Genomic DNA, 70,038 nt, shown 5'->3' with positions numbered 1-70,038 from the left:
ATTTTAGCAATCTACGGAAATAGAGGTGTGCTCATTTTAGCAGGTGCAGCCAAGAGTTTGGACAAGTGGGTAAGAAAGCTATTCTAGACAGCACCCAGCAGCAGGTGAAATTTTGGAGTAGAGCTTTCAGAATAATCTTTTATTGTTCCCCGCCCCCCTTCCTTCTTTCCTTTCTTTCTCATGTGACCACCTCTCTTTGGTTTCAGACTGTAAAAGGTGGGATTTCAGAGACCCGGATTGAGAAGAGAATTGTGATCACAGGAGATGCCGATATTGACCATGATCAGGTGGGACTGCCGAGGGGATTCTGGGCATGGAAGAGGTCCCTGGGAAGGAAGATGGATGGATATAGGAGTTGGCTTTCAGAAGACACCTCTGCCAGCTTCATCCCCAGGGACCCCCTGGGCTACTCTAGCGCCTAAATGAGAGGGATGAAGGGAATCAGACCACGGAGGCCTGTGGGATGGGGGCTGCAGGTGGGGGGAGCGTGAAGTGTAATAGAAAGAACATGGGCCTTAGACTCAAAAGGCTTGGGTTCAAATCCTAGGTCTCCCCATATTCTAGCTCTTAACTTCCTAGGCCTCTGTTTCCCCATCTTTAAGATGGGCGTTATGTCAACTTCCCCTCGAGGTGGTTGTGAGAGTCGTGGGATATGGGATGTATGGTGTGAGGGACATGGTAGGCTCTGGGTGGGTGGAGCCGTTGCTGTTCAGGGGATAGTGTGTACCTCAACCTGTGCTGGAGACAGAAGAAGATAGCAAGACAGAAGGAAGGGGTGATCCTTGTCCGCAGAGGGCTGTAGTGGCAGAGGGGGTGAGGGAAGCAGAGTGAGGTGGACTGCCTGCGAACAGGAGCCTTGACTTCAAGTCTGTTCTACATCTGTCACTAGCTTACTGTGTGACCTTGGGCAAACCACGCTACCTCTGATTCTTTATTGTCTCCTAAAAGAGAGTAGGTTGATCTAGATAATTTCTGGGCCCTTCTGAGCACTCAAATTCTCTGTTTCTATATTAATTAGGTGCTAATTGTGTGCTGCAAGCAATTAGCAAATAATAAGGTCAGGATTAATGCTCCCAGTTCTCTGCTGGATGAGGTTGGAACAGTAAAGCTGCAGAGAAGAGGGGGTGGAGGGACTGCATGCAAATGCTTCTGGAATCATTGACAGCAGTGCTGGAGCAATAATTCCGTGGCCTTTATGCTGATACGTTGAGTGCCTAAAAAAAAAAAAAAAAAAAAGGAAGCCTGAGCCGCACTGCTGGCGGTTCCCTTGGTAGCAGGGTTGAGACTCCCAGCTGAGAACTCAGGCTCAGGGTCCCGGCAACAAGGCTGAAAAGCCCAAGTGCAGCCTGTTAGCCCCCAGCTAAGTAGATCCTGCTGTGCTACCAGCCTGCACCCACCTACTTGGTCTGGTTGATTTGAGCCCCAACTGTGTGCTCAGTCGGTGCTGGACAGCAAGAGCTGTGGGACCGGAAGGTGTTTGGGTTTAGAGTGAGACAGCCTTGGGTTGACTCTTGATGCCGCAACTTACTGGTTGTGTGCCCTTGAGCAAGTTATTTTACTTCTCTGAGCTGTAGTTTTGCCACCTGTAAAATTAAGATAATCATAGGTTTCTTTCAGGGTGGTTGTGACAAACACACTTGATAGCTCAGAGATGCTGCTATGTCCCTCAGTTCTCCTGGGTATGAGGGCTACATGGAAGGGCTAAGAGGTGGCATACTGTGGATGGGTGGAGAGGCACTTAGTCAAGAAGTTGTGTGGTGCAGGCTTTCATTGAGAGATCGGTGTAGGCCAGAGTAATCAAAGAGAGGGCTTGGGCTGGGCCTTGACCCACGATTGGTGGGGTGGGCAAAAAGGATCAGGGACAATGACTAGGGGCCTATAGAGGTGGCACTTCTAAGAATGGCTTTCATGGAGTCAAGAGACCGAAAGAGGAATTTCCCTACTAGAAGTAGTTCTTTAGAGCCAGGGTCAACAGTCAGGTGGTCAGACCTAGCTAGAATCCCCATGTCACCATTCCCAAAGGCTCTTCCACCTTGGTGCTGTGAGCTTGAGGCTCAGAGACTTGCTGCACAATGAGAGAAGTGGTGTCACTGCTCTCACTTTCCCTCGGCATCATTTAGCTTTTCTGAAATGATCGAAACTCCTCCAGGTGTTAATACAGGGGCTCCCCGAAACTAAAGGACAGTGTAGTGAAGAAGAAAGCCTTATAGATTTAAGTTAAAATCCCTGCTGCATTACTTACTAGCTGTGAAACATTAACCACTTTATTTACCCACTGAACCTCAGTTTCCTTGTCTATAAAATGGAAACAATGAGGGGCGCCTGGCTGGCTCAGTCGGTGGAGCCCCTGATTCTTCATCTCGGGGTCATGAGTTTGAGCCCCACATTGGGCACAGAGCTTACTTTAAAAAAAAAAAAATGGTAACAGTGCTACTACCCTAATTCATTTAGTTGTTCTGAAGAGGTGGCTCAGTTGGTTAGGCGTCTGCCTTCGGCTCAGGTCATGATCCCTGGGTCTTGGGATGGAGTCCCGCATCGGGCTCCCTGCTCAGTGAGGAGCCTGCTTCTCCCTCTCCCTTGGCTGCTCCCCCTGCTTGTGCTCTCTCTCTGTCAAATAAGTAAGTAAAATCTTTAAAAATAAAATAAAGTGAAAAGATGAAGATCAAGTATATAGTAATAATAATGTGCCTAGGCCAGTGCATGGCATGTAATAGGCCGTCCCCCACTTCCTCACTTACTTCCCTCCCTCTTAGCCAAAGAGATCTCTTCCTTTTTGTAGCATGCTTCTTTAGTTCCCTCTTCTGTTCTGAACTTCCCGGTGACCCTACGTTGAACACAGATTTTGCTTTGTCCTTCAGGCTCACTTCTTGAGTGAATCCTCTCAAACCCACCCAGCAGGTACAGCTATCACTCCTGAAGTCCCTTTATGATTGCTGGGCTAACCTGTTTGGCAAGATAAAATATGTCTGCTTAAAGACAACTCTAGGGCGCCTGGGTGGCTCAGTTGGTTAAGCGACTGCCTTCAGCTCAGGTCATGATCCTGGAGTCCCGGGATCGAGTCCCACGTCGGGCTCCCTGCTCTGCGGGGAGTCTGCTTCTCCCTCTGGCCCTCCCCCCTCTCATGTGCTCTCTCTCTCAAATAAATAAATAAAATCTTTAAAAAAAAAAATAAAGACAACTCTAGCCTTCCTTGTCTCTGTGTTTTCAGTCCAAGAGCCTCCCTCTTCAGGATAGGGGAAGGAAGGCTGTTATCAACTCGCTTAGCCTAAATGCTGCCTTGGTAGCGCAGACAGAAAGATTGAATTTGCCAGAGAAATGATAACCTGAGACCCCTGCCTTCCTTCACCAGTCAGGCTGCTCTCTGCTTCACGGGCATGGTTTCTGTCTTTCTCAGGTCCTTGTACAGGCCATCAAGGAGGCAAAGGAGCAGCACCCAGACATGTCAGTGACCAAGGTGGTCGTCCATCAGGAGACTGAAATCTCTGAGGAATGACCTCAGGTAAGGGCTATTCTTGGTGGGGGGAGGGCGTTCACTGTCCCAGCCTCAGAGAGCCCTGAATAGGAACAGCGCCCAGAGGTGTCCACGCTGGGACTTAACCTAAGTGAAGGCTCTCTGCTGTCACAGGTATCTCTTGAGTCCAAACCTGAGAGGGCCAGAGGAGAACAAAACCAAGAAAAGCAGAACCTAGTGGTCTAGAAATGGGGGCTTGGGGCATAGAGGAGAGAGGGCTGAAGCTCGGAGGCCAGACTCGAAAATTGGAAGCAGGTAGCTGCTTTTGGGGAGCCAGGAATCCAGATAAATTTACGCCTAGAAGTAGTTTACAAGTGACTCAAGCCATCAATCACCAGGGGGCCTGGGCTCCTCAGTACAACTGCTCAGGGCCTGCTTGGCACCTGGGACTGGGTGGCTGTCTCCCTTTACAGGATTTAAAAAGTTTGCCTTCTTTCCTCTTAGGAACTATCCTACCCCAACTCCCTGCCTGTCTCCCACCCAAGAGAAAACCAGCAAAATGATAAAGAAGCTTACCTGCAATAGTCAAGACATCAGGCTTTCACAATTACTCTAAACCACCAGAAAATTAATTTCGTTTTCTATTTGGAGTTTATACTGAGAGAGTCTTCTAGACATTGCTGATTCTTTTAATACCTTTTTCTATATTGTGATACCAGAAATTGTTCAACTTTTCACTCTATGGACTGTTTTTAAAGAGCTTTTTGTTTTTTTATGCGGTGGTTTGTAACCCCTTCAACCTAGCCTCTCCCCATTTATTTCCAACCCAGATACTGACAGGTCTACAGAATTCTTGAGGAAATCCTCCAGAGACTCTGTCAGCTGTGTTGGGGGCCAAAGCCAGCTTAATGGGGCGTCCCTGCTCCTCCCCTAGTTTTATACCCTTTCGACGTCAGCAGAAACTTCATGAACCAGCCCTTTCTCAGAGCCAACGATGTGACTTTACCATGTGAGGCAGGGCACCTGTCCTGATCCGCAGACCCCAGGGAGACATCCCTGCCCTTCTGTTGAGGGTGGTTTTGGTGAGGCAGAGATCTCTGCTAAGAATGTAGTATTGTTTTTCCTTCTTTCCTCCTGTTCGTTCTTTTTGGAGCTTCTTTAGATCAAAGACGTGAGAAGTTGTTTCAGATATATCTGATACTGTGAATGTTTGAACTGAACAAATCTGTGGCCTTCACCTTTCTGCCCTCCTTCCCCTTTTACCTCATCAGAAGCAGTGGCTCTGCTAAGTTCTCCCCCCACTTCCCATCTCAGGAGACCAAAACTCACACAAAAATAGGCACTTTTGGCCAAAAGCTCTAATGGCACATTTTTTGTAGTGATTTGGGCAAGGAAAGTTGATGAAGTTAAAAAAAAAAAAAAAAAGAGGTTTTCTAGTTCTGGGAATGTGCACTTCACACAGGGGAATGGCTGAGTTTACCTCAGTCAGATCCCGCTAAAAAGTATTTCCAGGTGACCGACCCTGGGCCTTTTTCTTTAATCGTGGGATGACCAGAAATGTGACTCGGAGAGGAGGCTGTGTTCCTTGACCTTTCTTCTCCTGACCAGTACCTGCCTGCAGACACCCTTCTGGAGCAAGAGAATTGACTTTTAGGGGCCATCCTTCCCACAAAACCCCACGTGACAGGGAGCACAAACACCAGCTCTGCTCATTCCCACTCACCATCTGAGGTCTGTCGGGTGTTGTAGGCTTGATTTTTGTGGTGGTTGTGGGTTTATTTTACTTCTAATTTTTTTTTTTTTTTTTTTTTTTTTTTTTTCTTTTTAAACAGGTTTGGTTTTTTGGCCGGTGTTGTCTTTTTTTTTTTGGTGGTGGTGGGTTTTTTTTTCTTCTTTTTTTTTTTTTTTTTTTTTTTTTTTGCTTGGTTTTGAAAATGGGACTGACTGATGAGCCCAATTCCACCATTCTTGGTAGATCTGGGGGCATTTTTATTCAGTAGTGCTTCTCTAATCTTCCAGCTGGCTTCCCACAAACACATCTGCCTGGAAGTTCTTAGAATCGTATGGTGGGACAGAGGTGGACTTCATGAGAATAGACGGCAGGTCACATTCAGCAGTCTCTGGGGGCTCAAGAGCCGTGAGCGAGAGAGAAAAGTCTAAAACCTCTGCTCCCCACAGTGGGAGCCAGCCACATGTGTCCAAAGACTGGCTGAGTCTTGTTTTAGACAGACTCAGTTGGTTTGAACTGATTTCAGATGTGTGCATTTTGTGCATTTTTCGTTTAGTACTTCTGTGAGCCTGCTACTAACCACGAGGCAGCTCTCTCTGGAGAGGGACAGGAAGAGCTCAGGTGGGGCGCGAGACTGGCCTGGGGGAAAGGATCATCCTGTCTCAGGAGCAGACTTCTGGCCTGTGGGCATAGGGTCGGAAATGGTGGGGCTTGCTTGTTGGTGCCTAAGCCTGGGCCGTGCTGCCAGGAGTGGTAATGAGGTTGGGAGTCCAGCTCACATCAAACAGCGTGTGACAGGAGCTTGCTTTCCAGTGGTTGTCCTGCTCAAAGAGCTACCAGCTCCCAAAGCGGACAGCTGTGGAATGAAGAGGGTGGGGGTGAGGAAGCGGGCCCAGCGTGAGCGTCACAAACCGGGCCCACTGAGTTCTTGCTGTCCACACCGCTGACGGGGGCCTGCACGCCCCCTCGACTCTGTCACCAGCTCACCGTGCTTGTCTCTGCTTCCTTCACTCTAAGTTGGGCCAGAAGATCTCAAATGCCCTTCCAGCGCTGAGAAGCCACAGATTTGGACAAGCTAGGAAGAGGGTGTCCTTCCAAGACTCTTCCCCTGTCCTCCCGCTCTGGGAACAGATGTGGGGGTTTGACAACTGTTTGGATTTTTTTTTCTTCCTGCAGTTGTGTGTGCATTTGTGTGTGTGTGTGTGTGTGTGTGTGTGTGTGTGTGTGTGTGTGTGAAGAAAAACAGATTCTGTCCAGGTGGAAATGGTGAAGAGGGGAGGAGAGAGCTTCATTTCCAGGGTCAGAGACTTGGCAGCCGTTTTCCTGAAGTGACTCAGACACACCACAGTGACAACTCTCACTGCAATTTTATTTTTATTTCACTTGAGAAGACTTCCTCCAAGCCACACGAGGTCTCTGCCACCCACCCACCCGCCCGCCCACCCGCCAAGCAGGACCTAAAAAGCCAAGGGCCCACAGAACCTGGGTGCAGGGACCTCTCGGAGCCTCCACGCCCGCCTGCCCAGGCCCACCCATCGCATGTTCTGCAGGCAGCTGAGGGGGAGGGGCCCCAGCCGCCCTGGGAAGTAGAACCAGAGCTAAGGCCTGACTGACACCAAGGAATGCTCCTGGGAAAGATCTGCCCAGGATCTCAGCCCCAGGCTGGTGGTTTTTACAAATCTTTCTGAAATGTATTATTTTGGTGACAAAAATGAAGGAGCTTTGTAAATTTTTTTAAAATTATGAATCATGTCAAGTAGTTGTTTACATTTCTTGACAAAATAGGAACTATGGCAGCAGAATCAAATTGGCAAGATCCTTAGATTAAAAAGGCAATAATTAGGTCTGCTGTTTTGGCCTTTTGTAGTAAGAGAAGTGGTGTAGTGTTTAGATACGTGTTTGGTCTTGCTTCTTGTATTGCATTTTTCAATAAACTAAAAAAACAAAAACAAAAATAGAACTGAATGTGTGACAATTGATCAACTTTTAAAGTTCTCTTCTCCTACCAGCAGTCTGGGAAAAGTTCCACATGGGTAAGGGAGACTCAAATTTTTGACCCTAGAAAAGACCCTTTTCTAAATTAAGCTACCCACATTGGCCGAAGTGCAGCTTCAACGCTGTATAAAAGGAGAACTGGCAGATGCTTTTTGCCAGTTGGGGGAGATTTTGCAGCACAGGCCATGACGAAGGAGAGAAGGGGGCTTCTCAGACCTGTTCAGGGAGGGGCCGGACCCTCCGGAGGAAGGCTTTGGCAGTAGTGTAGCCCTAGGGGGTGTACCCTGCATGGCTGAGGGGAGAGAGGGGCTGAGGTGGTGGGAGTTAATGCCTCAGCCCCCATCCCAGATGGCAGTGGAGGGTCTCAACTCTACCCCATTGCCCATCTCCCCTAACCCCACAACCGGTACTACCGTGGAGGGAGCCTGGCCCAGCCTGTAACATACCAGCCAACCTACCTTACAAGTCTTAGGGGTCCTTGCCCACCACTTTGGATCTGCCGAGACACCTGCTGTATCTCCCAATCACCCTGACCTGGACCTCCAGCTGCCTCAGGTACCTGTCCAAGGCTAAGGCCACTTTTGGAGGGTTAAAGAGTTCCCGAGGCCGAGTCATGCTGGTCTCCAGACTCCACATGAAAACATTCACTCCAGCTGATTGAACCCTTGTGCAGTTGGCATTTCTCTGCCGACATGCAAGTCAGGATGCCTTAGCAGCTGCTGGGGCCAGAGCATCCGTCTCCGGTCTGGGAAGTGACTGATGCATCTACTAGACTTTGGGACTTCTGGTCCTGTTACCACGGTCCATGCTGCAGCCCTCTTAGCAGGCTGTCTCCTGCTCTTCAAACCCGCGCTCCCAAGTTCCCTCCTCCTTCCAACTTGGCATAACCCCCCAGACTGATGCGGTCCAGCCGTGGCCAGCTCCGGTGAGCACAGTCTCGAGCCGCTGGGGCCCCAAGCAGGAGCTCCCCGAGGCCCAGATCCAGAGACTTGGAATGTTCAATGCAGGAACCAGAGGGCTGCACGGTGATAATCACATGGCCAGTCTGGGTCCGTGGACCCCAGGGTGGGGGCAGCCCCGGGCCCTTCAGCGGGTAACTGTTGAGCAGGGCAGGTAACCCCAAGCGAGGATTAGCAGGCTCTGAACGCAGACTCCGCACTGATGGGACGGGTGAGGTACCCCGACGCGGGGACAGGTCCCAACTTTCTGGCTCTGTGCAGCCCATGGCTCCGGGAGTCCTGGGTCCGGGGCTGGGGAGGAGGGCGCAGTCCCAGCCGGGGCCGTCAGGGGGCCGGAGCGCCTGAGCCCGCAGCACCCCCTGGCGAAGCCGTCGCGTCTCCAGGTCGCGGTTCTCGTAGAGCAGCGTGTTGGCGCAGATGAACACAAACAGGCCGACGCCCATGACCACGGGCCCAAGGAGCCGCAGCCGCTCGTGCGGGCCGTGGCCCCGGCCGGCGCCGCGACCCTCGCGTCGCAGCTCGCTCAGGGGGGGCGCGCTGGCATTGGCAGCGCGCGGCCCTGGGACCCCGGCGCGGTGCGGCCAGTAGCCGGCCACAGCGATGCCCATGCCCACCAGGACCACGAGCGCCCCCAGCGCCGCGAACGCCCCCGACGGCGAGCGCAGCCGCAGCCGTGCCCGCACCCGCAGAGGCTCGGGCGGGGAGCGCGGGCGCCGGCGGCGGCCCAGGCGGCGGCCCAGGCGAGAGACGCGGCCCTCCGGGCTCCTCCGCACCTCCCCGCAGTCTCCAGGGCTCCCGGATGTCATCTCGCCGTCGTCTGGGCGCTCTGCGGAGAGATGGGAGGCAAGGACTGAACCGACGGGCCTTGGGTCAGAGCGCCAGATTGGGAGGCAAGATCCGGCTGCCTCGCCCAGGCCGCTTGGAGATCCCTGGCGGCCACCCCCGGATTTTCCCCGGCCTCGAGGCGGGGAGCCGCCCCCGCTCGGGTTTTCCGCAGCGGAGCTCCGAGCCAGGGACGCGCGGCAGAAGCCGGACTTGGCCAGACCCGCGGGCGGAGAGGAGGGAGGGGGGCGCGGACCGCTACCTGGCGCATCCGCAGCTGCGGGGCTCCGGCCGCCTGCACCCTTTTCGCCAGCCCGCCGACCCCGGGTCTCGGGAGGTGTGCGGGCCCCCGGCAGTGGCGTCTCCAGGGTAAGTCCCGCCCGGGATCGACCTCACCCCCGCACGCGGGTGCACCGTAGTAAAGGAGGGAGGGGGCACTCAGACCGCCCGGGTCAGCTGGGGTCGCTCGCGGGCCCCACCTCCCCCCTACTGCGCTTTACATACCGCACCGGAGGAAGGAAAGGGTGTCACTGACTCCAGCCTTTTCCTGCCCGCCCCCTCCTTCAGACCTCCTCAGCCTGCACTGAAGCTGCAGCAGGAGAGACTTGAGCTAGACTCCGGGAAGACCGTTCTGACCAAGACCAGCGGCAGACTTTGCCCAGGATGGCTTTCAACTCCGCGTAGAAGAGGTCTCCCCTCCCCCAGCGGCCGGGCAGTGGCCAGGGCAGGAGGCAGGGGGCTGCAGGTGCTGGGCTGGGGGCCCTGTGGGGAGAACTCCCCCCAGCTCTCCCGTCGGCCCGGGCAAGGCTGTTCCCAGGTTGCAGCGTTTCCAATTCGAGCTCCTCGGGATGAATCATCCCCCTTTCCCGCCGCCTGTCCTCCTTTCCGGCCTCCTCCACCCGAGGCCTCAGTGGCCCGCGTCCCGGACGGAGCAGCACCGCCCCAGCACCTCAGGCCGCCCCAGTTTGGGCCGCCTGGCTTCAGCCCTTCCTGTTCTGGGGCCTAAGAACTGAAGCCGGGCCGGGTGAGGAGTAGCTGGGCTGTGTGTGGTGTGGCCCCCACGGAAGGGAGGTGTACAGTGTAGGAGGAAACGGGGGCCCCAGTCCAGACGCCCTGGACCGCAGGGGAGGAGGGCTAGGACCTCGCTGTCCAGTGGTGCGTCTTCACTCCCCCAGTCTGGTTTCTAAACAGCTTCAGCGCTGGAATCCGTGCCGAGGCCCCAGGAAGAAGGTCTTGCTACCCGACTCACTCCCCATCCGCACCCCGAAGCTCAAGGCACGACACCCCATCCCTGCCTCCGACAGAAGTGCCAAAGGCCCAGGGCCTAGCACGGAGCCGCAAAGTCTACGGCGTCCAAAGCCTGATTGTCACAGATGGAAACTGCGGCCCAGAGAAGGCAGAGCCCCCTGCCGGGGTCACACGAGGAAGGGGCTCCCCGGGACCCGACGCCGGGCCTCCGGACCCTAGCTAACGCTGTGCTCTTCCCGGCACAGCTACGGGAGCGTCCTGGGAGGAGGCAAGGGCCGTTCCCCGGTCGTCTCTGAATGTGGAGCCTTTTCCCCAGCCCGAAACCGCAGAAGTGACCACCGCGCCCCAGGCCAGAACTGGTGCCCCAGCCCCAACTCCGGAAAAGTCGCCCGGAGCCCCCGCGCGTCCCTGCGGGGAGGGAGGCGGAGGCGTGCGGAGAGACGGGCACACACGTAGAGACCCCGACTCTGGAGGGCGTGAGTCCACGCTGGGACCGCAGGGGGGCAGAAACTTGGAGCCACAGTCGGAAGGTCTCAGGCCGCGGGAAGTTGCTCTGGGCCGGGTCCCTGGCGCTCTGGGGTCCCGCCTCCGCCCGCGCCCACACGCCGCCCCGGGGGAAAGGGCGGACCGGGCTCCCGCCCCCCAGGGCCTTTCCGGAGGGAGGGGCCAAACAAAAAGTTGAGGAAAGTGGAGGGCGAACCCGGGGCCCTAGTTTTGCTCACCTGGCGCCGCCGCGCCGGGACGGGTCCTGATCCGAGTCCGCCCGCCGCGGCTCGGGGAACTGCCGCGGTCTCCTCGGAGTCCTGGCCCCCTGGCCCCGCCCCCTTCCCAGGCCCCGCCCGGCACCGCCCAAGCCCCGCCCCCCGGGAGCCCAGGGGACTGACTGGCTAGCACCCCGCCAGGCCCCACCGCTGGAAGCAGGCAGCAGCTCGGGTCTGAGGGTCGCAGGTAAGCGCTGTGTGCTCGCCTGGTGACTCGGAGGATCCGGGGGCCCGAGTCCCCAGTTTGTGTCGTTCGCAGAGGCCTGGGAGGACCACCTCTTCCCACGTGGGTAAACTGAGACCTGGAGCTGGAGAGCCCTGACCGGCTCCGCAGCGAGCGCGCAGACAGGATTTTCGAAGCCCGCACGCCCTCCCGCGCCTGTCTGAGCCCCTCATTCCAGGCGCCCGGGAGAGGACTCGCGGGGGCGTCTGTGAGAGCCCACTGCTGCCCCGCGCCGTCCGGGTTGCTCCCCGGAGGAGGCGGCCGGGTCCCTGCTCCGCCCGCCCCCCAGCCTTTCCCCTCCATGATCCTCACTGCCTTCACCTGGAAAATGGGCTTAATGGTGTCCGCCTCACAAGAGGCGAAAATCCAGCGTTGGGGGCGGGTACCCGACACGGGGCGCAGCCCCGGTAACCCCGCGAGCGCTCAGTGAATAGGAGCCCGCGGCAGGGGTGGAGGCGGCGGGGCTGAGCCGCCTCTCAGAGCTGAGTGAGTCTAACGGAGGGTCACGGGTCCCGCCGGCCTTCCCTCAGAAGATGCGCCCCATCTGGAGTGGGGAGGCGGCGTCGGCCTCCAACGCCGAGGCCCTGGGGGCGCCCCCCGCCGCGGGCCTGACCGGGCCGCCCAGCTCTCGAGCCCCGCCCGCCCCCCGAGGCAGGAATGCGGAGAGGAGCGAGGGGGTCGGCTGGCGGCCCAGTTTCCATGATGCGGGGGGCGGGCTCGGAGGAGGAGGAGGGGTGGCGCGGGCGGCCGGCCAGGCTCCGAGCCGGCCCCCCCCCCTCCCCGGGCCCTCGCAGCGCGGGCCCCTCGGGAGGAATTTCCGGCCTGGGATTGATTATAACCCGTCCCTCCCCCGGCCGTCAAGACCCCCCGGCCCGCGGGGGAGGGGGAGGGGCGGTAATGAGACCCGGCTGTGCGCCCGGGGCGGGGAGAGGGGAGCTCGAGGAAGTCGCCGGCCTGGGCCACCCCACCTCGCAGGGGTCACACGGCGCGGCTAGGCCTCGAACCCAGCTCGGCCGAGGAGACCGGGGGTGGCCTCAGCGCCCCGGGAGCTCCTTGCCCAGCCCTCGGGGACAGGCATCCCTGGGAGCGACCGAGGCCACCCCTGGTGGCGGAGCCTCCTGAGGGACCGACCGTGAGGCTACCGGCCTCCCGCGGAGCGGATGGGGCCGAGCCAGGGGGTCGTGTAGGGTCGGAGAGCCAGGCCGGGGTTGCCTTCCTGCCCCCGCGTGGGGCTGAAAGCTCCTGCGGCCTGAACTCGAGAGAGAAGTCCCTCCGCTCTGCGCCTGGGCTGTGGTTCAGGCTCCACTGAGGCGGTGGCCTCCTTCCTGTCCCCTCCTGCCACCTCCTTTGCTCGAGACCCCCAGTCGACTTCCATTCCCGCACATCGACCCCTCTACGCCCCCCACCCGGCCCTCGGGCACGCCCACCTACCGCTCGCTCGACGCCCCACCCGACGTCGTCTGCGGCCCTGTCCCCCGTGGCTGCTTTTCCTGGGGACACCACCTCGAGGCCAAAGCGCGGACAGTCTCCCGTCTTTGTCCTTGCGACGCCACCGGCCCTGGCCTTTACCGCTTGCTCTGCCTGCCCCTCCCGACTTTTCTTCCTCTGGGCCGCCTCTGCCCTCCCCTGACGTTGGGGCTCCGCGGGGCTGGGCCCACAAGCCCAGCCTCACTTTCAGCAACCAGACACCTCCCCAGAAGGGTCCCTGCTCCGAGCGATCATGGCCCATTCCTACTCCTCCTGTTCCCCGCCCTGTGAAAGACCCCACTGCCCACCAGAGGGCCACGAACACGGCGGGGGGAGGGGGTGTCACCTAGGCTCCTTCCTCTCCCCCATACCCGCCAATCTCCCAAGCCCTGTGCATCCTCTTTGGATCCCCAATTAGCTGCCTTCTCCCCTGGACCTAAACCACCCACTCACTCTGCTTAAAACCCTCAGTGGCTCCCGAGCGCTGTCCGAATGGAGCTTAAAATCCCTTCCCGTCCGCACACACTGGCTCCTGCCCCCCCCCCTCCCTCCCCTGGTAGCTGAACTTGTTCTCATCCCCATATTTGTGCTCTGGCCTTGGGGCTTGGCAGGAACTCCCACTCCCCATCATCCCCTTGGTTCTTTCCGGTCCTTCAGACCTTATCTGCACCTCCCCTGGGCCCCCAGGGCTCTTCAGCCTCGCCCCTCCCCACCCGGCCATTATACACCCTGCCCCGAGCTCTCCTTTGCTCTGCTCACAGAACTGAAATCCGTGTTTGGGATTTGCGCCTAGATCCTGTGTCCCCTCTGAGGGGAGGACTGGGTCTGTCCTGCCCCTCCCTGAGCCCTGGCCCTCCACTGACCTGTGTCTCCCCCACCCTGGGGGTCCAGCCCAGACAGCAGGAAAGGACTCAGCTCCGAGTCTGTTTCCCCATCTGCACAAAAAGCGGGGACTGATACTTAACCTCCCGGTGCCTTTGAAGCTTAGGTGAGAGCACAGATGTTCTGATCTGGCACGAAGTGGCTGCCCACCGAACAGCTGGTCCCTCCTCTGACCCCGGGGTTTGGGGCACAGAAGCCGGTATTTGGGAGTTGGAGAAACCTTCCCTGGGGTCATCTGGAGTGGTAGTGAGAAAAGGGCCCTCTTTCCCTCAACATAAGCCCACTTGATTCTCTCGAGAACTCTGGGAGGCCTGTGATAGGCCTAGTTTACAGAAGCGGAAAGCGCCTCAGAGAGGCCGCGCAGACACACAGCCAGGCTGCTAAGTGCTCTCCCCCTCCACAGAGGGAGCGCCATGGCAGATGTGTGGGAAGCCAGTGGCCTTAGTACAGGGACATCGGTTCCCTCCTGGATCTGCCTCTGTGTGACCTGGACTCCTTTACTTCTGCACCAGGAGGGGCCTGGGCAAGGTGTCCCCTGAGGCCAAGGTGGTCAGCATTTCCACCCCAAGCTTCTCCCGGGGCGGGGGGGGGGGCGGCAGGGAACGGGACACAGGGACCCTGAGGTCCCTGCCTCCTTGAGGCTCCCTGTCCTCTCTGAAAGCCACGATGGGGAGGGAGCAGCTGTCATGTCCTGCCTGTCACAGCCCCACCCGGGGCCACAGAAGAGCCAGGCCCAGGGAACTCATCTTCTCTCATCTCCAGTTTAGGAACAACCCTGCTGGCTGGGTCCAGGCTGCCCCAGATTTCCTGCCTGAGCCCCAGGGGTGTCTAAAACCATCCTTGTCTCTGGGCCGTCCCAGAAGCACTTAGAGGACACAGCTGAATGCCCATGGGGCCCCAGCCCAGCAAGACCACAGCGTCAACTAAGAAGGAGAGGAGAGAGCACGGGGGCTCCAAGACCCAGTTTTGATGCTACTGCTCAATCACTGGGTGAGTCCGGGCACATGACAGGAATCCCTCCGTGCTCCTGCCTCTGGAATGGGTCCTTCACAGGAAGAACTGGTGGGCCGATTCAATAAGAAATGATTGGCAAGTAGAATCCAGAACCCCAGGGCCAATGCCCCATTTTATAGGGGCAGAAACCAATGCCCAGAGAGGCACGGTGATTAGACCAGGGTGACCCAGCCTGTGAATGACAGAGCTGGGCTTCAGGCCCCACAGTTACAGGTCCCCACCCCGGGCTCAGGCTTCAGGGGTTGCTGGGATGGGAACCCCAAGTCCATCCCCCCACCCCTGGAAGCTCTGAGCTGGGCAATGGCTTCCCTGGTATCTCTGTGCCACTGGCAAAGCTCCTGAGAAGAATGAGCTCCCCATCTCCATTGCTCTTCCAAGCCCAGAGAAGAGAAGGAGCACAGCCTGGGTGACACTGGGAAGGCCAAGGAGATGAGACCCTCCTGGGGGAACAGAGCAAAGCCAGCCTCCTGCCTGAGTCCCTAGGGGAGGGATGACGATAGGAAGTCGCCATCTTGTCAAGCTCCCCCTGGCTACCAGCCCCTTCATACCTGTTACCTTCCTAAGTGTGCAAGACAACCCTGAGAGGGAGGTGACACTATCACCCCTTGTCACCCATGCAATATTACACTACGTCCCACTAGCCCTGCAACCGTGGCCAAGTCAGTTCACCCCTTATGGCTCTGTTTTCTCCTCTGCAAAGCAGGGACAATGGCAGCAGGCGGGCAAAGCCTCTAATGAGGAGGGGGCTCCGCAGGAAACACGGTGGCACTGGAGCTTTTCTGGTCTTTGACTGGCTCTTGTCCATCAGTTTCCTCTCCTATATAATGTGAAAATGAGGCTAGTATCCCTTCAGCCACCTGCTCTGGGGACCAGAGAGGAGCCAGCCCTGGGCCCCATCCAGATGAGTCAGGGGGTGAAGTGAACAGAGCATCCACCAAAAGCTGAGGAAGTGACAGCCGACTCCATGTGGGGGGCAGGCAGCAGGGAGGACTTCATGGAGGAGGGGGCCTTCCTGCTGGGTCTCAGGGTCGGCAAAGTTACCCAGGCTACAGAGGGGGAGGATATTCCAGGCAGCAGGAATAGCAGGTGGACAGCCTGGAAGCATGGGTGGGGGGCAGGTGCTGGAGAGGGAGCGGGGAATGGGATGAAGGGCTCAGGGCCTGATCACAGGCCTCCTCAAACACCAGGCTTGGGGTGTAGGGCTCAGCCCTCTGGCACTGGGAGCCATGGGAGGTTTTAAAGCAGGGGAGTAGCCTGATCCATATGTACCTGGGGAAGGACTTCACAAATTGTGAGCGTGGCACCTGTAATAGTTTCTTGAGCACAGAGAGAAGGTGCGGGACATGGAGCCCCAGGCCCACCCAGGGGCAGGTATGGCGCTGGGGAGGCTTGCCCCCTGCAGATGGGCTCTGGTGGTCCTGGGAAAGAACAGCAGCCCGCTGCCTCCCCATTCCCACTGCCTCCTCCTCTGGTTCTGTGCCTGAAGCCGGCTGCTCTGGCCCCCTCCCACCCTGACCCTTCCCAGCTCTCTTGCTTTGCCCCCTCCCCTGGGACCCTCGAGGCAGGAATGAAGGAAGTGATTTTGAGAAGAGCCCAGACTTAGCAGTCCATGACTAAGGCTTGACCTGTGGCCGGGCCACTTACGGGCTGTGTGACCCAGTGAAGATGGTTCTGTCTTCCTGAGCCCTCTTTTCCATGCTCTGTAGAATGGAGAGATGCTGTAAGCCCCCCAATCCCAGAAGCACTGGGAACATGAAGTGGGTGGTTAAGGACCCAGGCTCCTTCCATCTTGTTGCTCTGCCATTCCTGAGGTGTGGCACCCACCTTGTCTTCGTGCTTGAAGATGCTCACTATCCCCCCTCCCCGAGTCTGAGTACCGGCCAGGGAGAACGGGGCTGGGAAAGGGGACTGTGCTCCCCACCCCTTAAAAAGGCACAGCCCCGCATGCACACGTCCAGAATGCTCCCTTCCCATTGGTCAGAACAAGGTTGTGGGCCACACCCAGCCCCAAGGGAGGCTGGGAAATGCATTGGGAGACAACTAGGAGTGCTTGCTAGATACCACCGGGGATGGGGCTCCTCCGTTTGGTGACAAATCACACTGGTGATGAGGCAGTGGGGGAGCAGAGGCTGACCCCTCTGGAGCCTGGGAGTCAAGGTGAGAATCCTCCAGGGCAGGTCGGCGAGGGCAAGGGAGCCCGGGAGTTGGCAGCAGGCTGGCCAGCCATCTTCCGCCCTTTGATTGTGCCAAGAGAAGCCAGGGGCTCCCTGGGAGCTCAGTCCATCTACTACCTGTCCGTCACCCGGCCCTGCGGAGAGCAACTCTCAGGCTCTCAGACTATATGGTCGTTTCTCCCACCCCAACACTACAACCCTGGGCCGGTCCCAGTTCTGTCGATATCATGGAGTCAAATGCCAGCTTCCGGATCTTGAATAAAGTACTTTGTAAAGTCAAAGTAAGAAGGCCCACGGAGGGTGAGTGACATGCCCAAGGTCACACAGCTAGATCATGTGTCAGGTCGCCCCGATTCGCCTTTCCCCATCCCCAACTGCAGGACTGCAGTTCCAGGGCTTGGTTCCCAGGCCTGGGGGCGGCGGGAAGTACGCCAGAGACACAGCGCTGGAGCCAGGGCGCCGGTGGGGGTCCTTGCAGAAGCCTGGGCACCGCAAGCAGGCGGGGCTCGGCCGAGGCCGGCGTCGGCGCCACCTGGCGGCGAGGCCCTGCACCTGCGCCCGCGCAGCCCCCGCCCCACCCGCGCGCGTGCCTCCCTTCCCGGTGCCGAGGGCCGCCGCGTTCGCAGCCGAGAAGCCGGGCCGGGTCCCCAGCCGGCGATCCTGGGAGCGCACGTGTGCTCCCCGGGGCCTCATCCGCAGTCACGGGCCTCCGACAGAAAGGACTCGGCCTGGGGAGGCCGGGCTGCGCGGGGAGGGAGGACACAAAGGTCTGTGGTCGAGCCGAACGGGACGAAACCCGGGGCGGGGGGTGGGGAGGGTGGAGTCAGATTTACCCCGCGTAGGAGCCCCTTCCAGGCGCTCCTGGAACACGGGCTCCCGTCCGCAGCACGGGAAACTGAGGCACAGAAACCCCAAATGGTAAGTGACCGAGCTGGGCCGGGCCCAGGACTGCTTGATTTAAACCCAAACTCTGGCCCTGGATTACCTGCCCGGGGCTCTGCGGTGCCCTCCCTCCAACCAAGCTTGCCTAGCCCAGCCCCTAGCTTGGGTATCCAGCCCAGGCCTGTAGAAGTTTGCTTTTTTATCAGACAGGCCACAGTCCTGAGATGTTTGCGAGGACTATCTCACCACTGCAAAGCGGACCAGAGGGCCAGGGAGCTCCTGCCCTCCACTTGGAATGCTGGCGAGGCAGGGAGCAGCCAGACCCCGTGGAGACCGCATCAGCTCATGTTAGGGACCAGGAGACCCAGGAGGTGGCTGGGCTGCAGTGGGCCCCAGCAGGTGCCTCCCTCCCTGTGGCAGGGCTCCAGGCCAGGTCTGTCTGACTCCTGAGCCTCCACACAGAATTGGGAGATAGGGATACGAATTATTGTCCTTATTTTACAGATGGGAAACTATGACGCAGGGTTAAGTAACTTGTCTGAGGTCACATGCAAGAAGGTAGCAAGGATCCTACCCTGCCTAGAATCTCCTGTCCTCTAAGATTGGGACAGTGTGCTGACCTCACAAGGGTGTTATGAGGACCAGGTCACTTGACAGGTGTAAGCCCCCTCCGCCGGGCCTGGTGTGGAGTCGGTGCTGGATCAGTATTAGCTCAGTCACTTGACCTCCAACTGACATTCTGCAGGAACCTCATATCTTTTTCCAGTACAAAGAGATATTCCAGTAAGAAGAAGTAGCCAAAAGGACAAGGAGAAAACGTCCTTGGACGGTCACAGGTCCTGGCAGTTTTTTCACAGGGCCCCCAGCACCTCCAGTCACTAAGCTGAGGTGGCCCTGCGAGGGCTGCCAGGCACCAGCCTCGATGTTGAGTCCAGCACAGATTTCGGGCTTGGAAGAACCACTGATGATGCTCTAAGAGGCTCCTCAAATCTCTTGTCAAGAGAAGCTTGAGAGAAAACATTAGGATGACTGAAGGATCATTGAAAGAACCTACAGTCAACTTAAAAGCAGCTAAAGGACAAAAATAACACCACGTTGTAGTCACTGATGTGTGTGGTCCTGAATTTTTCATCTTTTTCCAGTAATTCGCGTCTTCCCAATGAAGGTGGTTCAGTAAATGATATTTAATATCCAAGCCTTTGTAAGACTTTTCATGGAAATAAATTCCTGAATGGGGAAGGGGACTTCGGAGGCTGGCCTGAGTGGGTGTCCTGTCGGCGTGGGCAGCTCTTGCTGCCCATCCTGTTCTAAATACCGCCTCCCGGGGAAACACCTTTGTGCTAGGGACTCGCTCCTTTGTGTTGTCTCCTCAGGAGGACAGCAGTCGGGAGTCCAAGCCCTGCAGCCTCCAGACTTCCCTCTCCCTTCTGGAGCTTTCTGGCCACAGGTCAGGATCACAGTGGGGCCGCAGGTTCCATATTGAAGGCCAGGTGTAACGCACAATGGGGGTTCTAATGTGCATTTCTGTAGGAACGTCCCCAAGGTTCTGATTAGACTAAGAAACACCCGGGGTTCCTGGAAAGTGGGACTTGAGGATAAATTATTCCATCTCTCTCAGGAAGAAAGATTTGGGTTCTGATAGGATCTGATTAAATCCCCACTTGCCTTGGGGTGAGACTGTTGCACTGTGAGTATAATACACCTCCGGGAAAGCGGTGACACCTGACCGCCCCGTCTCAGTCAACTGGCAGGAGGCGGCGTCCCCTGTCGCGGCCAGCGCGCGCAGAGGGGGGGGTGCCGAAAGCACCCACAACCTCTAATACTATAGTTTTTTCAAACAGCTACCGTTTAGCGTGGCCTGACTGAAAAGCTTACACACGTGGAATGAGTTTGTGCGCACGTGTGTCGGGCTCTCGGTCTGCGCCGTCCCCGGGCTGCCTCGGGTGGCTGTGACCTGCTCGCCCCACCTGCGGGGTCCTCGGTGCCAGAGACGCGCCGCGGCTTCTCCACGTCACTGGGGGGCAGACTCTGGGGGCGCTTCTCGTTCGGGGCTGTGCCAAAGCCAGCGGCGCAGGGCCTTCCTGTGGGCGCCGCCTGCGCGCTTCTGGCCGGTGCCCCCTTCCCCCCCCGCCCCCCGGGGCCGCGCTCCTCCCGCGCCTCGCAGCCTCGTGGCGCCCGAAAGCTTCCGCGTGCCGCAACCCGGCCATGTTGCCTCGCCTGGTTTCTCTCCGGGTTCCCGTACCGAGCTTGGAGTGATTTCCGTCTCTTCGGGCGCTAGCGTTGACAGGGAAGCCCTCTGTAACTTGCTGAAGCTTCTCGAAGACTAGCCCGTGTCTGGTTCATCTTTTTTAAATCCTCCTCAAGACGGGATAGCACAGCTGGCGCCGAGGGATCTAGGCTCGGCCCTGCCGCGTCGCCTGGGTTCTTGCCCATTGTCCAGGCAGGTCGTCCCGCTTCCGCCGAGGGGGAGAGGAGGCGCCCGGGCGCCGGGGGGACCGGGAAGCACAGGGTTCGGGGCCCTCATCAGCGCAGCTGCCGCTCTGCCCCCAGAGCTTCCCATTTGCCCTCAGAGGCCCCTGACGCTCCTTCAAGGAGGCCGTTGGGGGGCGGGCTGGGGGCGAGCAGGGATGGGAGTGCCGTGCGGCCGCCTCGGCTCTATCCTGGGGACCGTCCCCAGGGCCCCACCCGACGGGGGCCACCAGCCTTCAGCGCCTAACTCCACGCTTGCGACAAGGACACGGTTTGGACAGACCTCCCTCGGTGAGCGTGTCTTGTGCGGTGGCCCCTGAGCCCTTCCTTCCTCTCGTTGGTTTGGCTCTCCTGGATTTCCGCCTCCCCTCTGGTGGCCTGTAATTAGGGGGTTTGAGTTGTCGTCACCTCCTTTTCTTGCTTAAGAAAACGCAGACTAGGAAGCCGCGGGGTTCAGCTGGTGAGGCCCCGCCGTTCCCACCTGCGCTCGGGGGGCTCCGGTCTGTCTGCCGCTGCAGCTTTTGGGACCTTTGGATAAAGCCGGCTGTGTTCTAACTGGAAACGGGGAAATGACAGTTCGATTCCCGAATGCAGCCCTCGGGGCTGTGTTCTCCAAAATCGGGCCATCTCTTTTTGCCGCCCTGCTTGGCCACAGTATTCATTAGACTCTGGAGAAAAATGACCAATGAAGGGATGCATAAATTATAATGTATTTGGAAATATGGGCGTCTTGTTTGCATATTTGTGTGTCCATATATGTTGTAAATGTGAGCTATCTTCTCTACCTCGGGATGGTGTTGCTAAAATTAGTTTGTAAAAGATCTCTATTTAGTTGCTTTAAAGGCAAGTACTTGTAAGGATTGGGCATTCTAAAACTCAAGTTGCCATGATCTGGGAAAATATTTGACATTAAAGCTAATTTAAGGTCGGTGGTTTAATGAAAATGAACAGGTTTTTAGAGTTGTCAGCATTAGATGGAGAACTGTTCTGCCGTGTTTACTGCGAGCCGGGCAGGTTCAGGTCACCTCTCCTGCAAAATTTGTTAGGAAAGGGGAAAAAAAACCTTACAACTTTGTCTAATGTCTCAGTTTTATGGGCAATCTACACGTAATTGTTGAACAAATAAGCAGATGTAAATAATTACGAAGCATAGGTTTATGTGCTCGGCTATTACAGAAAAACTAGTACAACAAACTGCTCACGATGACTAGTAGAAACTAAGGTTTTTAGGAGCTAAGAATAAATGTAACCACGACTACTAGAAATAATAAGAGAAAGAGCTCGATGCAAAGAAATGAGATTGGTTATTTAAAGAGGGAAAATGTAGGATGAAATCTGAACGTAAAAAGCATAGCTGTAGAAGGAGAAGGCATCTTTGCCTTCTTTGCCTTCAACAAAGAGAATTTGTTGTGGCTGGGACTGAGGATGAGTTCAGAGATCAGTATGTAAAGCTTGTTAAGGAGTGATCAGCACCCGGGGAAGGGAAATGTGGGGAAGAGCAGGACCAGGTAGAAGTGGTGCAGTGAGCCAACATCCACAGAAGCCTCAGCTCATTCTCTGGGGTTCTAAAAGTTAGATTACCCTTCAGAACCGTCGTAAGTTGTGGCAAAGGGCTGGACTTTTATACCCTCCTACTGAACAGTCATTGGATGTGACCACCTGGGAAGAGGGCATGACCTTGACAAGGCCGCTGTCTGCAGTCAAGGCAGTCCCTGATGGCATCTAGCTGCTGAGGATTGCGGGCAGCTTCCCCACAGCTGAGAACCCTTCATTTCTGGTGGGGATTCTGGTCAGCACATCCCAATACTCACACAAACTCAGATCCATGCAACGCCCTGCATGTTCTTGTCTCAGTAAGTATATATCGGGGCACCTGGGTGGCGCAGGTGATTAAGTGTCCGACTCTTGGTTTCGGCTCAGGTCATGATCTCGGGGTCGTGGGACTGAGCCCCAAGTTAAACTTTGCGCTCAGTGCAGAGTCTGCTTCAGATTCTCTCTCTCTCTGTCCCTCCTGCTGTGCGCGCTCTCTCTAAAATAGGTAAACAAGGGACACCTTGTGGTGGCTCAGTTGGTTAAGCGTCTGCCTTCAGCTCAGGTCATGATCTCAGGGTCCTGGGATCGAGTCCTGCGTCAGGCTCCCTGCTCTGCAGGGAACCTGCTTCTCCCTCTGCCTGCCACCCCCCCGCTTGTGCACGCGCGCGCTCTCTCTCTCTCTCTGGCAAATAAATAAAATCCTAAAAATAAATAAATCTTAAAAAAAAAAGTATATATCAACATAGGAGCTGACAGGGAGAGAAAAAGGAGGAACTGCATAATTTAAAAAAAATTCATCTTATTGGAGTGCCTGCCTGGCTCAGTTGGTGGAGCAGGCAACTCTTGATCTCAGGGTCACGCGTTCAAACCCCACTTTTAATTAAACTAGAGTTTACTTTAAAACAAATAGGGCACCTGGGTGGCTCAGTTGGTTAAGCGTCTGCCGTTGGCTCACTTCATGATCCCGGGGTCCTGGGATCGAGTCCCACATCGAGCTCCCTGCTCGGCAGGGGAGTCTGCTTCTCCCTCTCCCTCTGCGCCCCACCCCCTCCCGTTTGTGCTCTCTCTCTCTCTCAAATAAATCTTTAAAAAACAAAAACAAATCAGGGCACTTGGGTGGCTCAGTCACTTGAGTGTCTGACCTTGATTTCAGCTCGGGTCATGATCTCAGGGTCATGAGATTGATTGAGCCCCACACCAGGCTCTGCACTTGGAATTCTCTCTCTCCTTCTCCCACCGCCCCCCCAAACCCAAATAAACAAAATTCATCTCTAATTATTAAAGTGTTATATGTCACAAAAATAACCACATTTCCTTGATTGCACTGTAATGAACTCTAACCACATCTTTAACCACAGCCGGGTTTGAGTTTTTGGTCATTTGCGGTTCTACTCTGACACTCTTGCAAATGTCTCAGTTTTAAGAAGATTCATGGAGAGGACTTTGACAAATACGGGGCTCTGATAATTTCTGGAACTAATGGGAAGACTGCATTCAAATAGAATAAGATTTGATAACACATGACTGGATGATTTGAGGAAGATGAGCTGTCAAAGTCTCTCAAATGCCAAAGAAGGTTCTCGAAATAATGACAAATGCATGTTCCTTTTGTACACTGGAGGAGGTTTTGTTAGTAAGAGCAAAAGACAGAAAACAAAGGCTTCCGAAGATGGGTGTAAGCTTGGAGCGTTGATGGGGTTCTTATTTAAGACCTTTATGCCCTCCGAGAGATTGAGGCTGAAAACCTGTTTAAACTCTTTGTCAACCTGCTTTGCCCTGTCATTTTTGCTCATGAACCTTTTTTTTTTTTAAAGTTTTATTCATTTAAATAATCTCTACACCTAGCGTGGGGCTTGAACCCACAACCCCAAGATCAAGAGTCGCGTACTCTTCTGACTGAGCCCGCCAGGCACCCCTGCTCATGAACTTGTTAAAGCAGGTCCAGCAGTGGCACTCTTTGGGGGAAGCCAAAAATAGGCAGATGACAAAAACAGAATTCCGATTGGAGGAGACTCACATGTCTTTGTAGTCGGAGATGCAGGCTTGGGAAGAGTCTGACCCTACAGGCAGCGTGCAGCGTTGCTCCATGAGGCGTGTGTTTGTGGTGAGAACACACCTCTGGCTTGATGGTAACTCTTTCAAAAGCTAGTTCTTCTGGAGATTTTGCTTTGGAAGCTGGTGCCCTTCTACTTGGTGATCAGAGTATTTGTGGAATAGATGAATTTGAGAAGATGGCTAATGAACACGAAGTCTTGTTAGAAGTAATGCAGCAGCAAAGCATTGAGGCTGCTGTGGTTGTGCAGCCTCCCTGCGAGAACTTCCAGGATTGCTGCTCCAAGGCCAATTGGAGGACACGACAATGAAGACAAATGGCTCTGGGGTGCCTGGTGGGCTCAGTCGGTAGAGCATGCAACTCTTGATCTTGGGGTCATGAGTTCGAGCCCCACATTGAGTACAGCATTTGCTCAAAAATTAAACAGCTTCTGAGAATTTAAAAAGGGAGAGAGCCTTGTTGTCCAGATTTGACTTTGTCTTTAGCCTGGTACACTCCAAATGAGAAAGAAGCACAACCACTTTATTGTGATTGTGTGCACATGTGATTGCATTAAGAGCTGGAAAGCAGAGAACCATGGCAGCTCATATGAATCCTCAAGATTCAAACACTTCTGTACTTGAAGTGGTTTCTGATAAAACATCATGAGAAAGGTTAAAGGTGGTTCCTGGAGAAACCCAAGATCCAATCCTCACCCATGATTGAGAAAGCACACTGGTTATGCTCGGCGGTACTTCCATCCGAGGCCATCCATGGAAGCTGCTCACATTCCTCAAGATTTTTACCTGGAGCTCTGGAAACAGAGCCAATTGTTAAATGGCCCACCGGTCACTACCAGGCAGCTGGGATCTCTTATTTGTCTAACAGAGGCCCAAGCAAGGTCAGAAGGGAGAGAGGAAGCAACCAAAAAAGATGCTGAGGATTTCAATTTCATCAGCTTCTGCAGATTGCCAAAGAGCAATAAACATTTCAGGATGCTGATTTTGAAAATTTTCTTGGATCACTAAATGACCAAGGTTACTTCTTGCAAAAAGGCCCAAAGGTTTACCACCTTCAAACTGGTAATTTTGCTGAAGGACTACCTGGGACCTCCTGGGGTTATTAAAGAATATGGAAAAAACAACCCCCAAACTTCTGGAAGATGAGATCCCAAAAGTAGTAATAGGAAAGGTGTTGATTATATATTATTTTAGTGATTCTTGTTTGAAACATTGCTGGTTCTCTGATGTTTGTTCTTCCAGATTTAAGAACATTTTTTTCTCTTAAGCTATCTATGACTTTCAGAAATTTGATAAAATAGTCCTTTGTAAACACATATAAAACATTTATCTTTCGACCCTACTCCATCCCTCCAAGATTCAGAAACTCTCAGTGAGTATTCTTACGTTGGGGGCCAGGACACAGACAAGGACAGGGGCGGGGAGGGGAAATTGACATGTGTTCTGGGCAGGGTTTGAGGTTTTTGAACTTTTTCTACAAGGAACAGAGTGCATGCTGCTACATTTCCTAATCGTGAACTGAAGTGAGCTGGTCACCATGCGGCTACTCCTGGCTCTTGCTGTCCTCCTGGTTTTGGATTCTTCAGTTCAAGGTTGTCCTGTGCAGAGAGCCAGGTACCAGTGGGTTTGCTGCAGTCCTGACAGTAATTCTGCAAACCGCATGGATGAGAAGGGGCCAACATTCAACCTACTTTCTGGTGAATCCAACAGAATCCTTCCTCCAAGGACTGACCCTGCTTCAATGACAAGATCCCAGAACTTGAATGATGTCTTCCCTCTTTCTGAGGGCTATTTTGGATCTGGCTCTGGCTCTGGCTTTGGATCAGGATCTGGAAGTGGCTTCTTAACTGAAACTGAACAGGAATACCAAGCAGTAGATGAAAACAGTGTTTTTTATTACAACTTTAGGCCTCTCAAGAGAAATCTGCCATCAGACAATCAGGACTGGGGCCAAGATGGACCAGAAGAGGATTTTATTATATGAAAGAGAGGGTTTCCCATCTTCATGTCCGGCAATACATCCAGTATATTTTATGTACCATAGTTAAATGATTAATTTTAGAACAAAGTTTTATAGAAATTTTAAAACCTCTGAAAAAGAAGTTTAGGTTTTATCACCTTTCCCCCTCATGAATTTTTTTTTAAAGATTTTATTTATTTATTTGACAGATAGCACAAGTAGGGAGAGGGAGAAGCAGGCTCTCCGCTGAGCAGGGAGCTGGACGTGGGGCTCGATCCCAGGACCCCAGGATCATGACCTGAGCCGAAGGCAGATGCTTAACCGACTGAGCCACCCAGGTGCCCCCCCCCCCATGAATTCTTAAAGCTTCCTTTATCTATCCTATTGTCCTGGAAAATACCTGTATTTCCTTTGTATCATATTCAACCAACATCACTATGAAATTAACTAGACTGCCCATGTCTATAAAATTGCTTTAAAGAATAAATTATACTGGCTTTTTAAAAAAGATTTTATTTGTCAGAGAGGGAACACAAGCAGGGGGAGGGGGTGCAGCAGGCAGAGGGAGAAGCAGGCTCCCGGCCGAGCAAGGAGCCCGACATGGGACTCCATCCCAGGACCTTGGGATCATGACCTGAGCCCAACCAACTGAGCCACCCAGGCGCCCCTATACTGTTTTTGTTTTTTTTTAATTCAGTTCAAGAAGCAAGTTGACAGGGAATACTTCATATCTAAGTCTTCAGAACTGACTCTGATTGTGAATTACAGATATGCCTCTTTTCTTATGAAAAACCCGGATGAAACAGAGTGAATTTATGGAGTGGGTATTTGGCAAGACCAGTGTAAAGTGTATTGCTTAATGTTACCATCAGTTGTGTTTGCAGAGCTGATGGACATTGTTGAGAAGTGTGATTGCTGTTACAGTTAGAAACCGAAGACCCAAATTAAAGCAAAATTGTGCTCTCAGTACTTCCTACTGCTTTGCTTTCCCCCCCGATATCTGTGTATTTTCAAATCTTACTGTATTAAAGCAGAACTATAATAATAAGAAAAAGACACAATTGGAAACCTCATACGACCAAGCCACTGGAATGTCGTACTTGAGAGACAAAAGCACAGACTCAGATCCGACCAGACAGCTTTTAGGAGCTAAGGCTGACTTGGGGTGCCTGAGTGGCCTCAGTGGCTCTCCCTCTGTCTCCCGGCTTGTGCTCTCACACTCTCTCTGTCAACTAAATTAAAAAAAAAAAAGGAACTAAGGTTGGCTTTATGGTACCAATGAGCCCCTTGGAAAAACTGGCCTGGTAGCTTGCCTACAGTGTTCCCGGCAGCCTCACCAATGAGTAAGGAAGGTCATTTCCTGGCAGGTGAAGGAACCTCAGGATACTTTGGCACCTTGAGAAGAGAGGATTTCACATGCCTGTCACTCTGTGGGCCACTGAGAAAGATCAGTGGAGATCTTCAAATTGCAAACTGGGGACATCTATCCAGTTGTTACTGCCTGCCCCCGTTCCATCTGAAGATGCTCCAAGTCAGACCTCTAGAACTTAGAGGCACCGAACCTGGAGAAGCCTGGTGGGTAGATTTTATCATGGTGCCAACACCGGCTGGTCGTTTTTGATATTTGCTAGTTGCTGTAGATTCCTGTACAAGTTGGGTTGAAGCTTTTCTATGCATTCCAAGAAGGCCTTAGAAGTTGTCATAAAATAATTCCTACATTTGTATTGCCGCTAACAATTCAGAATGACAAGGGAGTGGCGTTTGTGCTGAAAGTCACTAGGTGTCCAGTGCCTTGGGCATTCACTGGAAATTACACACTTCCTGGAAAAATGAACCATCTACTTAAAAGAACTCTGGCAAAAAATTTGCCATGAAACCAACTTGGGAAAAAGCCTTGCTGGTTGCCCTGCTTTGGGTAAGAGTGGCCTCTAGAAGTAGGCATGGTTTCAGCCCCTCCGATATATATATATAGATATATATATATATATCTATATATAAAATATTCTCTCTATTCTGTACTCTTTTCATGGCTTAGGCATTCCAATGGGGGCTCACGTTAGGGAACTGGATACTCTCAGTCTTTGGGAAATACTCTAAGTTTGCTTCTGGCAGGTTGATGAACACCACAGATGTGTCCTTAACACCTGTCTAAATGCTGGAGACGTGGTGTCCCAAAGACCATAAGAGCTGGCACCTGGAGGACCAACTCTGACCTCATGGAACAGGACCTTTTACGAGGTGCTGTTGACCAGCCATTCTCCAGTGAAACGGAAGAGAATTAAGTGGTGGATTCAGCACCACATTAAGCTGGTTCCCCAAGAATACTCAGGTCCTCAGCACCCTGTCCAGGAGAACATCAAAAGGAATCCTGCTTGGACTGTCGAGCCACTGAAGGACCTGAAACTACTATTTTGGAGAGCTGGTTCCAAGAAATCAGAGAATCATTCTAAATACATAAAGTTTCCATTTGTCAACCCCGATCTAACCCCATTTCAGCAGGAAGGAACTAGAGTGGTTCGTTGTCCCAGTTCCCTCATGAGTGAGGAATGATTAAAAGGCAGTGGGGATTGAAACCGATGACCAACAGGACTAAGAAGTGCACCTGCAACTTTTTACCCAGGCCTTTTCTGTTGGCCTTAAATACCCCTCACTCTTCTGCTCCAGGAAGGTGGATTTGAGCCTTGCCTCCTGTCTCCTCGTTGGGCTACCTCTCGAATAAACTCTTTTCTTGCTGCACACTCTATGTCTCTGTGATTAGCTTTGCTGTGTATTGGGCAAATGAACTTGAGTTCAGTTACACTAGGGACATGATTGTCCTGTAGCTTGATGATAGGTGGCCTGCAGAGCCTTCTTTTAAAGCATCAGCTTCATTGAGGTATTATTTATGTCATTAAAATTCACCCATGAAGGAGGGAAGAATAAGGTCAGCCAAAGTCTTCTGACTGGTTACAATAAAATAGGACCATACCTATATTTACTTTTTAGATAACAGCATGTCCACTTATATCCATTTATATATATATATTCACATATACATATATGTATATATACACACATATACATATGTACATACACATACACTTCCCAGCCCTTCTCCTTTTGCACCTGGATGGGGGCCGTCAGACTAAGCTTTGGGCAATATGGCTGGTCCATAAGACCTCTGGCATAATCCTCCCAACTGCCTACCCCCTACCTGCTGGATAGATGCCAAGGCCCAGCACAGCCTTGGAAATCACATGTCGGAGATGGCAGAGCCTGGTCAGCCCCAGTCTCTGCATGATCGTGTTGAGCACTGACTTCCCCCGCCACCATTCCCATCGCTAACTGAACTTCATATGAGTGAGAAGTAATCTTAACATTGTGTTAAGCTCTGAGATCTCAGGGTTTATCTGTTAGAGTAGCTAGAATTTCCTTAACACATACAAAAGGTGAAACATCTTGAACAGTATTACGTAAAAATATGTAATAAATGTCATCTTTACCACCATCTTCATCATAACCATCTTAATTCACCTACTCTGTGCTCAGACAGACAAATATTTATTTATTTGAAGGGGGAGGGGCAGAGGGAGAGAGGACCCTCGAGCAGACTCCCTGCTGAGCAGGGCGTCCATCGCAGGGCTCGATCCCAGCCAGGGCCCTGACATCATGACCTGAGCTGAAACGAAGAGCTGGTCGCCTAACTGAGCCACCCAGGTACCCCTCCATTTATATATTTTTAATAGTTTTCTTTCCCTTTTTCCTCATTATCATACGTAGGCTTTGGTTAAATTTACCATTTTGTATGGGAGTCAGAAAACTTTCTGTAAGGAGACACACAAAAGTATAAATATTCTGCCCCCACCCCACACACCAAAATGAGCCACACAGTAAATATTTTAGAATTTGAGAGCTGCTCAGTGTTTCACAACCGAACACCGCTGGGCACTGAGGGTGCGCAGTGCAGCTTATATTTGTATAACTTCCATGTATCATGAAATGTTTTTTCAACCATTTGAAAATGTAGAGTTTATTCTTAGCTCATGGGCCATATGAACATAAGGGAGTAGGCTGGAGTTAGGCACAGGTTTTCGCTGACCTTACTTTAGTCCATAGGCTGTGGAATACGAAGGGCCAAGTAAAAGGCCACGTGTGCGTGTGTTCTGGCTGTGGACCTGGTCCTGACGCAGTACTGTTCACTGACGCCTGTGCTCCGTAGGAGGGTTTGCTGTGTTGTGCGGCCGATGGGCTTTGACAAACTCATGCTGTCATATATGCACCAGTGCGGTCTCCTGCATGATAGTTTCACTGCCCTAAAAATACCCCTATGCCCCACGGAGTCCCTCCCTCCCTTTTCCCGAACCCCTGGCAACCACTGATCTTTTCACTGTCTCCACAGTTTTGCCTTTTCCGGAACGTCCTAGAGTTGGGATCTCACCGCCTGTGGACTTTCAATCAGCTTCTTTGACTTAGTGATAACATTTGAGGCTGCTCCCTGTCTTGTAATGGCTTGATAGCTCACTTCTTATCACTGAGTAACGTTCCATTGTATGGTTGCACCACAATTTATCTGTTCTTTCACCTGTGGAAGGATATCTTGATTGCTTCCAGGTTTTTTTGAAGTAGGCTCCACACCCAACATGAGGCTTGAACTCACAGCCCTGAGATCAAGTGTTGCGTGCTCTGCCAACTGAGCTAGCCAGGCGCCCCTGATTGCTTCTAGTTTTGACAGTTATGAACAGAGCTGCTATAAACATTCATGTGCAGGTTTTTCTGGGGACATACATTTTCAACTCATTTGGGTAAATACCAAGCAACATGACTGCTGGCTGGTAAGGGTACGTTTAGCTTTGTGAGAAACTGCCCGAGTGGCTGTACCATTTTGCATTCCTTCCAGCAATGAGTTCCTGTTGTTCCACACCGGCATTTGGTGTTGTCGGCATTTGGTGTTGTCAGCGTTTTGGATCATGGCCATTCTAATAGGCGTGTAGTGGTATCTCATTACTGTTTTACTTTGCATTTCCCTGGTGACAGAAGAGGTGGAGCATCCTTTCATTTGCTTCTTTGCCATCTGTAGGTCTTCTTTGGTGAGGTGTCTGTTCAGATCTTTTGCTAATTTTTTAATTGGGTGTTTGCTTTCTTACTCTTTTAAGAGTTGTGTGTTTTGGATACAAGTCCTGGGTTGGATCTGTGTGTATTTTGCAAATATTTAATTCCAGTTTGTCACTTGTCTTTTCACTCTTTCAGCAGTGCCTTTCACAGAGCAGAAGTTTTTGATTTTAATAAAGTCTAGCTTGCCAATTTTTTTCATGGATTGTGCTATTAGTGTCCTATCTAAAAAGTCATTGCCAAGGGGCACCTGGCTGGCTCATTCAGAAGAGCATGCACCTCTTGATCTTGGGGTGGTGAGTTTGAGCCCCATGTTGGGTATAGAGATTACTTAAATAAGAATAAAACAAAAGTCATTGCCAAATGCAAGGTTACCTAGATTTTCTCCTAGCTTGTAGCAGCTTTGTGTTTTATGTTTAGGTCTGTAATCTATTTTGAGCTAGTTTTTTTTGTGTGTGAAAGGTGTAAAGATCTATGTCTAGATTCATTTTTGTCCATGTAGATGCCCGTTTGTTCCAGCACCATCTGTTGAAAAGGCTGTCCTTTCTGTATTGAATTGCCTTTGCTCCTTTGCCAAATATCAGTTGACTCTATTTGTGTGGGTTTATTTCTAGACTCTCTATTCTGTTCCATTGATCAATTTTATGTTTTTTGTTTGTTTTTGTTTTGTGTTTTTTAGCCAGTACAACTCTGTAGTGATTACGGAAGCTTATAGTCAGACTTGAAGTTAGGTTCAGTCCTCTGACTTTGTTCTTCTCCCTCAATACTGCATTGGCCTTTCTTGCTTACCCCCCACCTCTGCCTTCCATATAAATTTTAAAATCAGTTTGTTGATATCCACAAAATAACTTGCTGGGATTTTGACTGGATTTGCACTGAATCTGTGGCTCACTTGAAAAGAGCTGACATTTTTACAATATTGAGTCTTTCTATCCATGAACATGGAGTATCTCTCCATTTATTTAGATCTTTGATTTCTTCCGCCAGAGATCTTGTACATATTCTGTTAGATTTATACAAATATTCCATTTTGGGGGGTGTGCTAATGTAAATGGTATTATTTTTTATTTCAAATTGTTCGTTGCAATTTACTTTTTTTTCTAAAGATGTATTTATTTATTTGAGATGGGGCGGGGAGGGGCAGAGGGAGAGGGAGAGAGAGTCCTAAGCAGACTCTGCTGAGGGTGGAGCCCATCATAGGGCTGGATCTCACAACCCTGAGATCAGGGCCTGAGTGAAACCAAGAGTTGGTTGCTTTATTTTTATTTTTTTTAAAGATTTTATTTATTTATTTGACAGAGAGATAGTGAGAGCAGGAACACAAGCAGGGGAAGTGGGAGAGGGAGAAGCAGGCTTCCCGCCGAGCAGGGAGCCCGATGCGGGGCTCGATCCCAGGACCCTGGGATCATGACCTGAACCGAAGGCAGATGCTTAACGACTGAGCCACCCAGGTGCCCCTGTTTATTTGATTTTTTTAAAAAAAGATTTTATTTGAGAGAGAGTGCATGAGCAGGATGAGGGACAGAGGAAGAGGGAGAAGCAGATTCCCTGGTGATCAGGGATCCTGATGTGGGGCTCAATCCCAGGACCCTGAGATCATGACCTGAGCCAAAGGCAGACACTTAACTGACTGAGCCACTTGGGCACCCCTGCAAATGACTTTTGTATATTAATCTTGTATCCTGAAAACAACTTGCTTTAGTAGCAGGAGTTTTTCTCTCAGTTCTTTAGGATTTTCTACAAAGATGATATCTTTTGTGGGAAGAAAAAGTTTTATTTCTTCCTTCTCATCTGTATCTTTTATTTCCTTTTCTTGTCTTAGTGCATTCCTTAGGACTTTCAGTATGATGTTAACTAGGAGTGGTGAGAGGAGGTATCCTTGCCTTGTTGCTGATCCTAGGGGGAAAGCATCTAGCTTCTCACCATTAAGCATGATGTCAACTGGAGGTCTTTTGTAGATTTATCAAGTTGAGGAGGTCCTCTTCTATTCCTAGTTTGCTGTGAGTTTTTTGTCATAAATATTAGATTTTCTTAAGTGCTTTTTCTGCACCTATTGGTATGCTCATGTCATTTTTCTTCTGTAGCCTGTCATGTGATGAATTAATTGAATTTTGAATTAGTCTTACATACATGGAATAGCTGGTTGTGGTATATAATTCTTCTAATACAACATTGGATTCTATTTGCTACTATTTTGTTGAGGATTTTTGTATCTATGTTCATGAATCTTGGTCTGTAGTTTTCCTTTCTTGTAATGTTTTTGGTTTTGGTATTGGGATAATGCTGGCCTCATAAAATGAGTTCGGAAGCATTTCCTCAGCATCTATCTTCTAGAAGAGATTAAGAATTGGTATGATTTCTTTCTTAAATGTTTGATAGAATCCCCCAGTGAACCATCTGGGCCTGGTGCTCTCTGCTTTGGAAGGTTATTAATTATTGATTTAATTTCTTAAATAGATATAGGTCTATTCAAATTCTTTCTATGTCAGTTTTGGTAGATTGTGTTTTTCTAGATTATCAGATTTGTGGGGAGAGAGTTCATAATATTCTTTTATTATCCTTTTAATATCCACAGGATTAGTAGTGATGGCCTCTTTCATTTCTGATATTAATAATGTCTTTTTTAATTGGTTAGCCTAGCTAGAAGTTTGTTAATTAAAAAAAATCATTCTGGGGTGCCTGGGTGGCTCAGTCAGTTAAGCGTCTGCCTTCGGCTCAGGTCATGATCCTAGGGTCCTGGGATCGAGCCCCGCATTGGGCTCCCCACTCAGTAGGGAGCCTGCTTCTCTCTCTCCCACTCCCCCTGCTTGTGCTTGCACTTTCTCTGTCCAATAAATAAAATCTTTAAAAAAAGATAATCATTCTTTGATTTCATTGATTTTTTTTTTCCCTCTACTGATTTCCCATTTTCAATTTCATTGATTTCTGCTCTAATTTTCATTATTTCTTGTCTTCTGCTTACTTTGGATTACTTTGCTCTTCTTCTAGTTTCCTAAGGCAGAAGCTTAGATTACTGATTTTAGATTTTTTCTTTTCCAGTAGGTTCACGCCCAATGTGGGGCTTGAACCTATAACCCTGAGATCAAGAGTTGTACACTGCACCAACTGAACCAGCTAGGCACCCCTTTCTTTTCTAATAGGTGCATTTAATGCTATAAATGTTCCTATAAGGACTGATTTTGTTGCATCTCACAAATTTTAATTACTTAAAAATATTTCTCTTGAGACTTCTTTGACTCATGTTAGTTAGAAGCGTGTTGTTTAATCTTCAAGTATTTGGTGGGATTTTCCAGCTATCTTCTGTTGTTGATTTCTAGTTTAGTTTCATTGTGGTCTGAGAGCATACTTAACATGATTTCCTTCTTTTAAATTTGTTTATGGCCCTGAGTGTGATCTATTTTGGTGAATGTTCCATGTAGGCTTGAGAAGAATGTGTATTCTATTGTTAGATGAAATATTTTATAAATGTCCATTAGATTTAGTTCATTGATGACACTGTTCAGTTCAGCTGTGTCCCTACTGATTTGCTGCCCGCTGGATCTGTCACCTACTGAGAGGGATGTTGAAGTCTTCAACTGTGATAGTGGATTTGTCTTTTTCTCCTTGCAGTTCTAGGAGTTTTTACCCCTTGTATTTTGATACTTTTACATCTTCTCAGAGAAGTGACCTCTTTATCATTATGTAATGTCCCTCTTTACCTGATAATTTTCCTTGCTCTGAAGTCTGCTTTGTCTGAAATATAGCTACTCAAGCTTTCTTTTGATTTGTGTTATTGTGATGTATCTTTCTCTATTCTTTTACTTTTTTTTTTAAGATTTATTTATTTGAGAGAGAGCAAGCACGTGAGCAGGGGGAGGGGCAAAGGGAGAGAAAGAGAAGCCAACTCCCCACCAAGCACAGAGCCCAATGAGGGTTTTGATCTCAGGACCCCAAGACCATGACCTGAGCTGAAATCAAGAATCAGCTGTTTAACTGACTGAGCCACCCAGGTGCGATTATCCTTTTACTTTTAATGTTTCTCTATATTTAAAATGGGTTTCTTGTGTACAACATATAGTTGGGTCTTGTTTTTTAATACACTCGAACAGTCCATGTTTTTTAATCATTGATATTTGAAGTGATTATTTTTTCATTATGGGGAGGTTGATTTTTTAAAAATCATTTTAGTTTTCATCATAAGTAAGTGTACCCTTTTAATCCCTTCCAGTATTTTCCCCATTCTAACCCCTCCCCCCACACCTCTGGTAAACAATCAGTTCTCTATAGTTAAGACTCTGTTTCTTCATTTGTGTTTTTTCCTTTGTTTCTTAAATTCCACCTATGAGTGAGATCATATAATTCTCTGATTTATTTTGCTTAGCATTATACTCTCTAGCTCTATCCATGTTGTTGCAAATGGCAAGATTTCATCCTTTTGTGGCTGAATAATATTCCTGTGTGTGCGTGTGTGTGTACACACACCACATCTTTATCCACTCATCTATAGATGGATATTTGGGCTGCTGCCATAATTTGGCTATTGTAAATAATGCTGCAATAAACATAGGGGTGCATGTATCCCTTTGAATTAGTGGTTTTGTATTTTTTAGATAAATATCCAGTAGTGCAATTACTGGATCATAGGGTAGGTCTATTTTTATTTTTTTGAGGAACCTCCATACTGTTTTCCAGAGAGGCCGCACCAGTTTGCATCCCCACCAACAGTGCACAAGGGTTCCTTTTTCTCCATATCCTTACCAACACTTGTTGTTTCTTGTGTTTTTGATTTTAGCTCTTCTGACAGGTGCAAGATGATATCTCATGTAGTTTTGATTTGCATTTCCCTGATGATGAGTGATGTTGAGCATCTTTTCATGTCTTCTGCCCATTTTTAAATTGGATTATTTGGGGTTTAGGGGGTATTGGGTTGGAGCAGTTCTTACATATTTTGGATACTAACCCTTTATCAGATGTCATTTGCAAATACCTTCTTGCATTCAGTAGGTTGCCTTTTGTTGATCATTTCCTTCGCTGTACAGAAACTTTTTATTTTCTATGTAGTCCCAGTAGTTTATTTTGCTTGCCTCAGGAGACATATCTAGAAAATATGGCTGATGTCAGAGAAATTACTCCCTGTGCTTTTAGGATTTTTATGGTTTCAGATCTTACATTTAGGTCTTTAATCCATTTTGAGTGTATTTTTGTGTACAGTGAAATACAGTGGTTGTTTCACTCTTTTACATGTGGCTGTCCAGTTCTCCCAACACCATTTGTTGAAAAGACTGTCTTTTTCCCATTGTGTAATTTTTTTGTTGAAGATTAATTGACCATACAATTGTGGGTTTCTTTCTGGGCTTTCTGTTCATTTTCAGGGATCAATGTCTTTCTTTTTAGGCCAGCACCATACTGTTTTACTTACTACGGCTTTGTAATATAACTTGAAATCTGGAATTGTGATACCTCCAGTTTTGTTTTTCATTTTCAAGATTGCTTCGGCTATCTGAGGTCTTTTGTGGTTCCATACATATTTTAAGATGGTTTGGTCTAGTTCTGTGAAAAATGCTGTTGGTTATTCTGAAAGGAATTGCATTAAATCTATAGATTGCCTCGGGTATAATAGGCACCTTAACATTATTTGTTCTTCCGACCCATGTGCATGGAAGGTTTTTCCATTTCTTTGCCATTATCTTCAGTTTCTTTCATCAGTGTTTTATAGTTTTCAGAGTACAAGTCTTTCGCCTCTTTGGTTTATTCCTAGATATTTTGTTTTTGGTGCAACTGTAAATGGGATTGTTTTCTTAATTTCACTTTCTGTTGCTTATTAGTGTGTAAGAATGTGACAGATTTCTGTACATCTATTTTTTATCCTGTGACTTTACTAAATTCATTTATCAGTTCTTAAAGTTTTTTGGTGGAGTCTTAGGGTCTTCTGTATATAGTATCATGTCATTTATAAGTAGTGAGAGTTCTACTATTTCCTTACCAATTTGGATGCCTTTTATCTATGTTGTCTAATTGCTGTGGCTAGGACTTCCAATACTATGTTGAATAAAAGTAATGAGAGTGGACATTCTTGTCTTGTTCCCAACCTTGGGGAAAAAGCCCTGCTTTTCTACATTTGAGTATGTTGTTGGCCAAGGGGTATATTTTGTTTTGGTTGTGGGTTTTTCATATAAGGCCTTTATTATGTTGAGGTGTTTCCTCTAGACCTACTTTGTGGAGGGTTTTTTTTTTTTTTTTAATCATGAATGGATGTTATACTTTGTCAGATGTTTTTTCTGCATCTATTGAAGTCATCATATGGTTTTTATCCTTTCTCTTACTGACAATCACAAATGGTTTGCAAATATTGAACCAGTTGCATCCTGGGCATAAATCCCACTCAATGGTGGTATATTTTTTCTTAATGTACTGTTGAATTCTGTTTGCTAATATTTTGTTGAGGACTTTTGCATCAATATTCATGAGATATTGGCTTGTAGTTCCCTTTTTTGGTGTTTATCTGGTTTCTTGAAAAAATGAATTTGGAAGTTTTCTTTCCTCTTGCAGTTTTTGGAATATCCAGGTTGAGAAACATAGGTATCAACTCTTCTTTAAATGTTTGGTAGGATCCAGGGCGCCTGGGTTGCTCAAGTCAGTTAAGTGTCTGCCTTCAGCTCAGGTCATGATCCCAGGGTCCTGGGATCGAGCCCCACATTGGGCTCCCTGCTCAGTGGGGAGCCTGCTTCTCCTTCTGCCACCCGCCCCCCCCCCCCGGCGTGTGCTCTCACTCCCATTCTCAAATAAAATCTTAAGAAAAAAAAAGTTTGGTAGAATTCGCCTGTGATGAATTATTGAGTTTATCTACCGCATTTGTTACTTTCTATTCCTCACCCTTTTCGTTCTCATTTTTGTCTTCCACTCTTTTCTTGGGTGGGGATGGGCAACAGAAGGAGATAAAGCATGGAAAAGGGAATGTGTGGATTTTGAGCATCCAAAGAGGTGACAGAGGAGTTCGTATTTCTTTGGCTGCCTCCTACTTTGGGGAAATTCCCTATTGAGTGCATTTTTTTGTGGACATCAATGCACGTTTCCCACTGTAGAAGCTAAAATGTGCCACCGTCCTTCTCTTCACTCCTTGGCATGTAGAATGTGGGATGATGACCTGGGCTTGGACAAATGGGCACCCCCAGGCAAGACTTTGAGTCTTGATCAAATGATGGAGCAATTACAATGTGTTCACAGCAGGGGGTCAGTAGCATTGTCCTGCAGCAACTTAAACTGTTCTAGGAAAACAGATTGTCTTGTAGAAACCCTGTGTGACTTGAACATGAGTTCAAATCCTAGCTGTTGTGACTTCAAATATCTTCCTGTAATTATATCAAGTGATTAATTTTTGAACTTCTCTTTCTACTGCCTTGTAAAATTTTATCTAGTTTTGTCACTAGCTGCGTTACATTAGGAAAATCACTTCACCTCTCTCAGCTTTTGTCTTTGCCTTTTAAAAAGGGACCAGGTACTGATGTACATAAAAGCACTTAGCTCATAGTAGACAGAGGTAAGCAAATGAATCAAGGCTTCCTCTTCAGCTTCCCAAGGTCTTTCTTCCCTTGGGCCATGGGGGGGGCAGGGAGGTGCAGGCAGTACCCAACTTTACCTTCAAACGTTATTGCTGTCTTCTGGTCCAGAGTTATCTGGAAGAAACAGTACAGCCTAGAACAAGCACTGCATTTCACTTTTCTAAGGGCTGCCAAGAGAGTGCCTTGCAGTGATTTGCCAGTGACCGCTGACTGGCCTGGTATCTGGCCCAGTGGGCACTCGGTACTGATCCCATCATGACAAGCCCTCCGACCCCAGTGTCCATAAGCAACAGATATTGTTCCATGAGAAGAGGGGCCTTCTCCATCTTTTCATACACTATTCCCAGTGCCCGGCATACACTCAAACAGGAACCTAACATTACTGGGGCTGGGTGGACAGCGTGCTGCAGTCTCTTCACCTGCAACTGAACCTAACAATACTGATCCCAGGGTGGCGTGAGAACAGGATGGAGAATGGATGTGACAGTACTGGTCTCTGGTGTGTGCTTGGAACTCCAACAGATGCGTTTCCATCTTTCTCTTGATCTTTAACTTTTTGTTCAGAATCTAACATAAATGAATTTAAAACTGCTGGGGAAAAACGACTGCCAATCCCTTCTATGTACAAATGGAATTTCTGTCCTTTATACTCTTTGCATGTGCTAATAAATTCATTTGGTTAGAGCTTACGTGCCTTTAACATTTCAGTGAGAACTTCCCAATGTTTATGTAGTTAAATGACAAAAGTTAAATTATACAAACATGACGGAACTATGTTTAGAATATGGATGAGCAGGAAAAAGCTTGGAAGGGAATTTGGAAAGAGCTGCTGTTAGACAGTAAAATGAAGTTGAATTTTTAAAAAATTTTAAACTTGTGAAAGGAAAAAAAAATATGCCCAAAGAAATGTCCCCATCCTTGTAAAATTAGGGAATATTGGATTCTCATCACCTACTGGAGACCAACAGGAGATCTGAGGCAGTGGGAATTCTACTGGTTGGAGCCATCACCTTGTCACGATGGGGGGGGAAGGCTCCAGGGAGTCTGAGTGAGGCTCCAGTCCCTGAAATTCCACGTTTCCAAAACCGAACTCACCTTTGTCTTCACCGTTCCTCAGGTTTCAGGAACACCCTGGATCCCTCTGACAGCTCCTCTCCCCAGGCCACCTACTGAACCCACTTCTGTTCCCTCCTGTCACTGCCTTTTGCTCAGGCCCCACACCCCCTGCAATTCCAGGTGCCCCTTAACACAGGGATTAGGGGCGCTGTCCCCCTTCCAGTCAAAAATCTGCATGTAACTTGACCCTCTCCAAACTTAACCAATAGCCTACTGTTGACTGGAAGTCACTGAGCACGTACTATGTATGCTCTCTAGACACACTGTATACTGGGGTTCTTACGATACAGCAGCCTAGGGAAAACAACTTGCAGTACCGTATCAGAACACAGGAATCCACGGACCTGCACAGTTCAAGCCCGTATTGTTCAAGGGTCAAGTGTACAGCGTTGCCCAGACTGCTGCCTTTGGTGCATCCGGTCTGTCAGATCGACCTGGTGGCGCCTAGCTCTACAACCCTTACCCTCCTGTTTAAATATTTCCCATGTTCCCAGTGCTTACAGGACCAACGCCAGATTCCTCCTCCTGGCATTCAAAGCACTGTGACCCAATCCATCTGCCAAATTTGCTTCTCATTCCCTGTTATCACACTCCACGCTCCCTGGGCATCTTGCCCCACACTTTCCCAACTCCATGGCTCTGTACACGGATTTTTTTTTTTTTTTTTAAAGGAATGCCTTCCACCTTCACATCTCTGGAGGTTCAGCCTAAGTGCTGTCTCTTCAGGAGGTCCCTGAACCCAGAGGAAGTTACAACTCCCTCCTCTGAATGCCCACTTTTTACCCTAGTGATGTTTATCATTTGCAACCAGACCACGAACCCCGGGGGAGGGGGGCAAGAAATACTCATTTTGTCTTCCCATACGAGGTATGGTCTATAGGTGAGAGAACATTATTTTAAGCCAAGGAGCAGCCCCCAGCCCATTCCTAGGCAGCAGTCCATGAAGTGACTTTCTTTCCTCCCAAGCTTGCCACAGCATGTAACGAAAGCCCTCCAGCTTCCCCCCTGCTCTTGTATGCCTCTCAACCCTCCCTCAGGGGTGGACACCAGATTGGAACCACCGTACCTCTCTGGTCCTTTCTTTAGAGCCAGGCCAGGAGTGAACAGAGGGAATCCAACATCGTTTTTCTTCCTGGCTTTTGGTTAGTCCAAATCCTAAGGTGATGAGGTTTGCTACTTCAGCTTCATGGCAAGAAATGCAACAGCCCAGAGGAAAAAGTTCTCTGTTCGAGAAGAACTCATCTGGTGATGCTCTGAGTTCCCGAACTGATCCATTTCTCTCTCCTCAGCTTGGCCGGTAAGCTTCTTGAGAGGAAGGACTGTAAATTCCTAAGAAATCTGCCTTTATTCTGTTGGGTGAGAAAAATCCTTTAGGAATAAAGGCTGGCACCCTACCCACTCACGGGTGATATCCAGAAACGTGACACTCTGAGCTTTTTATGCTAACAAAAGGAATACCGAGATAGGTCAGGAGATGCAACTTGGATTCAAACACTGTGAAATTTTGTCAAGCAAAAATAGTCTTTATTCAAATTTAATGGAAACAGGGGTCACTATACTTTGCAAGACGGGGAAAAATAAAATTAAAAAAAATTCTTTTCTTTTCTTTTTTAATATAAAACAATATAATCACAATACCAGAATATGGAACTCTACAGTTTATTTCCTATGGGTTACTGCAGGTATCAATTTTCCTCGACTGTGCTATTCACAACTTTGTTAAGTCCAAAAGTATGAAACCAAAGTGGTAGGAAACTTAAGACTTCGCACTTTCACTAAATGGCAAACATCAAAGGGCATCAATTCGAGGGCAAAAATGGCTGAACTCACCGTACCTACCTATGTCAGCATTCCAGCCTGAAAGCCGTCCAGGTACTGAGCTCCCTGTAGGAAAGGCCAGGCTGAGGGCCGCGGCGGTTTGGATATTCTACTGTGGGCCATGAGTAAAGGGGGTTTTCAAAGAGAAGATTGTTTTCAGTCGAGCAGGAAGGCCTGGAGCCAGGAGGCTTTACGGAGAGGAAGCACTTAGATTGAACAACTGTAGACACACCATTAGGGGAGTTAAAAATGTACAGCAGTGACATATGTTCTACTTGGATCACTTGTGCTACGGCTACCAAACATGTACAAAAGACTTCTCGGGGAGTTCCAGCTGTGCTCGTAGCCAGTTAGGACCGCGAGTGGGACCTGGATCTAGACCGAGACGGCGATCTGGACGCAGACCTGGATCTGGACTTGGACCGAGAGCGGGTTTTTGAAGCGGACTTTGATCTGGAGCGCGACTCTGACGGAGGGTTGGGTTTGGACTTGGAATTGGACCTCGACCTGGACCGGGTCTCCTGATTGGTGCCGGCATCTGCACTCTCCCCTCGGCCCTCCCTCTGGCCGGCCTCGGCCTTGGCGTGCTCCCGCTCCTTGGACGCCGAGCGGGACCGCGACCTGGACTGCGAGCGCTCGGCGTCCTCCTTCTTCTTCTTCTTGCTGCTGCTGGACTTGCTGTCGCGCTTGCCGCCGCGCTTTCTGCTCCTCTCGCTCTTGCTGCGGCTGCGGCTGCGGCTGCGGCTGCGGCTGCCCTCCCGGCTCCTCTTCCTTCCCTTCCGCTTGTCCTGGCTGCGGCTGCGGCTGCGGCTGCGGCTGCGGTGCGGCCCCTCCTCCTGACTGCGGCTCTTCTCCTTGCTCCGGCTTCTGCTCCCGCTTGCCCGCTTCTCCTCCGCTCGCCTCTCCTGACTCCGGCTTCGGCTTCTGCTCTGGCTTTTGTGCCGACTGGGGCTCCGGCTCTTGGGCTTCCCGGCACTGTCGCTGTTCTGGATCTTGTCTCCGGCCTGGTCGTCACTCTTGCTGCGGCGCTTGTCGGCGCTGCGGCTGCGGCTGCGGCTCTTGTCACCCTTGCTGGGGCTCCGGCTCTTCTCCTTCCGGCCGCGGCCGCGGCTCTGGCTGCGGCTGCGGCTCTGGCTGCGGGAACGGGAGCCCGACCTGAGGAGACACAGGCGTCGGGGTCGCACGGGGTTGCACGCGGCCTCACGCTGCCCGCCAGGACAGCCTGGGAAGTGAGGGAAGGGGGAAGGGGGGGGACCACCACCGGTGCAGGACCGCCCTCCGCACCCCGACTGCGGCCCCGGCTGGAGGGCCTGGGGCGAGGGAAGACGGGTGACACGAGCTCGGCCAGAGCCCCGGGGCCGCCCTGCTCACACCCGGGAAGGCCCACCTGGACCGCGATCTGCTCTTCGAGTGGCTGCTCTTGCTGCTGCCGCTCCGGCTCCTGCTCTTACGAGAATGTCTGCTTCGAGAACGAGACCTGGGGGGAGAGAGCATTCTCTAACACCTGCGGACAAAAGGCTGGCTGAACAGTAAGGCATTTTTTATCGGAAAATAGGTCTGGCACTGGCTGGGTCCGGGCTCAAAGGTCAAAGAGAACCCTCCGCACCGTTCCAGGTCCAAGGATCCAGTACCTGCAAACATCCCACCTGCAAGGCTTCCCTGAAACTCAGCACCTCCGATCCTGAACCGCTTTCCCCGTACCCACTCTTCTTGCTGGGCTCCTTCCTTCTTTCTGCCGGTGCCACTGTTACTTACCCAGTTCCTCACACCAGAAACCGTAGCCACCCCGGACTCTCTCCTCTCCCCCTCGTCCTCTTCTGTACTAATGATTCTGCCTCTGCCTCTGCCCAAGCCACCACCATCTGTCTTGGTCCCTCAACAGCCTCCTTACTAGCCTTCCTCTGAACACTTCTGCCCTTTACCTACCGATTCACTCACTGTGACCAGAGAGCCGTTTAAAAAAAAAAAACACACACACACCCAAGCTCTTAAAAAAAAAAAAAAATCTTTAAAAGGCCAAGACTGTGAACTCTGCTTAGTTCCTACCACAGTAACCAGGACTCCTGGGGAAATGACTGATTCCAAGAGCAGGGCAGGGAATGCATAAGATGGGCCTAGAAAATCTCATCAGGGCAGAAAGAGGGAAACGTGCGAAGACTGCTGAGCACCACCATCTACGAAAGGACTTTTGCCAAATACATTTAACCTGTATCTCCATCACACCTCTCTAGACCTAACTTCCAGTTTAGGGGAAGCAGGGGATAAAGTACAAGTTCACTGATGCCAAGAGGAAACAGAAAATTCAGAATGTGGGGTACTACTAAAAAAAAAAAAGAAAAGTCAATGTCGCTGGGAGGGAGGAAGAGGGGACTGCTTCAGACCAAAGAGACCTAACACAACCTCTTATAATGCAAAACTAGACTGGATTCTGGTCAGGAAAAAAATGAAGACCTCTGTGGAACCACTGGAGAAATCTGAAAATGGCCCGGACAGAAGATGACTTTATGGAATCGCTGCTGCGGTTCTTAGGTAAGAAAATGTAAATGTGGTCATCCTCATTCATGCAGACACATGCTGAAGTATTTAGGGGTGAAGCATCAGGTCTTCAACTTCCCTTAAAATGCTACAGTAAAGTTTGTATAGGGTACATGCACAAATATACACACATACAAAGAAAAGAGAGAAGATGGCAAAATCCTAACAACTGAAGCCAGAAGGAGGGTACACGGGTGTTCATGAACTGTTCTTTCAAATCTGATGTTTGAAAATGATCGCAATAAAAAGCTTGAGAAAATACACTGTGAAGCATATTCATCTGAAAACCAAACAAAACCAAGATACTGAAGACACAGGAGCCAACTTTAAGGGCTCCCAATGACCAAAGACAACAACCTGAGCATAAAAAATTGGCTGCAGTGGATGAAACATTAAATACACATCAACGTCTGAGAACTCATTCAAAATGATATTACTATTAAACCACCACCCTCATCCTTACCTCTAAGGCACATTTAAAATTCTAAAAGTTGGGGGCACCTGGGTGGCTCAACTGGTTGAGCAACTGCCTTCGGCTCAGGTCATGATCCTGGAGTCCCGGGATCGAGTCCTGCATTGGGCTCCCTGCTCAGCAGGGAGTCTGCTTCTCCCACTGACCCTCTTCCCTCTCGTGCGTGCTATCTCTCATTCTCTCTCAAATAAATAAATAAAATCTTTAAAAAAAAATTCTAAAAGTTGGTAAATAAAGGTGTCAAACTTTTATTTTGCATTTCCTAAATAAATTGTATTTGAGAGCAACAAAAGAGTGGAAATCATCACTGATAGAATTACAGCCTTTAAATGCAAAAAGAAATGAGGAAGTTAGAAAGTCATCACCTGGCAACAGTGACTGAATGGCTCCAGGGAGGGAGGATCAACAGACGCTAAGACTGTCAGGCAGACTACTGCAGAGCTCCGTGAGGACGGCTCAGGCTCACAGCCCCAGACACACTGATGTGCTCTCCCCCATCATTCGCAGTGGGACATCCAGACACCACACGGGTGATGCAACAGGAGGTATAAAGTACTACTTATGAAGTACACCTGCTAAAATACTGGCCTTACTCTAAACGCCTCAAGATCTAACTATGAGTTTATAGGAAATATGGGAGGTAGGATAAAGGAACATGATAAATATCACCACAAGATGCAATCCGAAAAACCTCCACTAGGAGAAAATCTTCAAAGCAGGCAACTGTGAAGACTAAATGCATATGGAGAATAAGAAAAGGACAAAGGAGGACATACCAGTGACTAAAAAAAGAATTAAGAGACATGCCATCTAATGGCAATGTGCAGACCTAGTTGGGATCCTAATATGAACAAACCAACCGCAAAAATACATATTTGAGACAACTGGGGAAATGTGAATACAAATTTGCTAGCTGTATACGGCATCATGATTTTAGACTTTAGACATACACACTGGAAGAGTCACAGGGAGGATGACAGGGTGCCCGGACTTGCCTTAAAATGAGGCAGTGGGAGTGCTGGGGAGGCAAGACTGGCAAACTAACGAGTGACACAGCTGACGGGGGGCGGGCCTAAGGGGACTCAGCACTCACAGAACTATTTTCTCTAATGCTTTATGTATCTGAAATTTTCCTTAAGAAAAAAATTAAAAAACAAAGCCAAACCTGAAAAGCTTAGAAGTCTCCAGTGACTTCCCACTGCTCTTAAATCCTTACCCTGGCCCGTGGCTCGCAGGCTCCGGCCCTTCTCTGCATCATCTCAAGCAGCTCTTGCCCCGCTGCCCTCTGCGAGAAGGAGAAGGGCACTAATCCTCTCTCCGCCTGCCATCTCCAGCTTCTCCTTTACAGCTCAGCGTCTACGACACGTCCTTAGAGAAGCCCCCTGCCAGTTCTCCAAACCAGTGCTATGTGCATGTCCTTTGCCATACACCTATCACAATGGTCATTATTTGCTCAATGCCTGTTTTCTCCACTAGGCTGAGTGTCATGAGGGCATGGACCGTATTTGTCTTGTTCACAAGTGCCTGGCCTAGTGCAGAGCAGTTGCTGAATAAGGAAGTCTCCACTCTTGAGTAGGTGGTTTTTGGGAAAGTAAACCAAGGGACTACTCGCCATGTTTGTCCCCAATAAGGGTATGATTTGGGGTATCAAAGAAAAAATTTGAAAATAGGTCACTGGTAACTGCCTCAGAGAAAGAAGTTTGATTTGTACTCATGCTGTAAGAGTTTAAGAGCTTTACAAATAAATGTTCAGTTCAAAGTTCAGAGTTACCGAACCAGACAAAACCATGTACTAAGAATTCAAGAGGAGAATGGAAATGGATTACCCATCTATGTACTCATTAATGGGCTGACAGCGAGCATGGACATGCAGACATCAGCGGTACCTTGAGTGGCTCCGGCTCCTGGAATAGGACCGGCGTCGTCGAGAACCCGGCTTGTCTTCAACTAATCTGATTTTTCTGCCATTGACTTCAGTTCCATCTAACTTTTCCAAAGCTCTTTTCATATCAGAATAAGACACAAATTCAATCACCCCTTCATTTTTGCGTCCCTTGTGAGCATCTGCATAGGTCACTTCTCCTGCCTGACGCATGTAATCCTTAAAAAAAAAAAAAAAAGAAAAATCACTCAATGGGTTATGATACATTTTGCTAAAATGTCTAATGCAATTATCATAATGAAAGTTTTCCCTTTGGGAAGAAAAACTAGTTTTCTTCAGAATGAAGTTTACTCTTTATTTCCATCTACATACCAACCATTTAGTAAAGTTCTTTAAAGCATCAGGTGAGTGGTAGAGACATAAATATTTATTCCTTTAAATTGTTATGTGTGAATATAAACATTTTTAACTATCATTTTCTACATTTTATAGTGGCAAGTTTTTTGTTTATAGCAGCATTAGACGTTCATGTTACCATATGAGTAAATGTAAAAGGTCTTTTACATTTCATTATAAATCCTTGTTTAAAAACATGTATAAATATTAACAACTATCTAGGGTTGTATAAAAAAATCCATAAAGGGATTACGAGATCAGCACCTCCGTTTTACTTAAAATTGCTGGTAGGGGCGCCTGGCTGGCTCAGTCTGAAGAATATGTGACTCTTGATCTCAGGGTCATGGGTTTGAGCCCCACGCTGGGTGTAGAGATTACTTAAATAAATAAAACTTTAAAAAAAATGAAATTACTGTTATATCATTTCTTCAAAACAAAGAAAGGCAACAGAACAGTACTGTCAAGCTCTGGCTTCAGAGGTTCAATGACAACCCACGTCCCTTCACTACTCATTCTCTTTGGGGAGTTAATATAATCAAGTGGGAGAATACAACTAATGTGCTGGATAAATACTGAAGTGCTGTACAAGGGGCGCCTGGCTGGCTCTGCTGGAAGAGCACTGGCTCTTGACCTTGGGGTCCTGAGTTTGAGCCCCATGTGGGGTGTAGAGATTAATAATAAAGAAACAAATAAAGAAACAAAAACTTAAAAAAATAAAGTGGGGGTGTGCGTGGGTACCTCAGTCGGTTAAGCATCTGACTCTTGATTTTGGCTCAGGTCATGATGTCAGGGTGAGAGATCGAGGGTCGTGAGATCGAGCCTTGAGATTCTCCCCCCTTCCTTGTGCCCCTTCCCCCTGCCCTAAAATAAACAAATCTTAAAAAAAAAATAAAGTGATGTACAGATAAGAGATCAGTTTAGTATTGAAAAGACCATGACATTTAGATAAATTTAAAACTTAAGGCTTTATAGCTAATTTCCCCGTATTTCTTTGTATGTAGTACATACTTAATAAACCATTTGTGGAATGTATAAATACGCAACAGTTTTTGTTACTACTTTCCTCCGAACGCATGCCATTCAATACCTTCTTTGCTCATTACATCATAAAATGTTTACATGTCTTTTTTTTTTTAAGATTTTATTTATTCATTCGAGACACAGAGATAGAGAGAGAGAGAGCATGAGCAGGGAGAGAGGCAGAGGGAGAGGGAGAAGCAGGCTCCCCGCTGAGCCAGGAGCCGGACGTGGGGCTCGATCCCAGGACCCTGGGATCATAACCTGAGCTGAAGGCAGATGCTTAACAACTGAGCCACCCAGGCGCCCAAAATGTTTACATGTCTTAACATACAATCTTCACAATTAGTGTGCCCAGTAGTACTTCTGGGGATTTCCCAATTGTTGGGAATTTCAGGTTATATATAGTCTCTTGCTATTATTCATAATCCAGCAAGGGAATATCTTTGCCGAAAATTCCTTCAACTGAATTATTTGCGGGAGTGGGAGTTCTGGGTAAAAAACAGGGCTTTCATATAATTTATCACCCAAATTTGGACACCTCTGAGACTGAATGAAGATGCTATTAAGTTATGCCAAGACTGGGACTGTCTTGGACAGGTTGAGATGTATGATAACTCTAGTAAAAGGGCTTGAAGAATGTCACTACTTCTGTTTTATACTTCCACACTTCCAAATTACAGCAGCTAACTATTAAAGGTTTATTGTATGGACAGGCATGATTTAATTAAAGTCTTAACATGAGATAGTTACAATTATTTCCATTTTGCAGAACAGAAAAGTAGAATATACAGACTTCAGAATCTGAATTAATACTACCTACCCCATTGACAGGTCAAACTACCAATTATCAATGCCTCTGGAGGTGGACTACTATATAAACTTCATCTCAACACCAACATCATTGGGTGTTACAAATTTATACATTTTAAAAACAAACAATAGCCCTTAAATTTACTTTTGCATTTCCTCGATTAGCAGCTAGCATTTATTGTGCTAGGAACTGTTCCTGGGCTTTTTATATTGAATTGCATTCAATTCTCACAATAACTCTTGAGTAAAAATGAGTATTAATCCCATTTTTATAGTTGAAAAATATGAGGCACAAGAGGAAAATTAACTAGGTAAAGTAAAATAACTGACAGGTGGCAGAGTGGGGATTCACGGCCGGGAGGTGGGCTCCAGAACCCTGTTCTTAAGTCTGCTCTGACCTACAAGGAAATCTGCTCTATTACTCTCCTTTCCAGAGAGTGAAACTCCCGAAGGTACCGAAGTATAAAATCTACTGAAGACAATGGCTAAACTTCATTTTAACCAAAAGTCTGAAAGCCTTTCCCAGTTTCTACCCAAAACATTTAACCCTACACTCTCAGAACACTGGAGCCATTCCTGCAGCGAGCACAGGCCTGCTAGCAGACACTCCAGGAGGGCCGCCTCTACTGCTGACAGCTGCACCAAGTGCTGGAAGAATCGCCGGCTTAGGTCCTACTCCTGCCTCTTGTGCTAAGACCAACGTGCGAACCTTTTCTGGATCTCGTCTTTGTTATTTAAAGACTGTTGGGAGCAAATTTAAAAAGGAGGGAAAAGGATGTAAAGTTGCTTTTCATCAATGAGTTAAAACCACATGAATGTAAGATCCCTAACTACTTTTTGCCGAACCTAAATATACTCACTCGTTATGCTACAGAGGACTTGTTTAATGATGGACTAGAGAAGTGAGAGTGCGAAGTGTGACTATCCTCTTCTTCTATGCTTCTACCATCCAGGTTAAGACACTGCTCAAGGCTTTCTTCCCTACTGAGCTTAAAAACAGTTGTCAAAAAATAAGCTGGCATCAGTGCACTGGATGGTCAACACAGCACCTGGACCTTAATCTTTGACCTTAAAACTCTTTCAGGATGAATATTCCATGGAAAAACAACAACAACAACAAAACTTTACGAAAGAACATGAGCCAATCATTTTCAGCAAGGAGGAGCTACAATGGAAGCAGACACAAACGCACATATTACAGCTAATGTCAGCAGGAAACACTGGTGGTGGTAACTTTTTCTTTTGATGGTGAGAAACTACAATGGCATCTCTCTCTACAACACCCCGACACAGTGGAAAATTTAACATAGGTTGTCTTTAGAGTGATGGGCCCCTAATGTACAGTAATAGTGAGATTCTGATGTCTTTTGTACTCCTATGGAAGGTTTTAAAATGTGTATTTTTACTTTTCAAGAAGATTTTATTTTTAAGCAATCTCTACACCCAACATGGGGCCTGAACCTACAACCTCGAGATCAAGAGTCACATGTTCTGACTGAGCCCGCCAGGAGCCCCTAGAACCTTTAGAGAATTTCTAAGCTTTGGAAAAGCTTTCAAGCATATAATACCATTACTTTCTGTGTTCGCGTGGGCTGGCATAAAATTATCTCTTTCCCAAGCATAACTCTTCCCCAACCTTATCCCAGAAGGTTAATGAGGCCCAAACCTTTAGGTCTTGCCAGCTGCACCGACTTGACAAATTCTCCACAATAAGTCTGTATTCTGTACGGGTGGGAGGGCCATATTTATCTCGGCCACTTCTTCTATAACCATATCCACCTTTGGAAGGTTCAAATAGATAACATTACTTCAGTGGAGGAAAAGGAAAAAGTGACACAGCACATATTCCCCTTAAGTGTACCATTTAGCCCCGCCCCACACAGCACAGATATTTTAGTTCAATACCCGCCCCTTAATTCTAAACTAGAATTTTTTTTAAAAAAAGCAATCAACTAAACATGAAATTTAATTTACAAAATGGTAAGTATATATATTCATTAATATTATATTTAAAATTAACATGCATAAATTAAAACTATTAACAATTTAACAATTTAGAAATAAGTAACCAAATTACTACATCAGTTACTGGTGTTACTCACAGTGATTAAAGTTTTTGTGAATATTTTATACGAAAAAAAGATTTTCAGGCACCTATTTCAGTTTAATCTCATCTGTGTCTAACCCTTGGGATCCTCACCACCCAGGTCTAATGGGGAAAGGTTGCGGTCGTCACATGGCTTCCTGTTTTGGTCAGCCAAGGGCCACAATGGTTCAAAGAGCCACGCATGGAAAGGTAACCCAAGGTCAGCAAATGGAACAGGCAGTCATCTTAGCCTCAAAGGATTCTTTTAATTAAAACATTGAGGTCTTTGTTAAATCTATGTTAAACAATTGCATTACAGAGAAAAAAAAACAACAACACAAACACACATCATTAAACATATTTATAAAGTATTAAAACAAGAACTTTATGTCATTAATTAAATTAAAATTAAACAGTATCAAAGATGTTTATTTGCAATTTTACATTTAAAAAGATACATAATTTATAAAACAAATAGCTTAAATAGCAATACATTTCAGTGTAACATTAATTAATTAATTACTTAAAAAATTAACATTTAACAACAAAGGCATGTATGGCAGATACAAATGCCCTTTTAAATGCTTACTGCGTCCAGAACCGTAACTGCCATCTCGACGTGGGCCGCGGGCATGCTCAACAATTACTCGCTCACCACAAAGGTCTTTGCCATTTAGTTCATAAACAGCATCATCTGCATCACGCAGATCATCAAACTCCACAAACCCATATCTAGAAGAGAGCAAACAAAATCCTGGTTGGCACCATTTTGACATCCAGCTTCACTACCATTAAAGAGAAAGCAATGAGGGTCATGCTTAGCAAAGGTTAGGTGGGTTTTGCAAACTAAGGATCGCCTTTCTCTTCCCTTTGGCTGAAACCACTTGCTTTGTGCCAAGAGGCACCGCAAGAGGATAGGGAGACTTCTCAAGGTAGACTCCTGTCTTTCTAGTAGGAGGCTGGCTAAATACACAGAGACCATTTCTTTTGTTCCCCAAGTAGTTGGTGGCAGCTGCAGAGACCTCCAGAGGGATGCTTGGTATGAAGGATCAAAATATGTGACTCTATAACATTGAGTATTTGCCCTTTTAAGTCACATAAAAACTCGTCTTTTTTTTTTTTTTTTTTTTTTTAGCTTTAGCCCCAAATGACAGCTTCAAGAACAACTAGACCTACATCCAGGCACTGCATCTTAACTGTTAAGTCATGTTTGGAATAACATACCAAGTAAAAAACTCACAGTACCTCAAATCTCAGTGAAAGGAAAAAAAATTTTTTGAAGTTCCTGTTCTTCTACCTAAACAAATTAATCACAAATGAATTAACTGTTCTACAATTATCAGTGAGAAAAAAAAATCAGATCTATTCCGTTCCTCATGATTTTGCAAATTCATTTCCAGGAAGTTTTAGGTAAGCTGGAATTTTCTAAAACCTATATATGACTGTGCAAACTTTATACAGCACTGCTAGGAATTTCCCAACAAAGAGGTTTGCTGTTTTTCACATATCTGAAAGAAAGCTCCCTCCCCCCTGAATCCTATTCATGCCTGTTAAAGAACACAACTTAACAAAACTGAACAGCAAAATGTGTAAGGTATTCATAAGTAAGGTTAAACAAACACCCTATAAACTATGTTATCAATAAACTTTCAGTTTGGTCTAACAACACAGCTGTGAAGTCTACCTTTGTGACCACTGCCTATATTTAAAAACCAAAACCATCTTAATGATCATACCTAATCACAAAGGAAAGTCACAAGCAATGTCTTTAACAAAGCTGCGTACACAGGCAAACACTGACCAGTGTTCCGCTGCGTCTAAATGGACTGGAACTAAAAACAGGTTACAAGGCTTGCCAGGAGTTCATCCAGCCTGACCGACATTATTCCAGTTTCCTTAGCATGTAATGCTGCATTCAGCAACATGTTAAGTGAGAGAAACTCGGAATTGCGGGATTTTCCCTTTACTGAAGAGTTCCTTTCCAACCAGACTCTCCAGAGGTGACAGTGAATGGCTGACAACTTTGGAGGGTTCTTTACACACTGAAATGTCTATGAGTGGCATTCAAACTTCAAGTTACCGAATCTCAACTCCATTAAAAAAAAATGGAACACAGACACATTCAGTTGTTCGATAGGAAACGTTTTGCAGTAACACAATTCAGAAGCCACCCGGCTCAATTTGGGGGCTATGAAACCTAAAACATGGTTTGATGCTTCCAGAGGCTGGAATTGCTGTGCAGTGTAGTAGAGTGATTCTGAACATGTCATATTTGACAAAGCAAGTAAAGCCTCTCCCAATATTGACTTACTATGTTAAAAAGTGCTTTACAGTCACTGAGAATCTATCGTTGATAATATACTGCAGCTGCCTTTTCCTTTCCTAAGCAGAGTGGGATAGCAGGAAAGCTGTCCTGTCATTTTGAGCGACCAAACTAAATAAAAAAGCAAATAAAAAAAATCAAATCTTCCTTCTACTTAGGTTTATTTCTTGATAGATCATAAAAACCTCCCCTGCCCCCAAAAGTACCTTCCTTAATTGAGTTGTCAAGACTGGTCACAGGTCTGCTTTGCCCACAGCATCACTGCTCTTGGCCTCCTATGCCTGATGCCAAGTAAAGAGCTATGTGAGAAAACATTCACCCCGGGCGTGATGAAATGCCCCGGTGCCCCTCGAAGAGTGGCATGCTGGCTCAGCATCATTCGCTGCCCCGAACTCATCTAATGTGATGTCCGAAGGGCAACACTGACTCCCAAAGACTGAACAAATCAGACATACCCAAACGGTTTTCTTCAAAATAATCAGGGTTTACAACTATTCGAGGGTCAGGGAATGCAAGACCCTAAGCTCTGCCAATCGTCTGAACTAGAAAGCCCAACTTCTGTTACTAACAGGTGATGTTTCTGTCAGACCTATGTGATAAAATGCATCCTCCCAGACTCAAAGATCCCCCTGTGCGTGCTCACTGTGTTCCAAGGCTTTCATGCAGAACCTATTCTGACCTTGGAAGGAAAGTAATGACAGTCTGTTAAATGGAGACACAATTATCTAAAAAACAGAAACAAAAACAACTAATGCTCAGACAGACTAATCTTTCTCTGCAGCTGAGGCTGAAGCAAGGCATACCTTGCCAATAAAATTCTTCCCTGACTTGTAGGGACCAATTTGTGTTATTAGAGGAAAATAGCCCTTACAGTCAGTCCTTCCTTAATAATTTCTAAAATTTCTAGTTAAGTAAATTCTAATATTGACTTCTAAGTGGGTCACTTAGTAGACACATGTCTGGGATATCCAAGTCACTTATTAAAAAATCTGGCTACTCTGTGAAAGGCCACAAACTCTAGGAAATTTCATTGTAATTATTATTATTTTTTAGTAAACTCTATGCCCAACCTGGAGCTCGAACTTGTGACCCTGAAATCAAGAGTGGTGTGCTCTACTGATGGAGTCAGCCAGGCCCCCCTATTTGGGAAGTTTTTACGTCAAAGTCCAGTCCAAGGATTAAATCAGGCATGTTGACTGTCACCTCTCTCGGCACGGGCATGCTGGGTGGGTTTGGGAAGATTAAACCAAATATCCTCTTGCATCACAAACCACACCTGATAGGGACTCCTGTTCTGAGAGCAAAGTAAAGACCAGATCAGTGTGGTTGCTTCCACCACCTGTTTATTCTGATCGGCTTCACTGAAAGAATGACTTTGTTTCATTCACTAAAGCAGTGAGTGGGTTCCCCAAATAAGGCAGGAAGACTACATAGTAACAATAAAGTGTTACTTAACATTTATGAAGTAACCTCCATATACTAGACAATGTTGTCTTATATTCACAATACCCAAGAGCCAGGGACTACTATCGCCATTTACGGATGAGGAAACAGAGACATACAGCGTTGAGTAACTTGCCTGATAAAACAGCAGAGCTGGCCTTCCGAACCCGTGCTGGACTCCAGAAGGCAAACTCGTAACTATTCAGCCTGGAGCAGCAAGAACTGGCCTGGGTTCTAGTCCTGGTTGTGCTATCAATCAACTCTGACAAGCAGATTTAAATCATTTTGTTTTCCTAGGTCTTAGTTTATCCGTGAAATAAAGAAGCTATACTACATATCCTTAAGGTTTCTCCTAATATCAAAAGTATGATACGTAATGTTAAAATGGGAGAATTTCAACTAATCTGGTAGCATCAGAGGAATACCACAGTGACAGATGGACAGGGATAAATTTAATTATCATCTCAAGTTCCTTTTAAAACTATTGTATGGGTCCCAATTCTAATTTTTAAATTTTAAAACTGTCTCAAATTTAGTGCCTTTAAGAAAAGAAAACTCTCCCTGGTAACTAGTATCAGAGGATCTTTCTACATTGATCTTAAAATCCCTTTGTGCTTTGCAGCAAATAACATGGAAACTAATCTCCCATAAAGTACTCTCCTTTTGAACTCTGTCAAAATAAGGAGGGATATAAAATACACACATGCACGCATACACATTGTATGTTACTGACATGTGTACATTGATGCATACACACCTCTGGCGTGACTGTAAGCCTCACAAACACAACCTAACAGATTTCTTTCCAGCTGCAGACACCCCTCCTCTTCTACTGTGAAAACCCACCCTCTTTCAGTAATTCCAGTATGAGCCTAAAGAAGATGAAGGAATTCAGGAGGATGAATCTAACACAAATTTAAAAATCACTCCTTGGCAGGGCTTGGCAAAAATAAAACAAAAACCTTCCGATGTGCTTTTTCTTGCTTTCTTCCCAGATGTCACGTCTTTCACCCCCACCCATGCCTATGTGAAAGAACAAAAAGCATGGCCTATTAAATGCACACCATTTTTTAATTAAAAGAAAAACTTATTCACCATTCCTCTGCTATTGCCTTTTCCCTAACTCTTTTCCTCTGGGTCACATTTTATCCTGACAGATTTAGCAAAAAACCAAACCAAAACGGGGAATGCCTGTCATTTTCTCCCTAAAAAGGGGGGACTGTGATTCTGAGCAAGTATGGACAGGTTTGTGGACAGCATGAACAAAGCCACAATGAGTTGTGTGCGCTGCTCTAAACTTTAGTGCAGGCTCCCAGCACGGCCAGCTCTGGTGGCCCCCTTTCAGCAGCTGCCCTACTGTTCAGGCTGTCAGAACTCGGAAATGCTGGAACCGGAATGACATGGTTTTAAGACTACCCTAAGACTTCCATTTTTAGAAATGTTAATCATACTTTTTCACCCAAGAATTATCATCTGAACCTGTGTTGTTGCTGGGGGAAGGGGCTTTCCCTGATTCTAATAATCTCTATTGATGGTCCCAAATACCACTCTGCATGGCCCGCTGAAGAGGATGTGCCGCCTACCCCGCCTCTTTCAGAATGACTTAGGGTCATCTCTGTCTTCCAGACATCTTCACTAAATAGGGAGACTGGAGAAAAGTTGCTTCTGAAAAATGAGCAGGATTTGCTCTGGAGATATGCTGACCAAGCTAACCGGGCAGGGCAGGACTAAGGGGGTGCTCAGCGCTGGCTAACTGAGGGGGAGTGGACATGAGGAGCAAGGGAAAGCAAGCCTCCATGCGTGTGCCTGCCATCACCCACCAACACTGCTTACCGAGGGGCATGCCTTGGTTGTTCTCTCTATAAGAAAAATGTGCCCCTTTTCACAGTAGATCTCTGCTCACCTTTGTCCTACAACTGTGCCACATGCTTTTCTTTGTATGTGGACATGACAGTCCTCAGCCAACCATCAGCAGGATGTGAGTTTTGTTTTCCCAATGTGGTGAGCCATTCCCACATTCACTCATTTTCCTTGTAAGAACCGAACCTCTCCATGGCTGGTCAGGATTAGGGATGTTGCTGTAGCCAAGGAAAAATTTTCATCTGTTGAAGTTAACCCATGGGGTGGCTTGAACCCTCAAACTAGGGTCAATAGCACTGTTCTTTAAGGGCAGAGCCCTTAAATCTACCCTGAAAGAAATGGCATTCAGTGAAAAGGAATCAAACAGCTCTTTCAAAGTACTCAGTGTTGGTCCTAAGCTTCAGTCAACTTGGTCCTATGAGGTGAAAGAAGTTAGGACATGTTGACAGGATAGTAATAATAGCAGTAACCCTCGCTGTCTGCATAAAATGCTTGGAAAAATGCAGAAAGACACTTCTGCGACTGTTCTCTACTGCTCAGGTGAGGCCAACTCAGAGAAAAGCCTGCAAGTGAGAACGGCCACTGCCCCAATTCCAGAGGCCTGCAACATTCCAGGGAAGCAGTGGTCAGGCCCTCAAAGCAGAATTAGCCAGTGTCACACTCACTGCTCTGGGTCACGGACTATGGTTGCAATTTGACTTTTCCGGTCACAGAGGGCTGTTCACGACCCGCGGCTAGGAGCTCCTACCCCATGAAGTAGGTTCCTGCGGCCCTTTCCTATCCTGAGACAGGAAGGAGGCTGCTCTGGGCATTCTGGCCATCAGGGCGGCCTGGAGAAGGCGGATGACTTACCCGTGCTCCCCGAGTGGCAGAGCTGGGGGGCGGCTTCAGGGCTCACCAGTGCCCAGCCTGGGGCTCTGTTCCCGTCGGCAAACTGGCAGCTCCCGCGCACCAAGAGCTCTCTGAGTAGAGCTAGTGTGGACTCCTGGTCTGTAAGCGCTGGCCACAGCTCAGTCTGCACTTGATCTTTCCCCACCTTCAAAGAAGAAAACCTACCTCATGAGGTCTCTCTCCTGGAGCCCCTGAGCACTAGTCTCCTCCCAGCACTCGGGATCACCCCTGACGAGTCCTCTCTGGCTGCCCGTTCGGCCTGGCCCTAGTTCTCTCATCTGCCGGGCCCCCCAAGGCCGTCTTCTGCCTGTCTGATGGGCTTCCTTAGTTCCAGGATATGGCTACTCTTACTTAGGCAACTTGTCTCTTTGGGTGCAGCAGGGAAAGCCAGCTCCTAGATTATTCTTTTGCTCAGAGGTCTAGGATGACTCCTAAAGAGCTTTGTTTCCATCATTCTCCAAACCCGAGTGCCTTGATTACTCAAGGCGAAGCAAAACAATCTTCTTCCATAGACTTGAGAATTCTCTCTTTTACGAAGTCTCACACACTTGCCTGACTAATCATCTGAGCACCTTCTTTAGCTTTGGCACTTCTATTCCATTTTATGTTTTACGTGACAATGTTTCTATGGCCTTTCAAGGCCTTGCTCTTTTTTCTTTGTGCGGATTCTCTCATTTGATTATGTGCTCTTTAATAACAAAGACTAATATTTAGTGTAGTGCCTGGCACACAGTAAATAATTTATCCATAATATTCCATTCATTCCTCATATAGTATGTGAAGAATGTACTATTATTATGATTATTCCCATTTCACAAATGAGAAGACAGGCTTGGAGAGGCTAAGCTACTGTTCACTGTGAAGGAGCTCATAAGTGGTGTGGCTGGATCTGAATCCAGATCCATCTGACTCCAGACTCAAGCTCTAAACTACCAGGTTACACTGCCTTTGTAAAGGCAGATGCTTCTTCTCTCGCAAAGTCCTGAGTACAACCCTTTTCATTTAACAAATGCTGCTGCTTGACTTGATAATCTAACTCCAGATAAGCCAGGTTGTATTCAAGGTTTGGGTTAAGTGGGGGTAAAGTCTCCAGAGAGAAAAAGAAATTGATCTTGGGGCAAGGTGAGGCACCTCTAAGCTTGGGGTATGTGACAACCAGGTTACTTTCACTCTTGTCTTTTGGTTCCCATTAGCCAGTGTCAGCCATCTGGTCCTTCCGAAAACATGTGTGGGTTCAGAACATAACAGACTAGAAGAATAGAGGAAAAATAAGATTATTCTGTGCAATCCCGATTCTGGAGGTCCCACAACAACCCCTGGAATCTGTCTTTGGTTTTAAGGCTCAGCAAAAATTAGACCAGCATAGAGATGACGGAGAGTCGGGCCTAGAGGTGGTAGATGTGAATGGATATTGACAAAATTATGTATTTAAGAATGCATTTAATTAGTTTTGTAAGGAATGGTGACTGGGACCAAAAAATAGAAGCATGAATGGTATGGAAAAAAAATGGACCAGAAATCAAAGAATACTGTAAGGTTTACAGACTTCCAACTACACCAGGATTGTAGCAGCAACCAGGAAAGTACTTCGCAGATGACAGGCATCTAAGATCTGATTTAATTTTAATTCCGAACTACTATTAACATGACTACTCCAGCCCACCAGAATTCTTTCCTTCTTCAAATTCCTTTGTAATAATTTTCACAACTCTAAGGTTTACTGTTAGCTCACTGATGAAGACACTAAGACTCAGGGCAGGGAAGGAACTTGCCGAGGCTACCCAACACCTGGAGTCCTTTCTAGCCCAAAGTCAACACTATCATGTGCTACTGCCTCCCATACAGTAACGGAAAGATGTGGTCCAAAGAGCAGACACAGTTTGAGAAATGCAAGCTCTAGAAGCACGGAAAATCAGTTTTGTCAAATTATGTGCTGTGGAAGAGAAATGCCCACGTGAATATTAGCACCTTATGACAAATACTAAATGGTAAGAAATACCATTTCTGCATCTGATAAGTACTTTTACAAGTAAGTTGTGAACACTTATTCTCTAAGTTACTTGTGGAGCCAAACCTATCAAAATTACCAAATTTTATAGTTCATCAAAACTTTAGCATCAGTCTAGGAAAACAGAGAAAAGTAACATCATTAAGGGAATGCCAGCCCATCTCTAAAGGAATGCTCACATATTGGGGTGAAGAAAATATAACAGAAACAATCAGTACCCTAAATACTAAGCAATAAAACAAAATTCCTCCAGAATAGCAGGAGGTAGAGAGGAATCTGTATCAAGTTCAAATTTAGTCTTACTTTGTAACCATTCTACAGGCCTATCTGCCAATTCCTTTCAACTATTCAGAACTGTTTCAAAATGAACCTAAGGTTGCTAAGCGATTTCGCTTTCATTAAGCTACCACCATATTTCCACCCTATAAAATGGGACTACACCCAGAAAGCAACACACTCCTGAATAATTTGTGGATCACCATTACAACCATAACCCCCGTCACAACAAAATGTATTTCACTGATATTTTAAACTCAACATGGCTGCTTTCTTCAAAGGAGGTAAGGGGGAAACAATCACACCTGTGTGCCTTTCCATTTCGTGACACTTATTAACACTAAGAGTAAATGAAGAGATCCCACAAGAAAAGGGGTCAACTATTCCCTGATGACACACTACAGTTCATGAAGACAATCACAGATTTAAAAAATATATGTATATATATATAAAAAAAACCCTCAAGAGATGAACGTCATATTACCAATTTAGAAAAAAAAAAACCTCTTGGGACATAAGATAGGAACACTGTATCTGTTACTCATACCTAAGTGAAATAAAAGTTTACACTCAGCGGACAGCACCACTTGATTCCACACAAAAGCCACAAACAAAACCAGTTTATACTTACCTCTAAAATGGCACTATGAGTGGGTAACAGGTGTTAAAGCCTCTCAGAAGTTATACCTCTGGGACCATCTTGGCTGTTCCCATATCCCTCATAACCACTCCACAGTCCCTGCGTTGCAGTCAGTTTCTTTTCCTTTTCGGTTAAAGATGCCACTTCCTATGCTATTTCTTAGGGGATGCCCTTCCCTTGAAATCAGTCATTTAATTCATTAAGTATTTTAACATTTTCAAATTCTTTTAACATTAACGGATCAACAGCTTCTTGTCATCCACATGAAATAAATTTCTCAGAGTCAGTGCTTCTGGTCTGCGGTTCCTGACTCCCGTGCCTGAGCCTCCTGCTCACCTCTTCCATTCCTGAAGGCCGGATTCAGACCTCCCTCCTCTCCTCCTTTGGTCTCCCCACTTTCTCTAGGTCTTGGAGGTCTCTGTTTACGAATGCCCCCCATTCTGGCATCCAGGCCTAACGACGTGGCTGGGGGACTTGATAGAAGGATTACAAGCGTCCTTCGGGTGCTTCTTCAGGCATCATTTGCAGTTGAGACCTCCAGACTTGCATCTCAACACGCAGGGAAGATCACGGAGGGCATTTCCTCAAAATAGGGGCATGCAAATCCAGAGCACAGCCTGATCCTTCGCCTTCAGGTTAGTCCAAGACCAGACAGCCCTAGCAATAACGCGACAGAGATCACTTAACTGCATCTGCTCGCACAAATCCTACCCCAGTCAGCCAGGACCAAGCTGACACCATCTTACAGCTCTTCAAAGAACAGCCCGAGAGTTTCACTAGAGTTTCTGTGTAGGGCCAGTGTCACAAAAACTACCACCTGTCTCATTGTTGGCAGTAACTTTTTAGCTTGTTGAAGACTCTGTAGAGACTAAAGACCGAACAGGCTGTGGAACCTAACTACCTTCTCATCCTTGGAGGCAAGTGCCAGAGCAACAGGACTGAACCATCTGGAAGGAAAGAGCATGAGAGAGGCTTTGACTGCCACTGCTCCTGCTGTATCTGGTATGGGAATAAGAAAGCGCTTCAGCTTCCAGGGTTGTCAGTTACTCATTCTGTAACCTTCAGCCAGGCACTTAATTGACCCAATGCCTCAGTTTCCCAATCAGTACAAACTAGAGACAACACTTGTTAGGACAGTGCTCTGGCGTATGCAGTTGAAAAATAAATTACACAAGTACATGCTGTTAATGTTTTTTAAAGTTCTGAAATTTCAGTGTTAGCTTACAAATTTATAAAGACCATCCCCAATAGTATTCTCTTACATACTAGGAGCATCTTTCTTACAGAAGCTCAAAGTACAATTTTCTGTTTAAGTTACTTGGAAGCAACCAGAAAAATATCGGGAACCCATATCATATTTTATCTAGTCTACATCCTATGCTTACCTTTTAAAAGGGACAAATATTTCACATGGCCCTTTTATTCATATGCTCCCTCAATGAGGAAGGGAGGTGCAAGACATTAAACTGAGGAACAGGGGTTTAAAATGACTTGGCTGAATAATTACAGACAATGTTTATTACAGAACCACGGAGTGGAAGTCTCAATCAAGCCAGGGAATTTATGCTAGCAACATTTGGTCAAAATTGCAGCATGGTGTTGTCTCTTGGCACTGATTTTTCAAAATTACCGAAACTTAAAAATTACCCATATCTCAGGAAAAAGAAAAGTAACATTTAAATTTTGGATATAGGCTAACTTCAAGAGACTGCAGTACAAAAACCAACTTGGTCACATTTGTAATGGTTATACTACTAATAAAGAATGCTACTAAATCCATAGCCCTATCTCTCATTATTTCTTACTCATTTAAGAAAAAGTTCTTGGTTAAGACACATAAGACCACTTGCACCTGTGAAATTAGCAAAGCTCTGAAACAACACGTATGCCTGATGCTGATGAGGCTGCCATGACAGGTGCCATACACTGCTGGTACAAGAGTAACACTGGTACACAGCTTTTCTCAAAGTTATTTGGCATTATATGCACTGAGTGCCTTGAAGACGTTCTTTCCTGCTGTGACACGTGAATTTTACTACACAGAATCTGTCTTAAGGAATGATAAAAATACAAAGTTTTATGCATGTGATACCCATCACAGCATTATTTTAACAACCAGAATTTAGAGATGACCTAAGAGAAATGGTTGAGTAAATCATGATTCAGCTGTACAATGAATTTCCTGCAGCCGTTAAAATGATGTATGTAAGATCTTTATGTAACAGAAAAAATACACAAGATAAATTAGGTAGAAAAAGTGGGACATAAAATTGCACATTAAGACCTTATGCTAGGGGTGCCTGGGTGGCTCAGTTGGTTAAGCGTCTGCCTTTGGCTCAGGTCAGATCCCAGGATGGGCTCCTGGCTCAGCGGGGAGTCTGCTTCTCTCTCTCCCTTTGCCTCCCCCCACCCCCTGCCAGTGCTCGTGCACTCTCTGTGGTCACTCTCTATCTAAAATAAATAAATAAAATCTTTTTAAAAAGTCCTTATGTTAAGAGGATTTTATATGTACTTTCTAATCAGTCAAAAAGTTTTTAAAAAAAGTTCTTGAATCTGTTATGCCTGGTAGGCTAAACAGATGAGCCTTAATGGCTGCAAGATAACTTCCTCATATGCAATTTTAAACATTCTCATTAAAAATCGTAATATTAAAAAAATTATAATGAAGCCTAGTTGAGAGTTCAGAAAAATATGAACTCTTAAACACAAGAGGTGAAAATATACTCTGTCTAGAGAGTAATGGAAACCAATAGGTAGCAAAAGCCTTAAAGATGTGTATATACTTTGACTCCAAAGGTTCATCCAGGAATCTACCCCAAGATTTACATAAAGGATATTTACCTCAGTGCTATGAAAGCATAAATTAGCAAAAAACCAAAGACAACCTAAATGTCTTGCAACATGGTTTTAATTATGTATAATAAATAACACTGATATGTGGGAATACTATGAACCCATTAAAAATCAAGTTGTCAGAGAACACTTAAGGACAAAGGTAAAGACATCAAGCTGTTAGGTAGAAACAAAAAGGATGTACAGTATGACCCTAAGTCTGCAGAAAAGATGGGGAGGCATAAGAAAAGCATGGGTGTATGAAAAAAGACAGTCTCAAAATGCAGACAGTGTCATCTTTATTTTTTGTCCATAAATACATATGTATTATGTAAAATGGAAAAATTTTACAGTAAGAAAGACATGCTATTTTGAAACACTATAGGAATTAAAAATGGGTCTTTATGTATAAACAATGTTGTTCAAGTGCTTCTTTAAACAAAACTGTTTTAATCTCTTCTTAGATAATCATAAAATTAGTCCAGAACCAAATGCCTTACTTAATAGAAAGATTCAAAGCCTTGGACCTCAAGGGTTCAAATGTGCCATTATTGTTGTGGGCAGAACTGCCTGTGGACAAAGAGGTGGTGGGGTCTTTTTAAAGGGAGAGTGTTTGCCTTTTCTTTGTCATTCCTGGCACTCATTAGTTGTAACATTATCATAAAAATGATAAAGCATTTATCGCTATTCAGTGGTGGGTGAAGATAATCTCCCACAGTTCAATTAACCAGAAACCAATAACCTGGAACATTAAACTAATTATATTTCCGTTATTGCCCCTTTAAAATGAAAAGACAAACTAAACAAAACAAGCTCCTATCAAGGACCAGAGAGAATCCTTGTGTAGGGTCTGGGGGTTGGCAGGTTTTCATCTCAGTATCTAAAATCTAAGAATGCTCTACGTGATCAGGGACAAAACCAATAATTTTGACTCACTGAAAGTATTAGCATATTAAAAAAAATTAAGGTCCTTCTACTTGAAGGGATTTTCAAGGAGGGTGAAAATAACTTCCTGCTAATACTTAAGAAGTTGTGTAAATCCAATCAAACAGACAAGAACACCCCCTGACAATTCTGGGTATTCACAATTTCACTGTAATATGAAGCACAGGTGTGAAATATATAGCCAAGTTTCTCTGTAGAGTTTTTTTTTAAATTTTTTATTGTTATGTTAATCACCATATATTACATCATTAGTTTTTGATGCAGTGTTCCATGATTCATTGTTTGTTCATAACACCCAGTGCTCCATGCAGAACGTGCCCTCCTCAATACCCTCTCTGTAGAGTTTTAATTCATGTCTTTAGCCAACTTAAAAATAAACAAAACAAAATAACCTCAATGATTTGGAGTCCAGCTCCTAGGCAAGTAAAATAATCTTAGGGTATGATAAATTAAATTTATTAACTAAGATATGGAAAAATTAAAATATAAAGATCTATGATTGTAACCACAAGATTTTGTGGCAAGAGAAACTACCATATTAAAAACCTTCTACTGGGGCGCCTAGGTGGCTCAGTCGTTAAGCGTCTGCCTTCGGCTCAGGTCATCATCCCAGGGTCCTGGGATCGAGCCCCACATCTGGCTCCCTGCTCCGGGGGAAGCCTGCTTCTCCCTCTCCCACTCCCCCTGCTTGTGTTCGTTCCCTCTCTCGCTGTGTCTCTGTCAAATAAATAAAATCTTTAAATAAATAAAAACCTTCTACACTTCATATGACTTATTAATAAAAAAGCCCACAGAATTCACAAATAATCAAAGGCAGCAAAAGTTACCAGAGCTGGAAGGCTACAGACGGGTACTGCTAATGCTGCTGTTTCCTTAACCCCTGGTCCCATAGCGGCTCTTGCTGGGGTTAGTGTGGCAGGTATGAATGTAGGAGACCCTACACCTACCACCTGGAGTGGACTACAGGGTCCTGGGAGATCTACATCATGTTGTGGTCCCAACTGAACAACCTTTTTAGGAATTCTCTAAAATAAAGGCAATCTAGATTAGGGTCCCCTGGAATACTAAAATGGCAGGCAATGAACTACTGCATATACACTTTCTGAAATCCCAAGAGGATCCATAAAATCCTCTCCTGGACACTAAATCTCCTTTGGAGAGCTTACCTACTTTCTCATTTGGTCAACTTCCAATTATACCAGTACTTTATGCCTATTTAATTCTGAACGTATCTACTGTCTACTGATGTATCTCACTTGTACAAGTGTGAAACTCTTGAGCAATTCATCAAAATCCTATCCATCCAAAATCTGCTTTAGTGTTTTGATTACTCATAATTACAGGCCAGGTATGTTCCCCCTGCTTGTGTTCCCTCTCTCGCTCTCTGTCAAATAAATAAATAAAATCTTAAAAAAAAAATGCTTCTCAAGGAGACCTACTATTCTTAGTGTCCAGGGCCATAAGCTTACATGTTACTAAATTACGCCATCTTTTCCTGTTGTACCTCCTCCTTCCTTCCAGACTCCTGCACTTTTGCAATTTAGTCCAGTCAATTCTTGCTTGAAAGCCATCTACACCATTGGTCCTGTGCTCAGCAGTCACTTTTCTCTGCAGCGATTACTGAATGCTGCCAGGTGTGCCAGTTTAATTGTCTTACCTGCCTCTGAATCCCTGAAATGACTTCCCATTCCTCATTTCAACCTTCAGTTTCAATCACAGATTTCACACATATCATGATTTAGCAGCAGATCTGCTAAGAGAATAGTTTCCCAGACTCAGAGACTCAGGTATGTAGGGTTCTGCAACGATTTGTCCTTTCTCACCATTTCCCAGATTGCTCAATTACTCCTTACAGAGCCTTTCAATTCCTATCCATGATTTTGGATGCTCACTGTAAAATCTTATAGTTGATGTTTCTGGTTCCTGTCGTTCAATTTCCAAATCCCTCATGAGACTTAACCCAAGCTTGATTGCTCATTATTTCTCAAAAGTGTTCCTTACTGGACCACCTCCTCATCACCGGTTATGACATACATTATTCCCAGACACTTTATTTCAAACCCCACTCCATTCTTCAAAGCCCATTTCAAACACATCTCTTCAAACAAACCAAGTTTTACTTGAGTTTAAAGTGAGAGCAAGCATTTCTTAACTCTAAGTGTACATGTTATAACTGTCAACACTTAATTTACTCAACAGCTGAACTATTTTTCTTTCTTTCCAATCCATTTAGCACAGTAGCAGGCATCTCGTTGGTGGGTTATCAACATATTTGTTTCATTAACCACTTTACCATTAACATCAAAATCACTTCCCGCTATCACTTGAGTAACTTTAGAAAACAGAACTTAACAAATACGCTTCATGTTATCAGACACTAAAGCTGTCTCCTAATGATCACAGTCAAAACCATTTGATTACAGCTACCATTTACAGCTATGAGCCAAACGCTTTACAATTATTATCTCTAATGTTCCTTTTCCTTGCAGGCGAGAAAACTTAAGTCACAGAAGTAACCTGCCCACAGATAATAAGTGGTGAAGCTAGGATTTGACCCAAGCCTGTCTCGCTTCAAAAACCACGCTTTCCCCACAAAATGTACTCTGTCAACTTAGTTGGCCTCTGAAGAAAATTGGGGTTTTCACTTCATCTTTCGTATATGTATCACAGCAACAACAATAACCCACTTTGTCTAGTACATTCCTTAAGAACCGAAAGCTGTTGTACCAAATGAGTAATTTCCTAACCCTTTTACTCTAAATCACTATTCATAAACACTTAAAAAAAAAAAAAAAGATTTTAACTAATCTCTATACCCAACTTGGGGCTTGAACTTACAACCCAGGTGCCAAAAGTTGCATGCTCCACCGATTGAGCCAGCCAGGCGCCCCATAATAAACACTTTTATCAGGACATTTTCCTTAGTAAGAAGGTGATACTTCCTAACGATCACTTTGAAGTGACTTTTAAACCCAATCAACAATATGAATATATGGAAGCTACCAATTTGTCTCAAATGTGCAACTTACACTTAGGTATTTTTCATAACTTCTCCAGTGTTAGTTGCTAGTATTACAATGGAGAGAAACCTGTAGCCGTATTAAACCTGTTGCAAATGTCTTTCATCTTTTTTTTTTTCCCAAACAAGCCAAGAGTTCCTCCAACACTCAAGGTTTAGTACCCTAAAATGTTCCCCCTACTCTTTTAATTTTTATACCTATGTCTTTGAAGTCCTACCTAACGTTTCCTGGTTCTCATAGATTTTCCCGTTGAGAATCTTCTCCAAGCCGGACTCATCTCTTTTCCCCGAAATAGCCCCTGCTGGCCCTGCTTTGCTAAAGCAGATCAGGAATACAAGTAACAGACCAAACCCGGGAAGGCAGTAAGTTAGCAATTTCGAGCTGTGAATCTCCGTCTCATTAACTAGTTCCCGCAGATGCTAGCCAGGGTGGCCACGATTCTCTAACAAATTCTACAACGACAAAGCAATTTTTTGGCAAGTTGTAGAACGGAAACCACAGCATGGAAACTCTGTACGAAGTTTGAAAGATAACGAATCAAGACTTTAAATTACCCTTGCAGAGGGAACGGCCAAGGCTTTCAGCGCAAGACGATACTTTCCAAACTGTCACTAGACTACTCACTCAAACCCGAGTCTCCCGCCCAAAAAAGTGTGACACATGCAAGTCAAAAAAGGGCCTCCCTCCGGAGCTCCTGGCCTTGGGAAAGATGCGTGGTGACTGTCTGATCCATTAGACTGGGCAAGAGGTGAAAAGGGAGCAGGAAATCCTGTTTATTTCCAGCAGCCCTAAGAGCGGGAAAGGTCGGTCCCTAGCCGGAGACGAACCAGGCCCCACTGCCGGGGCCCGGGAAGGAAAAACCCAGGCCTCGCCGGCGCCCTGGAGCCGTACCCTCCCGCCCGGAGCCCGAATCCCACTCGGGTTTTCCTTCTCCCCGTCCCACTCAGATCCTCACCATCGCTCCCATTATCCCGCCACCACCCCCACCCGCGCAGGCGCAGTGGGAACCAGGGCCTACCCGCGCCCCCGAGGCGCCGCGACTATGGCGGAGCGGAGCAGGCCGGCAGCAGCTCTACGCCGAACAGGCGTCCCTCTCCCGTCCCCGCGGCCTCCCCACCACCGCTGGGGCCCTGTCCCCACCCGGCCGACCCCTCTACTGCCCTCCTCACCCGTTCTTCAGATCCACCTCCAGGATCTTCCCGTAGCCCTTAAAGAAGCGCTCCACATCGCGCTCCCGGGCCTGGTAACTCAGGCGGCCGATGTACACCCGCGGCATCCCGGCAACAGCAGCGGCGGCTTGGCCCGGCCCCAGCCCCCCTTAGGCGGCGGCCGGCGAAGCGAGAGCGCGGCGACGGCGGCGGCGGCGGCAACGGGCGAGCGGCGGGACGGACGCAGCCGAACCCCAGCGACGTACGCGAGCACGCAGCACGCGAGCGCGCGCCTCCCGCCTTCCCCGCCCTCCCCGCAGGCGGAGGGTAACGGGAGGGAGCGCGCGTTCGCTTCCCGCCCGGCCAGGAGTGGGGGCGGGGCTTGCCCCGGGGCGCGCCGGCGTGGGGCGGGGCCAGGTGATCGACAGGCGGTGCTGGCGGCGTGGGGGCCGTCTTCCCCCTCCACCCTGCCTCTGCACGTCCTCTCGCGAGTTCGCTGTGGCAGGGCCGGCGCCGCTTTTGCAGCCGGGTGGCTTCGCTCCTCCCCCCGGAAGTGCCGGCAACTGTCTCCGCCCAGCGAACGTTCCTGCTTTTGTCCTTTGAACCGGGAGTGGTTTCGACTTCTGAGCAGCTTTGGAGTTAAGTCTGGCTTCTAACCGTCTTTGTATCCGTGACCTTGGGCCCATTACGCGCCACCTCTTTAAAACCCGTTTGTCTTCTCTGTATAAGGGGGCCAGAAATCCCAACCTTCCAGATTAGACTGGAGAATTATACATGAGAATAGATACGTCAAACACTTAGTACTGTTCCCAGCACATCGCAAGTGCCCATATGATTTTCGCCTTTTACCAATATTATTTTTAAAAAAATAGGACAAGTTGCTTCAATAGAAGCAGTGTGTAAAGTGGAGAAGGCTGGAGTTTTGAAGCTAGATTAGGCTTGACACTGACTAAATTACTTGGCCAGTTTATTTTCTACTGGAAAATTAGAATAATTTATCCCGTTTCGATAGACTAGCTGGGTAACTAAATGAGGTAGTATGTATGGAAGAATATAGTGCTTGGAACAGTATCTGGACCGAGGTAGGAACTCAAATATTGGTTCCCCTCTCACTAACTCAATTTACCTAGAACCACAGAGGAGTTTTGTTTGCTGTTTTTATTTTTAAAATTTTATATATTTATTTAAAAAATATTTATTTGAGAGAAAGAGAGGAAGCACAAGCGGGGGAAGGGATAGAGGGAGGAAACAGACTCCCCGCTGAGCAGGGAGCCCAAGGCAGGGCTCCATCCATGACCCGGAGATCATGATTTAAGCAGAAGGCAGACGCTTAACAGAATGAGCCACCCAGGCACCCTTAAAATTATATTTTGAAAGGATAACTCATTAACTGGTTCAAATGATACCGTCAAAAGTCTTCCCATCTCTGTCCTCTGGCCATCTCGTTTCCCTCCCCAGAGGCAGACAATGTAATCAGTTTCTTAAATGTCCTTTGGGAGGTATTTTACACAAATAAAGCAATAGTAGTGTACTATATGTATGGTTTTGTGCTTACTGTATTTTGAAAGTCATTCCATCAGTACAAAAGGAGCTTTCTCAGGAGAATTTTTGTGGCTTATAAAATACCATTATACACAGTAATTAATCAGTGCCCTAGTGAAGGTTACTGAGATAGGTTCAAACTATTTGTTATAACTGCTGCAATGAATAACTTTGTATATACATATATGTAGGATCTATTCCTAGAAGTAGGATAGTTGGCTCAAAGGGTGTGGGCAAGTATAGTTTGGATAGATATTGCTCAATTCTCTTCCGTAAGTACCTGTTTCTCCATCTCATCATCAACACCATGTGATCAAATTTTATGATCTTTGTCAATCTGATAGCTGAAAAATGCTATCTTGGGGTAGTTTAATTTGCATTTATCTTGAGTGGAGTGAGCCTCATTTCATTTAGATAAGAGACACATACTTTATGTGTCTGCTTATATCCTTTGCTCGTTTTAAATTTTTAAAAATAATTATTTGAGAGAAAGAGAGCACGCGTGATGCAGGCATGGAGAGGGAGACAGAATTCTCAAGCAGACTCCCTGCTGAGCGCAGAGCCTGGGCTTGATTCCAGGACCCTGAGCCAAAATTCAGAGTCAGCCACTCAAGTGACTGAGCGACCCAGGTGCCCCCCTCTTTTAGAGTTATTTATTTATTTGAGAGAGAGGGATGCAAGAGCCGATGGGGGGGCGGGGTCGGTGAGGGGCAGAGGGAGAGAATCTC

General features: G+C 47.3%; 3 protein-coding genes and 2 pseudogenes across 22 annotated transcripts in view; 3 read left to right on the top strand and 2 right to left on the bottom strand.

Annotated features, from left to right (window-relative positions):
- Window positions 1-5,268, top strand: part of EPB41 (erythrocyte membrane protein band 4.1) — a 203,040-nt gene extending 197,772 nt beyond the window's left edge. For all 17 annotated transcript variants that reach the window (XM_073903077.1, XM_073903069.1, XM_073903072.1 and 14 more), the window contains 3 exons: window positions 207-287; window positions 3,395-3,499; window positions 3,956-5,268. In XM_073903077.1, the coding sequence (XP_073759178.1) occupies window positions 207-287; window positions 3,395-3,493 (180 nt within the window). In that variant the 3' untranslated portion in view covers window positions 3,494-3,499; window positions 3,956-5,268. The remainder of the gene's footprint in view (window positions 1-206; window positions 288-3,394; window positions 3,500-3,955) is intronic.
- Window positions 5,269-6,621: 1,353 nt separating this feature from the next.
- Window positions 6,622-12,912, bottom strand: TMEM200B (transmembrane protein 200B). 4 transcript variants are annotated; one of them, XM_073903059.1, is made up of 2 exons: window positions 12,620-12,912; window positions 6,622-8,960 (listed from the first exon to the last, which is right to left on the bottom strand). In XM_073903059.1, the coding sequence occupies exon 2, from the start codon at window positions 8,938-8,940 to the stop codon at window positions 8,017-8,019; it is 924 nt and encodes a 307-aa protein (XP_073759160.1). In that variant the 5' UTR covers window positions 8,941-8,960; window positions 12,620-12,912; the 3' UTR covers window positions 6,622-8,016. The 4 variants fall into 4 exon arrangements, with proteins under 4 accessions (XP_073759160.1, XP_025711826.1, XP_073759162.1 ...); XM_025856041.2 differs by lacking the exon at window positions 12,620-12,912 and adding an exon at window positions 10,927-11,027; XM_073903061.1 differs by lacking the exon at window positions 12,620-12,912 and adding an exon at window positions 9,461-9,601.
- A 10,239-nt stretch (window positions 12,913-23,151) lies between these two features.
- LOC112811871 (DNA helicase MCM8-like) lies at window positions 23,152-24,767 on the top strand (annotated as a pseudogene).
- Window positions 24,768-25,031: 264 nt separating this feature from the next.
- LOC112811872 (serglycin pseudogene) lies at window positions 25,032-25,723 on the top strand (annotated as a pseudogene).
- Window positions 25,724-41,006: 15,283 nt separating this feature from the next.
- On the bottom strand, window positions 41,007-68,122 carry SRSF4 (serine and arginine rich splicing factor 4). The gene is made up of 6 exons (XM_025856063.2): window positions 67,790-68,122; window positions 50,972-51,114; window positions 49,963-50,075; window positions 46,075-46,289; window positions 42,569-42,658; window positions 41,007-42,336 (listed from the first exon to the last, which is right to left on the bottom strand). Exons 1-6 carry the CDS (start codon window positions 67,894-67,896, stop codon window positions 41,532-41,534), a joined length of 1,473 nt encoding a protein of 490 aa, XP_025711848.1. The 5' UTR covers window positions 67,897-68,122; the 3' UTR covers window positions 41,007-41,531.
- Window positions 68,123-70,038: the final 1,916 nt, after the last annotated feature.

Source organism: Callorhinus ursinus, unplaced genomic scaffold (assembly GCF_003265705.2).
Source record: "Callorhinus ursinus isolate GAN/ISIS: 27379988/994484 unplaced genomic scaffold, GSC_fseal_2.0 scaffold18, whole genome shotgun sequence".
NCBI lineage: Eukaryota > Metazoa > Chordata > Mammalia > Carnivora > Otariidae > Callorhinus > Callorhinus ursinus.
Note: the sequence above shows the minus strand (reverse complement) of the source record. Positions and strands in the feature narration are given on the sequence as shown.

Excerpts from the sequence above, each read along its gene's own strand:
- TMEM200B (XM_073903059.1), bottom strand. The coding sequence starts at position 8,940 with ATGACATCCGGGAGCCCTGGAGACTGCGGGGAGGTGCGGAGGAGCCCG.
- SRSF4 (XM_025856063.2), bottom strand. The coding sequence starts at position 67,896 with ATGCCGCGGGTGTACATCGGCCGCCTGAGTTACCAGGCCCGGGAGCGC. Across the intron at positions 50,076-50,971 it reads CAGTTACGGTTCTGGACGCA|GTGGATATGGTTATAGAAGA; the intron begins GTAAGCATTTAA and ends AACCTTCCAAAG. Across the intron at positions 42,337-42,568 it reads AAGAGCAGATCGCGGTCCAG|GTCGGGCTCCCGTTCCCGCA; the intron begins GTGGGCCTTCCC and ends GTGTCTCCTCAG.